This window comes from Amborella trichopoda, chromosome 4 (genome assembly GCF_054954075.1).
Source record: "Amborella trichopoda isolate Santa Cruz 75 chromosome 4, AtrichopodaSantaCruz75HAP2 v2.0, whole genome shotgun sequence".
Classification (NCBI taxonomy): domain Eukaryota; kingdom Viridiplantae; phylum Streptophyta; class Magnoliopsida; order Amborellales; family Amborellaceae; genus Amborella; species Amborella trichopoda.
Genome location: NC_142339.1, coordinates 5,667,554 through 5,739,642, shown reverse-complemented (window position 1 = coordinate 5,739,642; position 72,089 = coordinate 5,667,554). Strand labels below are relative to the sequence as shown.

General features: G+C 34.6%; 2 protein-coding genes and 1 long non-coding RNA gene across 3 annotated transcripts; 1 reads left to right on the top strand and 2 right to left on the bottom strand.

The window, feature by feature from the left end:
- Positions 1–15,404: 15,404 nt before the first annotated feature.
- LOC18439234 (mitogen-activated protein kinase kinase kinase 18) lies at positions 15,405–17,003 on the top strand. The gene has a single exon (XM_006849403.3). It carries the CDS (start codon positions 15,711–15,713, stop codon positions 16,563–16,565), a length of 855 nt encoding a protein of 284 aa, XP_006849466.1. The 5' UTR covers positions 15,405–15,710; the 3' UTR covers positions 16,566–17,003.
- A 5,476-nt stretch (positions 17,004–22,479) lies between these two features.
- Positions 22,480–30,939, bottom strand: LOC148782220 (uncharacterized). The gene is made up of 2 exons (XR_016053905.1): positions 30,874–30,939; positions 22,480–22,819 (listed from the first exon to the last, which is right to left on the bottom strand). It is a non-coding gene; the product is annotated as an uncharacterized LOC148782220 (long non-coding RNA).
- Positions 30,940–31,148: 209 nt separating this feature from the next.
- Positions 31,149–33,169, bottom strand: LOC18439235 (protein BASIC PENTACYSTEINE3). Its single transcript, XM_006849404.4, has 2 exons — positions 33,126–33,169; positions 31,149–32,364 (listed from the first exon to the last, which is right to left on the bottom strand). The coding sequence occupies exon 2, from the start codon at positions 32,269–32,271 to the stop codon at positions 31,396–31,398; it is 876 nt and encodes a 291-aa protein (XP_006849467.4). The 5' UTR covers positions 32,272–32,364; positions 33,126–33,169; the 3' UTR covers positions 31,149–31,395.
- Positions 33,170–72,089: the final 38,920 nt, after the last annotated feature.

Below are 72,089 nucleotides of genomic sequence, written 5' to 3'. Positions count from 1 at the left end.
GGGGCCGATTCTGAATAAATCCTTGCACATTTTTGCTATTAGATCTCAAAACCTAGAGTTCAGTCAGGCATTCTCAAAGATAATAAATCTAATATAAGTAACAATGACAATAGCATCAACAACTATGGGTGGCAATGGGTTGTGTGGCCTGGCTTGCCCTAAAAAGCTAGGGCTTGGGCTACAAAATGTGGCCTACAGGCCAGGCGATCAGGGCCGGGCCTAAGCCAGGGCCACAATAGTGCAAGCGCGGTTAGGCTCGCCCTTGAAACGTTTAGGCTTTTTTGGCCCGGTCTTACCGGGCCAAGCTTGGGCCGGCCCTATGGTGACCGGGGCTAGGCTAGGTCTTGTTGATATTTATCTTGAATTCTTGAATCCCTAATTTTAAGGGATTGGTTTCATCTAAATTAGGTTTCCTATTTATTTGGATATAGCCTATTATTTAGGATCTAAGTTTATGGATATGTCCTATTTGAATTAGGATAAAGCCTTAGGTCTACATGGATAGGGATAAAGTTTCTTTTTGATAAAGTTGTGAAAGTTGAGATTTTGATCGTACTTGTTTTTGGGGTTTTATTCTCTATACATGGCTTTTTTCTAGAGAGAGAAAGCATGTGTGGCAAAGTAGGCCATACATAGGTGCACTTTTGGATTTGTCCTCTCTAGTAGAGAGAGAGTGCATAGAGAAAAATAGAAGGATACTTTTGGAGGTTTCGGAGGGAGACAAAATTGTAGAGAAGAAGGCTTTGTGGGAGATTGAGTCTCTGGTTCTCTCAAGTAAGTTGTCTTATAATTTTATTTTTTTGATTTAGTGAAAAATATAGATCGTCTTCGACCGTAGATATAGTCACAATTGTGACAAACCACGTAACTCTTGGTGTTCCTTTTTTAGTTATTTATTCTATATTTTATTTTTGTTGTTTGTTCCTTGTTTTTTGTTGATTCTTTTTCTCGTACTTTATTTGCCAAAAATCAACCCGTCGGGTTTTGAGCTTCTGCACACAACAAGTGGTATCAGAGTCCAGTTTGGGGTTGTCGATATGGTGGTAAAAGTTTCGAATTTAAAATTAGAGGTAGGGAAATTTGATGGCAAAAATAATTTTGGAATTTGAGAAATCAATGCTCGGGATTTGCTAGTGCATAAAGGTTTATATAAAGTTAAAGCTCTGAAAGGAAAGCCAAAGAAACTAGAATCCATGTCTGATGAGGACTGGGAAGACTTAGATCTGAGGGCTATGAGTACTATTCGATTACGTTTATCAAATGAAGTGCTATTTAATATCGACAATGAAGATTCGGCATCAAGACTTTGGTCGAAGCTTGAGAGTTTATATATGACGAAGTCCCTCACAAATCGATTGTTTTTCAAGAAAAAATTGTACACCATGCAGATGAATGAGGTACAGATATCCATGAACACCTTAATTATTTTAATAAATTATTTGCGAATTATTGAATATTGGTGTTAAGATGGATGATGAGGATAAAGCCATAATTTTGTTGTCCTCATTCCCTCATTCGTATGAGCATCTAGTCACAACATTGCTCTATAGAAAAGATAACATAGAGATGGAGAATATGACTTCGACTCTTCTCTCTAATGATTTGAGGAAGAAACATGATAATGCTCAGCTACATGCAGATTGTTTAATGGCTAGAAGGAGAGCTGTTGGGAGAAGTGAAAAGAGACATGAAAGATATGGCTGGTTTAGATCCAAATCCAAATCAATAAAAAGTAATATTTATTGTTATTATTGCAAGAAAAGGGCGTACTACGAATGATAGTTGGACACTCAAAAAGAAAGAAAGACGAGCTTTTGAATCAGCCAATATAGTTGATGGAAGCTCAGTAAGTGGAACAGATAATATGTTGACGGTCTCGACAAATTGTGACAACTCTAAAGAGTCGTGGGTTCTTGATTCAGGATGTTCTTATCATATGTGCCCTCATCGGGATTGGTTCACCACATATAAGAGCATTGATGGTAGATTAGTTTTGATGGGGAATGATGCAGCTTGCAAGACCATTGATGTTGAGACAATTACTACCAAGATGTATGATGAAGTTGTCAGAACCTTAACTGATGATAGACACGTTTTAGATTTGAAGAAAAATCTTATTTCTCCAAGTACCTTAGACTCCAATGGCTGCAAATTTGTTGGAGAAGGTGGAGTTTTAAATATTCTTAAGTGTGCTTTGGTTGTGATGAAAAGCAAGAAGATCGGACTGAATTTATATGTACTGCTTAGGAATACTAGCACAGATAGAGTAGCAATTTTCATATCTGATAATGGTGACTCTGACTTGACTCAGTTGTGGCATATACGATTGGGCCACATGGGTGAGAGAATTTTGACAGAACTTAGCAAACGCCAATTGATCAATGGCATAAAGAAGTGCAAGTTGGACTTCCATGAGCATTGTGTTTATGGTAAGCAGTGTAGGGTACAGTTTCGCACGTCAGAACATACCACAACAGGTATTCTTGACTATATTCATTCAGATGTTTGGGGCCCTGCATCGGTTGTCTCAAAAGATGGATCTCTATACTTTGTTTCCTTCATAGATGATTTATCGACGAAGTTGTGGATTTACACATTGAAGAAAAAGGCATATGTATTTAACACATTTAAGCAGTGGAAAACAATGGTTGAAAGACAGACTGAAAAGAAGGTCAAGTGCTTGAGGACTGATAATGGTGGAGAGTACAATTCAGCATAGTTTGTGAATTTTTGCAAGAGCGAATGAATTATTCGTCACTTCACCACTCCAAAGATGCCGCAACAAAATAGAGTTGCTGAGCGCATGAATATGACACTTTTAGAGAAGGTCTGCAACATATTGAGTAATGCTGGTTTGTCAAAGAACTTTTGGGCTGAGGTGGTCAATACAGCGTGTTACCTCGTCAACAGGTTACCATCTGCAACAATATATTACAAAACACCAAAAAAGGTATGGTCTGGTTAACCTGCTGTTTATTCTCATTTAAGAATTTTTTGTTGTCCTGCTTATGTTCATGTGAATGATGATAAGTTGAATCCAAGGTCACAGAAGTGTATTTTCCTTGGTTATGCGAATGGGTTAAGGACTATAGAATGTGATGCCCAGATCCTAAGTCGCCTAAGTTTATTATCAGTTGTGATGTTAAGTTTGATGAATCTGTCATGTTAAAGCACATTCAAAATAGTGCACAAAAGGAAAATTGTAGCAGTAGGGATGCAATTGAGGTAGAGTTGACAACTCAAGAAAACACTCCAAATTATGTGCCAGAAATTCCTTGTGAGAGAGTGGAGGAAGATGTTGACCATGAGGAGATTGTTGAATCTACTCCACTTGAGGAAGAGCCTCAGTTTGGATAGGGAAAGATAATAAAAAAGCCAGTTGTCCGGTACGGTTTTGAGGACATGATGGCTTATGCATTGGCTGCCACAAGCCAAGAGCCAACAACTTTTAAGGAAGCTACAAACGATAGTGACAGTAGCGGGTGGAGTGAAGCCATGGATGAGGAAATGGAATCTCTTCAGAAGAATCGTATTTGAGATCTCATGAAGCTGCCTAAGGCAAAAGAGCCATTGGTTATAAATGGGTTTATAAGAAGAAAGATAGGTCAACTGAGACTGGTGGTGATCGATGTAAGGCACGCTTGGTTGTAAAAGGCTATGCGCAAAAAGAAGGTATTGACTATAATGAGATTTTCTCTCATGTTGTGAATCACACTTCTATTCGGGTTTTAATAGTCATGGTTGCATTTATTTGGTTTGGAGTTAGAGCAGCTTGATGCCAAGAGTGCATTCCTTCATGGAGAGTTAGAAGAATATATTTATATGACTCAGCCAGAAGGGTTTGTTGTTAAAGGAAAGGAGGACCATGGCTGCAAGTTGAAGAAGTCGTTGTACGACCTAAAACAGTCTCCTAGGCAGTGGTACAAATATTTTGATACATTCATGATTGGACACGGGTATGTCAGAAGTGAGTATGATAATTATGTCTATTTTAAGAAATTTGTTGACGGTTCGTTCGTCTATTTATTGCTTTATGTGGATGATATGCTTATTGCTGCAAATAATTCTTTAGAAATCAGTAAATTGAATACTCAGCTTACTAGAGAATTTGAAATGAAAGATTTAGGTTCAACAAAGAAAATTTTGAGTATAGAGATTCGTAGAGATCAAAAGTTGGGTAAATTGTGGTTATCTCAGAAGGAGTACATTGAGAAGGTCCTCATTAGATTCAGGATGAAAAATTCAAAGCCCATGGGTACTCTTCTTGCTGTACATTTCAGATTATCGACAGCATTATCTCCAAGTTCAGATGCTGAAAAAGAATACATGTCACGTGTTCCTTATGCGAGTATAATTGGAAGTCTTATATATGCAATAGTTTGCACTCACCTAGATATTTCTCATGCTGTTAGTGTTGTTAGCAAGTATATGGCTAATCTAAGAAAGGAGCATTGACATGAGGTAAAATGGATTCTGCGTTACCTAAAGGGTACAATAGATGTGGGTCTAATGTTTGACAGAGATAGTAAGTTTGATGACAAGGTTATTGGTTATGTTGATGCTGACTTTACAGGTGATTTAGACTGTAGGAGATCTACTACATGTGATGTGTTTACACTTGCAGGATCTCTAATCAATTAGAGGTCGATGTTACAAACCGTTGTTGCCTTGTCTAAGACTGAAGTAGAATACATGGTTGTTACTGAGGCAGTAAAAGAAGCCATTTGGCTTAGAGGGCTTATAAGCAATTTGGGCTTACGACAAGATGAGAATGTCATTTATTGTGACAGTCAGAGTGCAATACATTTGGCGAAAAACCAAGTATATCATGCAAGGACGAAGCATATTGATGTCAGATACCATTTTATTCGTGAGATCATAGCTGAATGAGATATATTGTGTCTAAAGATTGAAACCAAGAAGAATGTTGCAGATATGTTGACAAAGCCGGTTCCATTACAGAAGTTCAAGCTATGTTTGGACTTGACTAATGTGTTGCCTAAGTAAGCTCCTGTGGAGGCGCGTGTGGAGAAGACTGTCGATGAGAATTTCTTTTGGAATTCAAGCTAAAGTTGAGATTTGTTGATATTTATCTTGAATTCTTGAATCCCTAATTTATGTTTCCTCTAATTTATGTTTCCTATTTATTTGGGTACAGCCTATTATTTAGGATCTAAATTTATGAATAAGTCCTACTTGGATTAGGATAGAGCCTTAGGTCCACATGGATAGGGATAAGGTTTCTTGTTGATAAAATTATGAAAGTTGAGATTGGTTTGAGGTATTTATTTTTGGGGCTTTATTTTCTTTATGTAAAGATGTTTTTCTAGAGAGATAAAGCATGTGTGGAAAAGTAGGCTATACATAGGTGCACTTTTGGGTTTGTCCTCTCTTGTAGAGAGAGAGAGAGTGCATAGAAAACATAGAAGAAAACTTTTGGGGGTTTTATAGAGAGAGAAAACTGTAGAGAAGAAGGCTTTGTGAGAGATTGAGTGTTGAGTTCTCTCAAGTAAGTTATCTTGCAATTTTCTTTTTTGATTTAGTAAAAAACATCGATCGTCTTCACCCGTAGATATAGTCACAGTTGTGACGAACCACATAAATCCTGGTGTTCATTTTTATGTTATTTATTTCTTGCTTTATTTTTGTTGCTTGTTGTTTGTTTTTTGTTGATTTTTTTTCTCGTATTTTATTTGCCAAAAATCAACCCGTCGGGTTTAGAGCTTCCACGTACAACAAGTCCAACATCGGCTGATCAGGCCCATGCATGGCATGTTGCCACCCTAGTCAACAACGATCCCGTGATTGCAAAATAACCAAGAAAAATAAAAAGATTTTCAATCAATGTAAATAGAGCATTCTACGAAGTTAAGTGGAGATATATCACTGCACACAAATTCTGAATGTTTTTCTGTAGGGAAAAGTTTATATAGAGTCGAGGCTCTAAACAATAAAATTTGAGCTTACCTCAAATTTTTCATTAAAAGAGGTTGTTTTGATGCCCAAATATCTTCAAATTGATCATCTCGACATCTAGATACACGGACATGAGAAAAAAATGGATTTCAAGTTTTGGAAATAGTGTATTTTGTAATGTATTTTTGGACTGTCATTTTTCAAGATTTTCAAGTGTTCATAGATCTGTCGATCTACACTATTTTTGAAACTTTAAACTTTATAAATAAATATGAAAATATATTTTAAGGCTATCACAAAGATTTTCAGTAGTGAAACTACATTTCTCGCCACTATTTGAAGGTATGCTCTAATTTGATTATTTAGAGCTTAGGCTCTATACAAACCACACCCTTTTTTGTATAGATCCAATTTCTATGAGACCAAGCCCGCATATATAGAAATACGGGCATATTAATAAATTTATTTTTGAGATGGATTTTTGGGCTTAATTTTTAAGGACATGTAATCTCTAACATGGAGATCATGAATATGAATAAATAAATAAATTTTAAAAACTAGAAGTAATAATTTTAGTAAAAAAACATTTGGACCATTAGTGTCCATCGTTTTTAGATGGAGCACCTACTTGCATCCATCTTTAAGATGGATTCTTTACACTTTTTGGACCACATATGTAGTAATGTGGTCCAGCCCGCATGAAACAATTTTCCTTTTTGTATTGAATGACCAAAAAAAATGTCTAAAGATAAAACTGTTTATGTTTTTCCCATCACAAACATTGTCGGACACCAAGGAGTGTTATTATGGAGTTGATTGAACATACCATGCTATAAAATAAGATGTATATATATACAAAACGTATGATAATGGGATTGTATACACCATTTATTATTGTTACAAGGAGGTCACAATTACTCCTAACCATTATATGTCAAATTGGATGGCTTGGAACGTATCATGAAATTCAAGAATTTTCTTTTTAAAGTCTTGAGTTGTTTCAAAACACATAACTACTCAATTTAAAATATGACAGACAGTAGTGATTGTGACCTACTTGTCTAAAAAAAAAAAGATCTCTTAATTGTGTGTATGTGTGGGTATATATATATATATATATAGAATAATGATCCCATAGGAACCTGCCATACCCAATGGTATGGAACCCCAAAGGGTAACCAACAAAGAACTTCTTGTTTTTAGGGAACATTTATCTTCTTACAAACAAACACGCCCTAAGAGTGAGGCTATTCTAAGTCGACTTGCAATATTTTCAAACTCTCATTGAGCATAAGGATCATATTATGTTTTGTACAAAAGGGAGGTTTCAACCTAGGAAGGTGTATGGAATCGATATTCTCTTATGCCAATTGATTTCATACTCTCACAAGAGTATGCTTTCTATTTACTTAATAGTCTCATGAAAGTTAAAACTATTGATGGTGCCTCTTACTTTGTTACTTTTATTGATGATGATGCTGCAAGAAAAATGAGCGCACAAACTATAAAAAAAGTCCTTGCGATTTTTTGAATTTTTCGTATTAAAGTTGAAAGGGAAATATGAAAGCCTGTGAAGCGCATTTACAAAGATAACAGTTGAGAATATAGGAATATACTTTTAAAATGTATACGGAATGCTGCCAAAAGTACGACATAAGACGTGATAAGACTATTTCCACTACCCCTCAACACAACGATATACCAGAAAGGATGAGGTCGATACTCTAGCAAAATTGCAAAGATCCTTTTGGGATGAGGCAACACGAACTACATAATATTTGATTAATTTAACCCCTTTAGCTTCAGAAATTATCCAAAAAGAGTGCAGAAGGGTAAGACTGCTCATATGAACACTTAAGACATGTTTGAATGCAACGCATTTATCATGTACAAAATGAACACAGGTCAAAATTTGATAACAAGTCAACAAAGTGTATGTTATTTAGTTATGAAAAATTTCGCTACAGTTTATGGGATCAGTGATCAAACACCGGGATGTAGTACTTTTCGTGAAGACCTTGTATAATTGAAAACTTTGAACAAATAATTGACTAAATATCTCTTAAATGTTTTAGTGGAATTTTGGTCAATATTTTTGTTTTGAAATGATTTTATTATTTAAATTTGATACACTTTATAAAATTAAATCTATATTTCAAATTTTAGTTAAAAAAACAATAAAAAAAATTTTTTAATAAAATTAATTTTTATCATTGGATATGGCCTAACACAATTTGAACCATTTAAGGGTGCGTACCCTTCAAGCGTCTACATCAGGTCCACATCAGGTGGACACTACACCATCCTTGCTCATTTCCTAGTAGACCTGGGGACATTGACAAGATTATCTCTTAGTTTATGGAGATTCTTTTGTGTTCAGCCTTTGTATTCTACACCAACCTCCCTCTAACCTCCATCAGGATCCAGAAATGACGAGTTCTTTTATACTAGGAGATGTTAACATGGTTGAGTCCATGAATTCTAAACAAGAAATGATGAGTTCTTTTATACTAGGAGATGTTAACATGGTTGAGTCCATGAAAACTAAACAAGAGTAAAACAAAAGGGATTGTCTATAAAGAGATCATTTAGTTTTTGTACATAAAAATTACAATCATTCACACTCATTCTATGGTTTAGTGCATCACTCGACTTAAAAACACGAACATCAATCTCCCCAACCCAAGCTTGAACTAGTAATGATGCAGATGCGTACAAAAAACCCTAGGAAGACCATGGCCATGCCAATGCAATTGTTCAACCCTCCATTTCAAGATTCGATATCAAGAGCAATAAATATGGAGAGATTACTAGGGCCGATGATTACGAGTCCAAACCCACTTCATCAAGGGTAGACAGAGAAAGGGGAGAAACAATGGGCTATTGCCTTCTAAGGTGGCCATCCAAACGAACGATGACAGGAAGAAGTCCTGAGTTGTCGAAGAATCCTGAGAACCAATGAGACCTAAGATTCAAAAGAACTCGAGGGCTTGGAGCTAAGGCGATAGCAGCTAGGTTTTCATAGCACTACATCTCAAATTCCATTTATATGTAACCTTGTTAAAAAAATTTGAAGGGAAATCATCCATGTCAAAAGAAAACCTCGATAAATAATACTCTTTCAGCAATCATTAAAAAAAGAAAAAGGGTACAAAGAGACAATTACTTTGGTACAAGGAGATTACAATTATTCTTATCCATCAGATTTTAAATTGGATGGTTGTAAGAGCATCATTGACTACACTTATAAGTTCAAAAAGAAATTTATTGAACTTTGTGATACACTCCAAGCCATCCAATTTGATATTTGATGGCTAGGAGTAATTGTAATAAAGATAAATGGCCTCATAATATACAATCTCTTAAAAATCACCTTTCTGAAGGCGAGCACCAATACCTCACTTTTATTATGTTCATACCAGCGTTTTAAAAAACGCCGAGTCGAACCGGACTCGCCCGGTTCGACTCGGAAATAGTGAAAAAGGAACCGGATCGCCCAAAAATCGGGAATCGTCCGGTTCTAGAGAGAACCGGACGATTCTGTACAGTGAATCGCCGATTCACTGTACGGAATCGGCGAGTCCGAACAGTGAATCGGCGATTCCGTACGGAATTTTTTTTTTTTTTTTTTTTTTTTTTTTTTTTTTTTTTTTTGGTAATCCATGATAGATTTTTTTTGTAATCCATGATCGAATTTTTTGGTTTTTTGTAACCCATAATAGAATTTTTTGTAATCCATGATCGAAATGTTTGTTTTCTTTTCTTGTAATCCATGATCGATTTTTTTGTTTTTTTTTTTTTTTTTGTAACCCATGATAGAATTTTTTGTAATCCATGATCGAATGTTTTGTAATATATTATCGAAATGTTTTTTTTTTTTTGTAATCCATGATTGAAATGTTTGTTTGTTTTTTTTTAATCCATGATTGAATTTTTTGTTTTTTGCTTTTTTTGTAACCCATGATAGAGTTTTTTGTAATCCATGATTGAATTTTTTGTAATCCATGATCGAACTATTTTTTTCTTTTTTTGTAATCCACGATTGAATTTTTTGTTTTTTTTGTTTGTTTTTTTTTGTAATCCATGATCGAATTTTATGTAATCCATGATCGAATTTTATGTAATCCATGATTGAATTTTTTGAAAATTTGTGATTTTTTTTGTTTAATCCATGATCGAATTTTTTTTTGTAATCCATGATAGAATTTTTTGAAAATTTGTGATTTTTTTTTTAATCCATGATAGATTTTTTTGAAAATTTGTTTTTTTTTTTTTTAATCCATATTATTCAAAGAGAAAACGAGAGAGATGATGATTCTGAGGCCACCCTATCCCAGCCATATTATTCACATATCGAATCCCAACAGCAACAGTGTAGGGATGAGCACGAAATACTGTAAATTAAATGCTGAATGGCGGTTCATGCAGGGAAAGAACATATCAATATTCGCATATTCATTCAAAAACATGAAAATTCTTAATGGAGTACCCTCATTTTTTATTGAATTCCTAAAAACTAATATTTATAATGAATTTTAATAATTTTTTCGGATTTTTTTGAAGCTTTATTCTGACCGATTCACCCGATTCCGATCCGGATCGCCGATTCGCCGATCCGGATCGCCGATTCTCCGATCCGGATCGATTTTTGAAAAGCCCTATCCGGGTCACCGATCCGGTTTTTAAACCATTGGTTCATACCATACTTGAATATGATAATCACATGGAGGTCCAAAATTTAGAAAAACTAACGAGGAGGTTCCTTGGTCTAAGGTTCAAACAGAACATCGGACCGCTGCCTTTTTCTAGCCCTTTTTATTTTTCCAATATTACCTTTTTGTCCGATGTTCCAAACATTGAACTATTTTGCGTTTTATTTTTTAAAATTTTTTTAAAGTTTAGGGACCACTCTGATATTCCGGACCCAACACGTTGCCACCCGCACCGGTGGCCTAGCCCAGCCCAGTCTAGCCCTAGAAAATTAGGTCCTAGTCACAAGTGGCCTTAGGGCCAGGTTTGGGCCAAGAAAAAGCCAGTCCCATTATGCCCGGACCAATCCTTTTGTTTTTTATATTTTGTTTTTTCATTTTTTCTATTTGGCTAGGCCCAACTCAGACCCTGACCTAATAGCGCCGGGCCACGCCGGCCTGATGTGATTAGGCCGGACTAGGGCCAAGGTTGGCCCAGCCTTTAATCAGCCCTACATCCTCAATCTCAAAAATAGAGAAGTTTAAACAAGGTGCAGTTTACGTATGACCATATTCAAATGCCTTGTAATGGATTTAGTATATGAAACAATGTAGGAAAATTGAGGCGATTCAAATCGGAACCGCCCGATTAGATCGAAACCATTATGGTTTCGACTGGTTTTGGTGAACTGGCTGGGTATTTTTAAAAAGTTATATAAAATCTCAAAAAATAAGGGATTTTTTTGTAATACATTTTTTATTGTTTCCATCATTTTGGCAAAGATTAGAAATTGTTTTGGCCATTAATACTTATTTTTATATATTTCTATCTCTTTTAAAAAAAATTCAAAATATCCCTGGGCACAAATGGATTATTTAAAATCCATTTTTCATTAATTTTTAATTTAATTTGGATGTGTTTTGTTTAATCATGCTTTAAATATACTTTTTATATTTTGTTATATATATAAGCTAAAAATTTAATGGGGGATAAATTCAGTATAAAAGCTTAGAAGAGGGAGATTTTGAGAAATTCAAAATTTTTAAATTGGGATAACCTCAGTATAAATTTCTCAAAATCTAAACTTTGGGTTCAGTTTTGAGAAATTTACTTCATTGTGAGGATCTGTAGTTTCATTCTCCAATTTAATGGGGGGGATAACTTCACTATAAAAGCTTAGAAAAACTTTACAACTTCGATTTGGATTTTTGGAAATCTGAATAGAAGAGGTAGGGGTTTAAACGAGGCCGATATAAAAATCAGCCTTAAGAGAATCCTATGTTTAGAAAAGTCTGAAAGATTTCAGAATACCTGTCATCAAGCACTTACTCTAAATTAATCTGAGATCCAGAAAGGGATATGTGAAGTATTAAAAATAAAGAGCAAGGAGGATAGACACATAAATGACCTTGAAACCTTCAAAGAAGGGCCAACAGCAACTGTAGAAAAGCCTAAGGCAAGATTTAGTTTAGGAAGGGGATCCTAAGGTCCTATATAATTCAGAACATAGTTATCGGAAGCGGGAGGGATTCCAGTTCTGGGAGCAGGAGCATGGGATCGATGGCTGCCCGAAACTCCATAGCTTTGATAGCGAGATCCGGTAAAGGTAAAAGTCACGGATCGAGATCCCGTTTGAACATGAAGCGAGATCCCGATACATTGGGATCGAGATCCCTATTTAAATGGAACGTGTTCCATGTATTTACCGAACAAGATCCCTTTTGAATAGGGAGCGAGCTCTCGTTTGAATAAGGAGTGAAATCTGAGACATTGGGATTGAGATCCCTATTTGACAGGAACACGTTATATGTAAAATGAGATCACGTTCTCATGTCCATTAGGATCGCGTTCTCATCGACAACAAGAACGAGATTCCATTTAATGTTGAGTCTCCCTCCTATCTAAACAATACCACGATCTTATTTGGATAGGATTGAGCTCTATTCATGGTAGGATCGAGTTTCGCACAATAATGGTCCGTGCCCCAATCGCAAAACTCTACTTGTATTAAGAATCAAATTCCATTACACATGACTTCGTGCACCAACTAAGCACGGCAGCCCATTCCCATATGAATGCGATATCAATTTGGTTAAATTTAGACACAAATGTTCTATCCATCAATGGCCCATGCGGCTAGATCCATGCACAACCAATCCTAGATGTCCATGGATTAATTAAATCCCATTATTCTAGTATGAAGTCCATGAAATAAAGCCTTCTAATGCAATGAATAATTAATGTTAATATTGTTCAAATTCGCACACATGATCCGAAAATGAGCTTTACGTTGAGAATATATTGCCCAGGATTTGGGTTCCATTTGGATGCAACCTAAATATATATGGTTACTATTATGCTTAAATTCGAGAAATGCATCATCGTTATTTTTTGGTAGAAATAACTATATGAAAATTTTACTAAAATATTAATTTTTTATATTTAAATGTTAATTTTATTTAAGAAGTTTTTTTTAGAAAGTTATAAAATGGTAAAATAAAATTATTCAACTTTTTTTTAAAAAGTATTGTCATAGAAATAAAGCTAATATTATATATATATATATATATATATATATATATATATATATATATATATAAATCCAAATTTGGGAACTCATTTGAGAATTATATAGTATTTTATAAAATCAAAGATATAGGAAAAGGTTTATATAAGGTTCCAACGATAAAATGTAGAACTAAGAATGAATCCGAAGAGGTTGTTTTAATGTTGAAAAAGTCCCTAATTGATCATCTCGGCATCAAGATATATGAGTGCATGAAACAAAAAATAAAAAATTCAGAGTGCTGGAAATTGTGCATCTTACAATATATTATCTACACCGTCCATTTTAGGAATTTTCATATGTTTATAGATCTACATGATTTTAACCATTTTTGGAGCTTAAAAGTATTTAATTAGATATGAAAATAGATTTTCAGTTAATCCTAAGAAGTTTTTACACAAAAAACTACATGACATGATAAAATTTGGTGGTGTGTCTTAATTGCATTTATTAAGACTAGGATATAAGAAATTGGAAATCCGTGAAGTAGAGGGAGCAAAATCTGTTGTGTATGGGATCGAGATCCATGCTTTAGGAGGAGCGAGATCCGTTGTGAATGGCATCGAGATCCATGAAGTAGAAAGAGCAAGATCCATGTTTAATGGGAGCGAGCTCCGTTGTTAATAGGATCGAAAATCCTAAAAATTGAAGCGAGATTCCAAAAAAATGGGAACGGGTTCCGAGTGAGATCCCTGTTATGGAGTGCCAAAGCTGGGTCCGGGAGCGGGAGCACCACCCTAGTTGGGCGCTTCTAGTAACTATGGTTCAAAACAGAGAAGGGATCATATGGTTCATTGTATCTTCACAATATGTCAAATCCTCTTATTCATTTAAACAGATGGAAACCTCTTTATCGTCTCGATCAGATCAGTCACTACTCATTAAAATGGATTGCTCCAGCTTCCCAAACATGACAGCATTGATGAAAACAAATAGATCGGTGCACCCAGGAAGTTCACACGTGAGGCCTTCTTTCGGTAACCCAGCAGAATAAGTTAAGATGTAATATAAACTACATGTCAATATTGTTCCAAGAAGTCATTCGATTTCCATATATTTTCAACCAAATTTGCATCGGTATTCATGTACACATAATCAATGTTTTGAAACTTGGCAAGCCAACTAGGGACTCTCCAAAGTCGAATTAGCTCTAGATTTCTCCAATGTAAACAATTAGGACCCAGCAGTCAAGGTCCCTTACTAGCTGGACCCTCCTGGCATGACCGAACTCAGTTCAAACTCTGACAGACTTCTTTGCCACTTCACTAAAATCAGCTCAAAATGGTCCTAAAATCCTATAGACCCACCGGTCCGTATTCCCCCGGGACACTTTTCAGTCCACTAAAATCACCAAAGGGACAAGTCTGGGTTCCATCTGAATATTCCAAGTCTCCTGATCGATTGGGCGCAACTGCAGTCTAGTCAATTTATCATTGTTTTCTCTACTTGTAAGTATGATTTCCCACAAGGGTGTTCCGGTCATCCGTCGGCTAAGTATACCATACACACATCAGGGATCGACCCTCACACTGTATCCCTTAGAAAAGTAGCACTCTGTTCCATTTCAACTCTAGGCCACCTAGGGTTTTGACACCATCAAGGACTTAGATCCAATCAAGCATTGCCCTTTCACACTTGAAAAGACTCAAGTTTCGATAGGGCCATGACATTTACAAGCACATATGGGCTCCCTTTGAATTTTCTAAAATCTGAAACCAAATGCATTACTTCACTCTAAGATATCCATATCCCTTCTCATGGTTAGAAACACATTGGTTTCTTATCCATTGTAATAAAAACAGACGAATTCAAGATTGTAATAAAAAGAAAGAAAGAATTGGATTTTATTTTCCTTAATAAAAAGCGATGTTCATTAATTTCCAAACAAAGATGAGGATTAGAATTCGAGATTGTAATAAAAAGATATGAGGATAAGAATTCAATATTGTAATAAAGAGAGAGAGAGAGAGAGAGAGAGAGAGAGAGAGAATTGGATTTTCCTAAATAAAAAGCGATGCTCATTAATTTTCAAACAAAGATATGAGGATAAGATTCAAGATTGTAATTAAAAGAGAGAATCAGATTTTCCTAAATAAAGAGCCAAAAGTAGAAATATATGCCCTTTATTCAGGAGGTAATGGCATAACTGTAAATTAAAAATTCGACCGTTTTGTTAGTTTCCCGCTATTCATGTTTTCACTGTCTTATCTTTTTAATTATCGGATAACTTTTATTGCAAATTTCTTTCCTTTATTTTAGCGGATACCTGCTATTATTTAGGGGATATCTATCCCCAAAACCTGTATATAAAAGTAGAGATCACGAATTGTCTCCAAATTTCTGAGAGCTCTCATCTCTGCGACAATTAGAGAACGAGAAGCCACCCTGTGGAATTTCAGAGGCCTCTTATCTCTGCTACAATTAGAGAAGGAAAACCCACCCTGTGGTTTAGATTTTATTTAGAACTCAAGCTCGTTACCAGATCAACAATTGCTGGTCATCATAACAGCAGCTTTTTGAACTTTTTATCAGAGCAAAAATGGTGGCTCCTCTTCCAATTAAACACTGGATAAGATTAAAAACTATAGGGGAAGGCTCTTATGGATCCGTGAGTTTGGCTCGAAATCTCGAAGACGGCAGATTGTTTGCAGTGAAGTCTGCAACCTCCAAGAATGAAGAGTCTCTGGAATGTCTAGAGAGAGAAATTAACATTCTCAAAAAACTAGATTCGCGTTTTGTTATAAGATATCTTGGCCAAGGCAGAGACGGAGAAGGAAAGGTGAACTTATTCATGGAGTATATGGAGGGGGGAAACTTGTCTTCACTTTCGATGAGAAGCAACGGGTTGCCGGAAATGGCCATTAAAATTTACACAGCCTCCATTCTGAGAGGTCTGGAATACCTTCACGAAAACGGAATTATTCATTGTGACGTTAAAGGAAATAATGTCCTCTTTGGGTTATTAGGCGAAGTCAAACTCGCCGATTTTGGCGCAGCAAAGATGGTTTCGAGGGAGTTTCCTGCTATTCACGCTGGTACTTTGAGGTGGATGGCGCCTGAAATTTTTAAAAAGAGGGAACAGGGCACAGCATCTGACATATGGTCTCTTGGTTGTACAGTTGTGGAGATGGCCACAGGGATTTTGCCGGAATTATCGGAAAACTTCACTGGAATTTCAGATTCCGGTGTTGATTTTCTTGAAAAGTGTTTCAGGCTAGAGCCCTCGCAAAGGTGGACCGCTTCTCAGTTGCTTCACCACCCCTTTTTGGCTTCTGCATCCTCCAACCAAATCCTTTTTTCTCCAAGGACTGTCCTCAGCGAATCATCGGAATTTTATTTTCCAGACGACTTTTGGTTGCGGGTTTTGAGGAAGAACAAACAATTGACACCCTAAAAAGTCACAGAGCTATGGAAACAAAACAGATGATCAAAACCCTAACAAGTTGAGAGGTGGGAAAGCAAAAGACTGGATAACAGTAAGGTCTTCAATGGCGGGAGAACTTCTTTGCCCCTAAGTTTCAGCCACGAAATTTCGGACGACGGTCCAAATATTTCGGAGTTTGCGGTGACGGCAATTTTCCTGAATGCAACAATTTTCTGTTTGGCAGGGGTTTTTATTCATAAACAGAGCCCTTATGTCAAATTCATATGTCCATTGTATTGTGGCATTAGACATTTATGTTTTCTTTTACCCGAGTAAGATACTTGAATTCTTAGTCTAAATTGGAAAGAAAATTTTTTGTATGTCCAGTTACAAGAATAACCCAAACTGGATGAGTGTATAGTGGTGTTATTGACTGTTTATCTAATGAAAATAGTGGTTTGAATCTAAGCTTGTTTTTCTTATTTAAATCGGTTTGCCTATTAAACTTTTAATATAAGATGGGTTTTTCATGCTCTCTAAATTGGATCTAAATGAACAATTGAAATGGATCTAATTACAATGTCATGAATGTACATTGCTTTATTTTTTATTTTTTATTTTTTATTTTTTATTTTTTATCCAAAACATTTTGACACCAAAATTTGGGCGTCCCCTCCTCTTTGAAATTTCACTTGAAACAAAAAAATAAAAAATATGAAATAAATATTCCTAATAAAATAAAATAACCGAAATACCCATGAAAGTTTTAGGGGTATTTTTATCATTTTTATTTTTTATTTTTTTAGGTGCACTTCATTGAGATGATGACACATACCAAATTTAATATTTATATAATTTGTAGAATAAAAACAAAAAATTAAAATACTCTAAAGTGTTTGATCTAAATCAAATGATCAACGGCTTATTTAATCTAAATTAGACGGCTGGATTGGGGGAGTATAGAACTTCAATACAGTAGGGTAAGTATAGAATCGTTTCCGAAAAAAAGAAAGGAAGCCAGGTGTATTTCCAATTTTTATTTTTTTCCCTACTTTTGAGATAAGCTAGCTTAAGTCCAAAAGCATAACACAAGGGATATGATCCATATTGTTATAATAACAATGTGATCATGAGGTACCATAGTCCCATCAATGGGTTGGAGGGTCATCCTAACCGCCCAAAACCGAAACCATCCACTGGCCCGTTCCGATCTAACCAGGCGGTTTGCGGTCAGATCGGGCGATTTTGCGAGCAATGCTACAAAACTATGGGGGCTCTACGTACCCAAACTCTTCAAACTTTTTTGCCGGTTACTACTCTTGGAGATCATTATTCACTATTATTGAATATTTCAATAATATTTAATATATAAAATATATAAATAATATGTGATTTTATATTATACTATATTATATAATATATATTAGTATATTACATATTTATATTATTAATTTATATTGATATTATATTACATTGTGTCATATACTATAGGTTTATATTTATTATATGAGTAATGATCCTATAGGACCTTCCCTCATCTATGACCCCAATGGATCACCATTAAAGTTGGCATGGATCTCTAGAAAAGTTATCACATGGGTGTGGGAAAAACCTAAAAAGCACCTATTGGCGAAATGCCAGCGTTTTGCCTCTGTCACGGACTTGCTATGTCCGTGGTGGTTTATCGAATGGACGGCGTTGTCCATTGCGGTTCCGCGTGAATTATAGGACCGCCACATACCTAGCATGTCCATGGCGGTCAAAAAACTTACATCGTCCGATTTTTTCGAATGGTGACTGACCTATGGGCAAAATCATTATAGCATTTCACCCATAGGTGTTGCGTAGATACTTCCTATATATATATATGGGCATTGATTGTATAGTAATATAATGTAACAATCTTCAAAAACCATGATAGGACCATTTGTTTGATTCAAATTTTAAAATATGGGAAAAGTTTATATAGAGCTGAGGCTCTAAACAATCACATTCGAGCCTACCTCAAAAATTTTGCTAGACGAGATTGTTTTGATGCCCAAAAGTCCTCAAATTGATCATCTCCACATCAAGATACATGGACATGAAAAAAAAATTGATTTTAAGTTTGGAAATAATGTAGTTTGTAATGGATTTTTTACCGTCAATTTTCAAAAATTTCAAGGTTTAATAGATCTATCGATCTACACCATTTTTGAAGCTTTAAACTTTATAAATAAAGATGAAAATACATTTTAAGGTTATTACAAAGATTTCTAGTGTTGAAACCACATTTCTCGACACTATTTAAAGGTAGGTTCTAATTTAAAGCCTAGGCTCTATACAAACTACGCCATTAAAATATACGCTCTTTTCATTCTAATGAACAATCATGTTAAAAAAAAAAAAATTTGAAATTGCGACCTCAAAAGTATTTTTTTAGCCCAATTAACATAAGCTGTCTATTTTGATAAGATGCTTAGATCTAAGCCTTAGAAGGATTTTCTTTCCATTTTTTTTAGATGCCTTTATTATCATTAGATGAACAATGTTAACAAAGAAATAATAATAATTTTGAGTTTGTAAAAGCTAAGATATTGAAATTCCCAAATGAGTCTAGATTCGTTGTTGGAGGGAACGTATTTTGACCATATCTAGGGTTCAAATCAAATTTTTTTTTTTTTTTTTTTTAGGATTGATTATTGAGATGAAGCACGTGTGTTTGCAAAATTTTGGATCATACAAATACCACAGACACAGTATACTATGATACAATTGTTGCATTAGATTCACTGCCCTATATATATATATATAAGAGCAATGATTTCAGGCAACCATTGTATAGTAATATGATGCAACAACCTTAAAAAACCATCTTATAGCCATTTGTTTGATCCAAATTTTGAAATATACACCCTATTCATTCTAATGAAAATCACAAAAAAAAAAAAAAAAAAATTGAAGACACAACCTAGAAAGTACTTTTTTAGCAACCTAAAAAGTACATTTTAAGGTTGCAAGGGTTGTAACCACTATGAAAACAACCTAGAAACTTTTTAGCAACCTAGAAAGTACTTTTTTTGCACGTCTAGAAAGCCATGTTTGTGGTATTTGTATGACCTCAAATTTTGCATTCACACTCTCTTCATCTCAATAATCGATGCCCCCAAAAAAGAAAAAGTTCAATTTGAACCCTAGATATGGTCAAAATGAGTCCCCTCCAAAAACGAATCCAAATCATTCATTTTGTAAATTTCAAGATCTTAGCATTTATAAACTCAAAATCATTATTTTCTTTTTTAAGATTGTTCATCTAAGGATAATAAAGCCATCAAACAAATTTGTAAATGAAAAAATCTTTCTAAGACTTAAATCTAAACATCTCACCAAAATGAACTGCCTAGGTTAATTGCATTTTCAATTTTTTCTTTTTTTGGGATTGTTCATTAGAATGAAAATAGTGTATAATTTAAAATTTGGATCAAACAAATGGCCAGAAGATGTTTTTTTAAGTTTATTGCATCATAGTACCATACAACAGTTGCATGAATTCATTGCTATATATATAAGCAATGATCCAATACAACGGTTGTATCATAATATAATGCAACAACACTTTTAGAAAACCATGTTTGTGGTATTTGTATGACCTCAAATTTTGCACACACTCTCTTCATCTTAATACTCAAATCTCCAAAATAATAAAAGTTCAATTTGAACGCTAGATATGGTCAAAATGAGCCCCCTCCAAAAACGAATCTACACCATCCATTTTGTGAATTTCAAGATATTAGCCTTTATAAACTTAAAATCATTTTTTTCTTTTTAACATTGTTCATCTAATGATAATAAAGCCATCCAAAAAAATTAGAAATGAAAAAAATCCTTCTAAAGTCTAGATCTAAGCACTTCACCAAAATGAACTGCCTATGTTAATTGGACTAAAAAAATACTTTCTAGAATGAAAAGAGTGTATATTTCAAAATTTGAATCAAACAAATAGCCATAAGATGGTTTTTTTAATGTTGTTACATCATATTACTATACAAGGGTTGCATGAAATCATTGCTCTATATATATATATATATATATATATATATATATGGGAAAAGTTTACATAAAGTTGCAACCTTAAAACGTAGAATTACAGATTCACCTCAAAAATCTTTTGGAAATGTTATTTCAATGTTGAAAAACCCTCTATGTGATCATCTAGACATCGAGATGTATGAATATAAAAATAAAAAAAAGTTTTTGAGTCTCAAAAATAGTACATCTTGCGACACATTATCTAGGCCGTCCATTTTCAAGATTTTCATATGTTTATAGATCTCCTTAATTTTAAGTATTTTTGAAGTTTAAAATCTTCTAATTATATATGAAAATAGATTTTAAGATAATCCTAAGAATTTTTTACAACAAAATTACATGTTATGATAAAATTTGGAGGTGCGCCTTAATTGGATTGTTGAAGGTTGCAACCTTATAGAAAACGCACCCTATATATATATATATATATATATATATATATATATATATATATAATTGCAATTAGAATTTTATGTAATTTTTGCATATCAATGAAATTAAAAGGGAAGTTCTATAAAACAGCCGTGAAACCAACTTTGCTATATAGGGTGAAATGTTGGTCAACCAAGAAACAACATACCATAAAATGAGTGTGAAAGAGATGAAGATATTGAGATGGATGAATGGCAAGGCAAGAATAGATAGAATTTGAAATGAATATATTCGGGAGAACTTACATGTGGCTCCAATGGACGATAAGATCAAATAAAGTAGACTTAAATGAGTCGGTCATGTGAAACATAGACCTTGTACAACACCTACTAAAAGGTGCAAATTGATTCAAGTGGAGAGCTAAAAAAAAACAATGGAAGGCCCAAAAAGACAGTTAGAAGTAATGAGAGAAACTATGGGGACTTATAGCCTCACTAAGGATATGACCTTGATAGAGCAGAATGGCGAACCAAGATTTGTGTAGCCGATTCTAAATAGTTAGAAAAATGCTCAGATGATGATGATGCTATATATGTATGTGTACGATAAAATGAGGAAAAGTAAACTTAAGTACTTTGGCCAATGTAGTATCGACTTAGAACAACTAGGCAATAAAAGGCGACTCGATTCAAGTGGAAGGCTCCAAAAAACAGATAGAAGTAGTGAAAAGAGATTCGATGCCTTATGAAATTGAATGAGCATAATGACATTTGATAGAACAGAATGGCAAAACAAAATTCAAGTAATCAGCCCCAAATAATTGGGATAAGGGTGATTATGATGATAATATATGTGTATGTGTATTAGCTTACATAATATAGAAATACATACAAAACATTGATACACATCTACTCTCATAATGCATAATGTTGTAACTTACTCAATATGATAGTCATGTCATTGCTAACAAGCATCCTAGCAATATCCTCCAGTATCAATATAAGTGTTAACATGGTATGACATCAAGCACATCGGGCATCTGTCCATTACAGCCGTACATATCTTACTATTCCATCTTCGGCAATAGAAGCACATGTTCCTTTACGTAGCTTGGACCCTGGCATGTTCCCAAAGGTTGTGCTCTTGAATTCCTACTTTTCAAATTGCCTTGAAATGAATCCCTAATAGTGGTGGCTAGAAAACCCGTGAAGCAAGGCTCAGCCTCGCCCGAGTCACTCAAACCTATCAGGCTACTAGGTCTAGATGAAAAACACTGAAACTGAGGTGAGTCTCACCAAGCCCCAATTATCGTGTGTTCTAACCATAGACTAGGACGAATCTGAGTGCCGATTCAGCCTTGGTGGCTGACTGGGGCTAAGGGACTCGGGACTTGGGAGCCTGGCGAGTCCAAGCCCAAGTCCTCATTTTCAAACATTGTTTAGATTAACTTGTTCTCATGTTCTAAGAGCACTTCACTAATTATGCACAAATAAACTTAAAACTAGAGAAATTTACCAAATGTGATAACTCTCAAATGTTTATGCAGTAATAGTGACAATTTATCTGCATCGAGTCATTGACACGTAATGTTCATCTCCTCCACAACATAGAGAGCATAGACAAGTAAACCAGCCAATGTACATCAACCGCACAGCATTCTTCCAAACCAAAGGCTAAACATACAGTGATACCTCAAAAGAATATATTACCTGCAGGTCTTTACCTTCATGGGCTTTTATTCCTTTAAATTCATCAATTTCCTAGTCTTGCAACCTTTGAGTAGCTCCATTATTGTCTGTATTTCCATCGGCTTCGATTCGCACCTTCACAGAAGTCCATTCCCTCTACAATCTCCAAATATCAAGACAAATCAAATTATACCATGCTCCCTAGCCCAATTCACATTGTACAAACCAGAGAAAAGAGAGCCAGTCAATATTAAATACTAAGAATAGGAATCCTGGTGTACCAACGATCCCTCAGTTCAAATTTTGGACTAGATAGAGGATTGGAATTTCTATTCAACAACAATTGAATTCAGAATCAAAGATCCAAATGAGATATGACGAATCGCAATGGAACAAGAACTTTACTTGCAGCAACACATTGTTCCAAAGCAGTAAAAACCCTTCAGATCTTGACTGGAACTCTTATCTGTAGAAAACATTCTTGGCATACAAATCTTTCTTCCCTTCAAGATGAACATCCAATCCATGAATCAACACCCAAGACAACTTTTCACATTTGGAAACACACCTTCCTCAGAATCAAGGAGAGGTCGATAATTATAAAAAAGAGGTAGAAATTAAAATAAAGATGCAGAAAAACACGAGAGCAGTGTCCCAAATTGTATTAGACTACAGTGCCCTTGTTTTAGAAGAATAATTCATTTCACTCACACAATAAAAAATATATATATTGTATTCCAATCATCTTGTTAGCATGAAAGAAAATATTGGGCAGTTAAAAACATCGGACACCTCAAGAAACTAAGCGATTTTAGAATTTAGATACAAATAAGATGACAACGTATCTAAATAAGATGTCAACAATAGTGATTTGACATAAATATTTCAATGTCTAATAGGCATCCTGTCAAAATTTGTTTAAATATAACTACAGGTATTGTACAATGCACAGCCCTTACTAGTCTTTTTAGGATTATGGTTCAATAATTGTCACCATCTTAGTCACAAACATGTTGCAAGCCACACAAATCAACTACACAAATTGATGGAAGATTTCTTTTGTCCACAACCAGAATGAAAAAAACATCTGCAACCACATCTCCTTCTCCTCCATGATTTCATAGTAATCAAGCCTTCTCTAATTTGTTTAACTAATGATTCAATAATCAATTTTTTGCTATTAGCAAGATGTTCACTGCTCTACAAGTAATTGATTTACCAATGGTCAACATAAATCAAAAGAAACGTTATTAAACATAAATGCTCAGGGTGATAATCCCCAGATTAAGCATCATGTAAACACCTTCATCTGTATGGACCAAGACCAATATCCAATTCTCAAGTGCTACATTATCCCTAGAGAAGGCGTTGCTGTGAAAATCACAATGCAGCAGCCTCGCAATCCTGAAAATCAGGAAATAGAGAAATATTAAGAGCTTCTGCAAACAACTTCTAAACTAGGGAGGTTGATTAAAGTAATCAAGAAGGATACTATGGCTTAGGCCCGTTCAACAACCAGTGATGGAGTTCTCGCTCGGGGGAGCACAAAAGTGAACAGAACCGATTCATAGGCAAACATAAAAGAGGACTCAGCCACATGTTTAGTGCCATCCTCTTTCTTAAGGAAAGATCAAAGTTAATGTTTTGACTAAAACACTAAGGGGATCTAGGTTGTTCAGATAGAGTTGTGTCCAAAACCATTTAAGAATATTTGAAATGCTTTGTGCTCCAACAAGGGCTAAGGCAACTACTGCAGAAAGAGTGGGCAATGGACTCCTGGCTGTAATCTGCTTTCTGGAAACTTGCTTCACAATTCAACTGATAATGGACAAAGGATGGTGTAAACAAAGCATAAACCACCCCATCAAGACTACATGCGGTACTTGAAAACATTACAGACTTGGTTTTTGTCAGTAGGGGTTTTTGTCATGCTTCGGGCAAAGAAAATTCTATGAAGGTTGGTTGCCAAGCCCTGGAAGATATGGGCTTTTCTTCCTCCTCAAATGGGCTTTGACTAATGTTCTCAGGAAGGCCAAGAAGCATATCTATTGCCTAAGGGAGGAACACAAACGAATTGGTCAGGGTGCTTCATGAAAGCTAAATGTCTGTCTTCACCAATCTCACAAATTTTCTGGCTTTTAATGTTTAATCTTCTCGCACTCGAGGGAGCAAGGAGTCGGGCTTGGATTAAGACAGTAGCAGCTGGGTTTTCATAGCATTACATCTCAAGTTCTATTCCTATGTAATCTTGTCCAAAATCATCATCATTATCATCATCATCATAGCCTTTTCCCAATTAATTGGGGAACCATGTCCAAAATAAATAAATAAATAATAATCTTCTCTCTCATCTATGTATACATCTCAGTTTGTTTGTACTATCCGTACAACTTGCTTTGTACAGTACTTTGGTAAGTGATGACAGTTTACCTATCCCAAAACGAAAAAGAAAAACTGGAGCTTTTGTAAAAAACTGGAGCTTTTGTACTACAGTCATGTGTTTGTCCAATGTTAACTAATGACAGTCTAGCTATTCGGCTTCAGACCATTAGTGCATAATAGTACTGTCATAGAAAACTATTATTATCGCATAGTACTATTATTATCTTTCATCCCTTAGGATTTAGCATAGTGGCAGACATCCAGTTTGTTAGCAGTAGCTGAAGGGTATGAACCTTTAATTTTGTACCCAAAAGACAAACCAAGCTAACCAACCTTGTTTTGGTATTCTTATCATATCAATGTATAAATACCAATGTATAATATGACAACATCATGCTTAACTAAAGTAACAGTTCTATTGGATCTCTGTTACAGTGTTACTGATGTTGCAAAGGGATAAATGAGTATAACCCCTTTACATCAACCACCCCCTTCAACTTTTAAAACAAATAGATCAAAGCCTCAACCTTTCAATAAGCTGAATTTTGCCACAGATGAACTGCAATTACATCTTAGAAAATACCCAATTACAAAATTCAGAAAATAGTTGATAAAAGGCCATTAGAAGATCACCAATCAAAGAGAAAGGCATTGCTTATCAAGACCAAGGTCTTGATTTTGAAACTGAAAGAGAATATGGCCCAATGAGATAACATAGCCATTCCAGCATTCCCTCTTATAAGGAAGAAATAAATCACCAATCCTAAGCCTAGTAACCTCCTGCTTCTACTATAAGACTTCCAAAAAGTCCATGGCAGTACCTAAAGTTCCACTTAAATGAAGGGGAAGTTTCCTTATTTTTTATTTGCAATATCCCTCCTGTGAGTCCTTGTCATACAAACAGAAGTGAAGGAGTCCCTAACTTTATGGATTGAGATATGAATGTGATGTTGGCATAGATCAATTACAACAAGGTTATAATATTCACAAGAATAAAATTAGGATAAAGAAAGATGGGACAAAATGTTATTCATAAATACACCATTCGAAAATAACAGAAACACAAATGAACAAATGGTCATGTATTTATGTAATTATGAATAGAATTTATTACGACACCACGTGGAATGCAAGAATCAAGTAAAATATGTCAACCCCATAAGGTCGGAGTCCAGTAAGAAATCATCCATTGTTACATCATTCACAACCTTAAATAATGGAGTCTAGACTCTAGCTCAGTAACGTCATTGTTTGTTGTCCTAGGAGGTCATTGACAGCAACATCGACATAAGGAATGTGGCAAAATTCATGACTAAGGGTGATTCTTTGAGAAATATCATGGGAGGACCTCCCTAGCCCACGCTCTTATGTCCCATTTACCCCATAGTAAGTACTTCAACTGTGAACCCTCAAATGCTTACTTCCTACTTTGTTTCACGAACACTTCCAAAAATAATGCAATCTACTCAAAGAAGTTTTCTAGTGCTTCTCTAATAAGCAACATCACTAAAGCATATGCCATCATATCATCTTTTCTTTCTTGTAATTTGAATAGCATGTTTAGCACGATAGCACCATAGGATTTGGGGCCAACAAAGGTCGATATCATGGGAGGCTGCATTAAAACCTCATGGAAGGCCCTATATCACCTTTGCACAAAAATGGTCCTACATCACACAGTGTTCAGTGCCTCTCCTATCTCCAGTAGATTGTATACTACTTCCTACATGTACAAAATAATGCAGACACATTATTTGGCACTTAAAGTACCAGCATTTTAAAATGCTTCTGCCAAGTGAAGAATCAAATGGTATGTAAAATTACTACAAGAACACCAATAATTGCATCAGATTTATCTGAATAACCTTAATTTTAGTGATATGTTGTCACACTGAACCCGTCCTTATCCCAGGGAATTTCTAAGTACCAGCATTTTAAAATGCTTTTGACAAGTGAAGATTCAAATGGTATATAAAATTACTACAAGATCACCAATAATTGCATCAGATCTATATGAATAACCTTAATTTAGTGCTATGTTGTCACTCTGAACCAGTCCTTATCCCAGGGAATTTCTTTCAAATGTTTTCACTTTTAAATCATATGCCAAACAAAATGGGATAAGAGAGGGAGAAAAGGAAAGCATGTGTGAGCAAGAGAAAAATTGTTAATAACTCTTACTGCAAGGCTAGGATGCATTATTTTTAAAGAAAATATTACTTTCTAGGGTATGACAATCACTAAGCAAGTGGCACAGACCTCTCTACATATATATATCAATGCCCAAACAAAAACTCCCTGGGGTTCTGGTGGACTGTAATATCTAGCTTCTAAACTGTAGAAGCCACTGGATGGATCCTACAATGTTGATGAGATTATTTGGGGAAAGGAGTCTGCCTACAAAACTGACTGAGATTCAATTCTAAATCATATTGATCCCACGAACTGAATCTAGACTTTCAAAAATCTGTCCTTGGTTTCAAGATACTCATGCAGCTTCAACCTCATGTGACTATTTATTCTTACACACCAGTCTCCAATGTTCCCTCTATAGAACCTTCCCGAAATTCAGGTAACAATCAAGAATTTCTTTTTCTGAATATTTCTATACATTTTTCAAGTTAAAAAACTAGTTTTTCTGAAGCTTATTTTCAAACATCATTTATTCATGTAAAATACCAAACAGCTCAAACTATAGGAGAAACAACAAGACTTTTTTTTTCTTTCTAAATTTCTAATGCAAAGAGCAAACACTCCAACAAATATTCCCAGATAGTGATGTGATTAGTTGTTAAAAACCTAAACTAAGAAGGATCCAACTTCTTAACAGTTTAACTTTGCTTTATAGACTGCAAAGACGGCAGATCCAACAAGGGAATTCAAATAACTCAAAGTCCATCAATATATCTAGAAAAGGGCACTGATAACCACTAAACAACAAAAGTTAACTATCCTAGACAAAAGGCATCTTAATTCAGATAATTTGCAAATATCCATCACGAATCACCCCCTTTGCCTCGTCAACATACATACACCCCCCCCAAAAAAAAAAAAAAACACACACACACACAACACAAATAATAGAAAACATTTTCCTAAATTAAATATTCATACTCTCCAAGTAATTTTTATCACCATATTAAGGCTTAAATGAAAGGGCTTCTATACATAGAGACCATTTACCTTTGGTACAAGATGGTCACAATTACTTACAACCATCCAAATTAAATTTTATTGCTTAGGTGTATCACAAAGTTCGAGAAAATTACTTTTGAAGTTTAAGCTTGGTCAATTGAAAAAAATGCAGCCATCCAACTTCACATCCAATGGTCAAGAATAATTGTGACCGCCTTGAACCAAAGGTAAATGGTCTCACTCTATACTTTTCCTAAATAAAATATTCATACTCTCCAAGTAACTTTTATCACCATATCGAGGCTCTTAGCACACACGAAAAGATTCAAACCTGAAACCTAAAAGAGTAACTCTAAATTAGAGCTTCAGACTCCTAGATGCAGCAGCCTTCCTGGCTGAAGCATAGAGGGTTCACATTAGCCAAAGATTTTTAGGTTGGAATTTGCTTCAACTACAGGGTGATTAGAAAGCAAGTCAAAAAGAATGGGCCACCCAGTTGCAAAACAGATATAGAAGGCTCCTAATAACCTTCAAGCCTCATGTGTTGGTACTTGGTAACAACCAGCACGTTTATCGTAGTCCTCTCCCACATAAACCAAATGAACTCATGATTCCTAGAAATATAACTTTCCTATATTTGATTATGGCAGTCTTTTAAAATGTAGCTTAAGAAGGACATTCTTTTGTAATTATATCTTCAAATATAATTACAAAAGAATGTCCTTAAGCGACATATTACAAGATTGCCATAATTAAAATCATCATAAAACTATTTTTAAGTCCCATGAAGTCCATAAAACTTCCCAATAACCTGTAAACATGGACTCCATAATAAATTTAAGTTCTCCTTTTGAGAGTAAAATTTCAAGAATTAGATACTATATAGCACTTAACCCACCAATGCAAACTTGCAAAGCCAACATCTCCATGCACAATATCATATATATAACTACCAAAACCATGACATATTATCCCAAGGCAAAAGATAAAAACCAGGCATTGGAATGATTTCATTTATTTAAGGTGAAAATTATTAAAAGACATGATTTCAAATCCAAGGGAAGTTCAGGTCAATAGAAAAAAGAACAAAACATTACAACTGAATATATGATATTAAAACAGAACAATGCGTAGCAGCAATAGAAAAAAGATAAAATGGCACATAACAAAATAGCTTGAAAAGTTCAGGTCCCCAATCATTCATTGAAATATAAACTAGATGAAATAAGCATGGGCCTACCTTTTACCAGCACATTCAATATTGATGACCTAAAAAGAATATGGCAGAAAAAAAGAGGACAATAACTGCCATACCACATGACTATACAATGCATAGACATATTATGCCAACTCCTATGCTCATGACGCAACTTTCTCAAATGGGACTCTTCAATCCCTGCTACATAAATCCCATATTGTGTCCTACTTCCAAATTGAATCACTCCAAAGCACGTTAGAGAACACAAACTCGGGTCGGAACTCAAAAGGGTTCGGAGTCCAAGTCATGTCTAACAAACTGAGCTGAGTCTGTCAGAGACTCGGCCAAGTCTGTCCAAACAAATATAAAAGAATTATGGGAACCAAGCCATGGCAACTGGCCAAAATATAGGCAGTGGTCCTATAAATGCATGACCTACATTTAGGAAGTTTCAGTATGGCCAAACCTAACATGGAATATAACCTTGGAAAATTTAGGTGCTTCAGCATACATATTACACATAAATGGCAACATTTCCATTCTTGTAATTCCTATGGTATCTACAGTAAATGAAAAATAAACATGGAAAAGCACAAACAAGATGAAGAATTCACTTACTGGCATACAAATATAGCAATAAAAAACCACAAAAATATATGGATTAAAATCCACAAAAACATTATTATGAGGGAGAATGCAGCACACTTAAGAGACAATTACACAACATATGGAAGCCTTCCAGCTTCCATAAAACATATTTTGACGTTGTTTTTGCATGCCAACGGAAAGCGGCATTTCCATCTTGCGGCTTCCATGGGTGTGCAACAAACATGGGAGTTGTGGTTGGGTTTCCCACTACCCAAAAAGTTACACCAAAACAAATACGCCCTTAAGTTATCAAACCTTTATATGGTATGATGCACTAGCTCGGTAGTTTTCTCTCTTTTATTTTTTTTGGTTTTTTCATTGGTATGCTTAACTGAGTACTTATCAATACTTCAAACCATGTGTATGCAATGCAGGACGCACTCAGTTACTATCAATGAAATGATTCAGTTACCCACTGGTAAAAATGACTACATCAACTGCATCTTTTGTTCCTCCATCCAAAGCATAAATTGAAGGGGGTGTTTGTTTTGTGGAAGCCCCACTCCCACAAAGTTCGGAAGCCACTCCTTCAATGGGTTACTATAGAAGGGGCCGGTTCCTAAAAACAAAATCAAATTGACTTTGTTTATAGGTCCACTGGAAGCCACATGTTCCCAATTCCGACATCCACTCCAGCATAATAAATGCAGGAGTGCACAGTTCGTGGAAGCACTGGCTTCCACAAAATGAACGTGCCAGAAAATCCAATCACATTTGACTTTCTGAGGAATGTAATATAGTTTCATCAGTTTCGTCACGTTACATGCAATACCTAAACTACGAGAAAACCCCAAATACTCATCATAAAGTTATTCATATAACAAAGGAATATGAATAGAGAACTTACCTTTGAAGACAGAAACCAGCGTACATGAGAACGAAGAAAAGGGAGTATTTGCTAAAAGCCAATCAACTGAAAGTTGCAAATGAACAACATAATTGTGCATCCATGATTTGGATCAAATGGCAAAGCATGTGTCATACGGGGAGAGAAATAAGACAGACAGAGAGAGAGAGAGAGAAGGGTGGATGATGGGAGGGGAGGGAGATAAAAAGTGAAGGAGAGAAAAGGAACCACAAAAAGAATTTTGATAAAATGAAAAAAAAAAAAAGACACTCCAATTCATTAACTTTCAGTCCATCGGTCAGACTCTATAAATCATGGCTTTCCAAATATCCCAATGTCTCAAATTTAACGCAGTAACATAACTAAGAGAACGGCGGCCCATATTAATCCTGAAATTAACTTACAGAGGCTCTACCATTATGTACAATGCAAAGAAAACGGCAAAAGAAGCAGACCAACAAAACATAGAACCTACCAAGACAAAAGATAGTTAAGGCCAACAAGGCAACAACACACCTAACTCTACTTAATTGTAACAAACTTGTTGGTACCATGCTTTGCCCAGTGGGTCTTCAAATCTATCTGTTTACTAAGGTCGTGTCCATCAGCCGCAACCTTCTCCAAAACCTTTATGAAAGCTCCACCACTCATCTTGCGCCCAGCTATGCGAGCTCCACGCCTCTTCTGGCTCATTGGCAAAGGATACATTGACATCTGTGTTGTGCAACAAGCCGACTGCCACCCTCCACACCCCCATCTATAGCATTGTTGAGCTACCCCAGTGCATGAGCAAACAGGGATAGGAATACCAGCAATATCAACTGGAATTCCTTTTATAACAGCATTCCAGTTCTTCTTACCAGACTTATTAGTAGAGGTTCGAGCCCCATTTTGATCCTCTTTCGGGGCCTTCACCTTCGGTTTCTTGGGTTTTTGAACCTTGAGGGTTCGATTTCCCTGCTTTTTCTTTGATTGAGTCTCAGTTTTAACTGGTGGGGGGTTCTCAAGAGGCATGACCTGGTTTGGTTGGGGCATTTCAGGAGGCATAATTGGCAACACATGGTTGTTATTGGTTTGGGGATTCGGTAAAACCGATGAGTAATCCTTCGATTCGAAATTGGGATTCCCTGAGAACATTTCGAAATGCTTCGCAGTGTGGGGTAAATCCCTCTGGTTCATCCAATTATCTCGAGGAAACTCCATTGAAGAAGAGATAGGTACCCCACATTCCGGAATAGAGGGATTCCTAGTGGGGTAATTTGAGGTTTGAATGACTGATTTCTTCGCTAAAATGTCACGGTCAGCAACTGATGACATCAACTGTAGCCCTAGAGTCTGCTTCAAAGGCTGATCGATGTAACCCCAGTTACGGAAACCCAATCCAGCGTCACTATCCATCAAAGCCAGCAGAAAAACAATTGAAGCAACATATGATGTGTCAAGTTCTTGCTCAACCCATCTATATGCCCAATCTAGATCTACGAACAAGCCCTAGAAAAACCCATTAATGTATCATAATCATTCCTTCAAAGAAATAGACGATTCATTTATCAAAAGAAAGAAGAACGAGAAGGGCAAAAAAAGGCAGGAAAAGATCGCAGTGTCAGAAGACTTTCCTACCACAAATCAGTTCCAGTAAACCAAGAAAAACCCAAAAATAAAGCATAATCATTCACTCAAGAAAAAAGGATTCATGAAGAGATGGGATGAGGAGAACCAAAGAATAAATAGCAAAAGAATGAATTAGATTAAAATTTTGAAAAACCTTGCACTCATGCAAATCAGTTCCACCAACCCCAAAAACGCAGATTTAACAGAAAAATACTACCTCCAAATCCGTCGTAAAACCTAACTGAAATTACACGAAAATTGCTGCAAAAAGCATATATTTGCCTTTCCGTTAGAAAAAGAATCTCATGTTTCATATCTGCTAAGAAACCCCAGCAAGAACAGAAAGATCGCACAAGAATTCATCCAAATCACAGAGAAATCCCGAAAACGAGCTCCATTAAAAATCTGAGTATTCAAGTACCGATCTTTTTAGGGTTTCAAGCGTTGACATGAAAAAAGCACATAGGATCCCATAAGAGGAAAGAAAACCGTTGAAAAAAAAATAGCGATAAAGAAAGAAATAAAGAAGAGAGAGAGATGAGAGAAACACAGAGAGAGAGGGAGAGAGAGAGAGAGAGGGGGAGAGAGAGAGAGAGGAGAGAAACACAGAGAGAGAAGCGAGAGAGAGAGAGAAGGCATACCTGAACAAGGGCTAGGGTTCTCCGCCTGAGATCGAGAATGGGTCGCTGTAATAGAGAGAGAAAGATACGATAAATAGAGAGAGGGAAATATAAATATACGATAAATAATGACATTTCCTTGTATTTAAATGATTTTATGCGCATGTACAAATGCCAATGTACTGCAAAGGCCACTTTAATATTTTTATTTTCTCCTTTTTAACTAAGTTTAGTAAAAATCGCATAGGGTACCCTCTTCAACACTTATCTCCCCCATCTATCCCTACCCAAATTTAGTAGTTAAGACTTAATGAAATTATTTGCAAAATCTAGCAATCAAATATCAAAAAGTGGAACCGTGACTGTTCACAAATACTCTTACTTACAGTTTGGATAGGATATCCTCCCAAGGCTAAGATAAGAGGGGCATCAAAACATAAAGTCCCCCAGTCTTTATGAGTCCCCCAACTCGTATTATTCTCATGTGGGATCCCTCTAATACCCATTTTTTATGTGGATTTCGGATCCAAATTTGTAGAGGTCTATGATCTACACTATGATGATCATGAATATAAAAAATAAAATAAAATTACTTATACTAGATTAGCTCTCTAATAACTTAGCAAAAGGTCAAAAACCAATCATGTTATGTTACTCGAGTAGGAGTATAACTTTAGTCATCCATGGTATAATGACAAGAGCAAGACCTTATTCTTTGATAAAGGAGTTCATGGTTTCAAATGGTAGGTACTTTTCTTTGGCAAGTAGCAATTACTTTAAGAAGGATTTTACATACTGTTTGGGCATGAGAACAAGTGATGGATGCAATAGTCCTATCTAGATGTTCATGTGTTTTAGGTCAATCTCGCCAAAATGCTTATAGTGGCCTACACGTGTAAGCCCGTTTTATCCGAAACTTATCCGACCGTCCGAAGGGGTGGGGGCAAAATGGCGAACCCCAATAAATAAAGGACATAAAAGTAATGAAGCAACATTCTCCGATCAAAATACTAAAGGTGTCAACCCTATTTTGGTCAATTGATCTGCATCTTCATTTACCTCTCTCTGAATGTAACGGATAGAATGTCGTGATCAGGGGATCCGATCAGGATTTTCTCCATTATGTCTGAACTTCTATTAGAAAAACTTACTCCACACGCGGCCATTGTAATAAAGTCAGTAGAATCCCCATCCACAGGGAACCTGACATAAAAGAACTGGTAGCTCATTTTGGATCATGTTGTGTTGCCGAAGCCGACGAGGCTGGAAAATACCTAACAAGTTGTCCTCGAGGATTGCCTAATTATCCATTGTGTACCTGAAGATCTTAAATTCTCACAAGCGTTGTCGTAGAAATTTAAATTAAGGGCAAGGCCAGTCCGCCTAGGTACAGTCTATGTTAAAATCAAAATGTGCCACTCTCTTACGAGTCCATAGCTTCTATGAGTAGCAATGTCTGTGATCCTGAAAGATCTTATGTTGCTCCGGTTTAAGTAGATACATTTGAAAAAAGAAACTCACATAGAGATATCTATATATAAATATAATCCCATATGTTTTTTTGAGGTGAGTGAGTGGGACGAGGGTCTCTACCCTTGGTAGAAATTGAGTCAAGGAGTAGCCTTACAATTCGTCAAGCACTAACTAATTAAGCCTGGATTTTTTTCCTATAATCTCAAATGCCACACATTGGGAACAACAACACAATGAGACATTCTAGAAAATAATTTTGTAATCTCTGAAAGTACATTTAAGGAAAGAAGCTCAAGTATTGTTTCTCATTCCCTGGTTCAAGCATGGAGAGCACCACCAATTTTAGAAGGAAAACAAAGGTATGAATTCTACAAAACTTCCAATCTTGAGATGAAACTATCCCAATAATCATTGATATTCATGAATAACAACAAAATTCTTGATTACAAAGGTAATGTGAAGCTTTAACTAGCAAATTAGGCTAAAGGGCATTAGTGAAATTGCTAGGTGTGAACAAGGGCATGTCCTTGGGCAATATTGATGCATGCATTCTTTGCAACACATTGCAGGTGCATAGCGATGAATCTAATGTGCACCATGCTATAAAAGGTGCAAAGGCTAAAGCCCTAGGCCATGTGGCGTGGAACAAGAGGGATTCATTAAATAGGGGATTCGCCAATTGTGTACGCCCCTCCAATGGTAGTTAGGGTTTGAGGACAAGTTGCAATGGCTTCCACTAGAGATGGTTTGCATGTCACGAGGAAATGGCCACATTGCCATTGCAACTTTTCATAAGAGATTAGTCAGAGGGAGGGAGGCATCACTTTAAAGAGTAAAGTCTGGCTTGGTAAATTTGCCTCTTTCTTTTGATTTTTGAAAGCAATAAATGTGATCACTCGATTTTTTTTATTTATTTTTTTTGAGAAATGCACATTATTTTTTACAATGGGAAAATGATTTAGTGGGAGTGGCAATAGACCCAACCAGACCCGACAACTAGCCCTGACCTCGGGTCTGGGTATGAGTTCAAATTTTGAATCGAAAAGGTCGGGTGCAGGTCTAAAAATTGGACCCTAATGGACCCTACCCAAATAATGTAGGTATATGTGAGTATTAATAAATGTTGCCAACTACGTTTGTTTCCTAGGAATTTATGGTTATTACATAACACAGTAAGGAATATGGGCATTCATAAATATTGTGCAATACTTGTAAACATTGCTAATAATATGGGTATATGATGGTAAACTAAAAGACAAAAGAAAAAAAAAGCTCATAGTCATAGGGTGGAATTGGACCCGACCAAACCCGGGACCAGACAGGTAGACCCGACCTCGGGTTTGGATGTGGCTCCAAATTTTGCACACGAAAATCGAGCCCGAGCTTGGGTCCAGTCGGACCCAAACCGTTGGCACCCCTAGGATTTAGTGGTTTGGCAATGAGCCATCAACACATGGTCGGGCTCAATTAAACATAATTGGGGATTTTTTTTATCTCAAGTCATCATACCGGCCTCGAGATCAATTTCAATAAAGAGAAAAGCTATGGAGCTCAAAGAGGGTTCCAAATCTGTTCTCCCTCAAAGCGAGTATGAGGTATATAATCAATTTAGAACTTGTTTTAGGTCGAAATCCTCTCCTAGCCATTCTGAAACATGAGAGATTGAGGATTGAATATATGGGATATTTGAACAAAGTGTTTGAAAACAACTCAATGGGATGGACAGGGTTTCGTTTAAAGTATGCCAAAATACTGCTATTTTGACAAACCACCTAAGCAGTGACCTACAAATTATGTAGAATAAAATATAAATATAACATCTTCAAGTTGAAAGCAAGAAAGTAAAGGTTTTGAAGTCAACTAAACAATTAAAATCAGAAAAATGAATAAAATAAAGCAAAAAGAGAAAGAATGATCACTCAGTGCAATGAACAGATCAAGCCAGACAAAATGAAGTGTACACACCCATTTCAAAATTGGCCTTATTTCTAAATCCCTAGATCCCGAATCATAGGATTACCTTCAAACTACAAGAAATGGTCCTAATTCAGCCATTTGACCTATAGGGATCGTACTAGTATGATGCACTGTAAGTCACATTGAGCCATAGTCCTGCCCAAAATATTTCCTGCATTTACCATGGATCCTAAATATTTAAACTTAGGAGGCCAAACATTATATCCCCTGCATTTACCATAGATCCTAAATATTTAAACCTAGGAAGCTGAACATTCCCGAAGGCTCGATTCTGCTTCTTGGAATGGGTATCCGAAAGACCCAGTTCCACGGAAACAAGGCGTTTACGCAGTTTGGATGCATTCCCAAGGCAGGATTCCCATTTTCGTGTGGGGACTCGTATCCACTTTTTAAGCCATTTTTCTAAAAATACGAATTCTACCAAAATATGTGGAATTAACATTTCAAAGAGATGGAAAGTTATAACCATCTAGTAGATAAAATTTGGCAATATTTTTTTTTAGCGGGTTGAGGTCCCCAAAAAAGGACCTCAAACCCTAATCCATGGCTTGCCCTTGCTCACTACGAGGTCACTCACCCATGCTCAGGTCTCTCTCCTCCTACTCAGGTACTTGAGTCCCCCCTTTCTCTTGTCACTCTCTATGTTTCCCTCTCTTTTTCTTGATAGCCTCTCTTGCTCTCTCTTTCGCTTTGTCTTCTGTAACCTCTTTCCCAGTAGCCCTTTTCCTGATATTTCTCTGTCTCTGTAGCCTCTGTCAACGCACTCTCTTCTTCTTTCACTCTTTATCTTTGTAACCTCTCTCTCTCTCTCTCTCTCTCTCTCTCGATATATATATATATATATATATATAGGGGTTGTGATGGGTGTATATATCAAAAAGATTATTACTTTTTGTTTAACAAATTATTTTAATTGGTAACTTAACCATTAAGCAAATGCAAATTTGAAATTTTTACAAAAGTACAATCGCATTTTGGAAGTTAGTGTGTTGGAATTTTATTTGCAAAGTGCCATTATCTTTTAGTAAACATTTCAACTTTATCTTTTATGGAAAAGACAAAAGTACCCATTGTCCTATAGTAATATTTACAAAATTGCCCTTAATGATGAAGATATCACAAAATATAATTTTTTTAAAAAAATTAAACTAGAAAATTAATAAATCTACCATTCACAACTCTCTCTATCTTTAACTTTTGTAATTTGAAAGGTTGTGACGTTTAGATTATCCTATATATATATATATATATAGTCTCGTGTAGATAAGGAAAATGCGCCAAAGGTGATGAAGGACTGGTCATTGAATGGACGGTGAGAGATATTGTCCCAAAATTCAAACTCCACACATTAATATTTCATACTCTCTATCCTGACAGCCTTGACAGTCTTACTTTCTCTCTTACCTCAAGACTCTCTCCCTCTCTAAACACATTTAATGTATCAACTGATGTATCTCGCAGCTCAAGAGGCTCTCTCTCTCTACCCAATGTAACCAGAGCCCTGCCTCCTCTCTCTCTTCCCAATCGTCCTCTTCCTCCTCCAACCTCACGAGGCTTTCTCTCTCTCTTTGCCCAATGTAATCAGAGCCCTACCTCCACCTCTCTCACCACAGTCGTGCTCTTTCTCCTCCATCATGCAACCATTCTCGATGGAGGCTGCTCCACCAGGTACGTTCTTCCTCTTCCTCTCTCTCTCGGCTTTAGTTTTCTACATGGTCCTCTCTCTCTCTCTCTTTTCCCAACAGAAGACAATGTCCCCCTTTCTCTCTCCCCAGTAGAGGACAGTGTCCCTCTCTCTCTCACTCTCTCTCGCCCCAACAAAGGCTGCAATTTATCTCTCTCTCTCTCTCTCTAATCCCCAATCCCAATACCTTGATATGGGGAAATCTCAAATGAGTTTCTCTAAATTAAATGAGCTCACATCTCCAAAGCAAGCCCCCTGAACGCTACTTCATACCCTGAGCCATAGCTGCCATCTGAGAGAACTGAGACAAACCAACCAGAACTGTTGAGGCTTGCAAATTCACCTGATTCACCTGTAAATCTGAGAGATGGGTTAAAGGAGCTTTGAACTCAAACATTTGGAAAGAGAAGTTGGGGAACTTAAAGAGATCTGATGAGAGAGGGGATCTGGTCTAGTTTTTTTCTGATTGCCTCACATTTTCCTTTGAAGCTCTAAACTTGAGGGGCTTCTAGAGAGAGAAAATGGAGAATGTTTTGGGAGATTTGGAGATCATTCTCCTAGTCCATTTCATAACTGTCTTCTGATAAGGTTTCAACTTTCACCTGCGGTCTATCTATCTATCTGTTTCTCTCTCTCTCTCTCTCTCTCTCTCTCTCTCTCTCTCTCTCTCTCTCTCTCTCTCTCTCTCTCTCTCTCTCTCATGCCCCAATAGAGGTATCTCTCTCTCTAACCCCTAATCCCAATACCCTAATACGGGGAAATCTTTGGATGAACAATGGAGTTTTCATGTCATAATGGAGTTTTGATCTGTCTGTGGTAAGGCATTGATCGCACTCCACTGAAGCGTTTAGGATCTCTCTAATAGGAACTTGATTCCTTGCCATTCATTTGTTTGTTGTTCTTGATTTTCATGTTGTCATTTCATTATTTTTTTTTATTTGTAGAGTTTCACACATTCAATTTGTTATCAAACTGGTGTTTACATGCTGTTAAAGAGATTGTAAACATTATGCGACAGTTTTATGAATTTGAAGATATCATTTTATTGGTCAATGAACATGCACACTCAATTAATGGTTTTGATGAATAAAATAAAAAATATTTCCATTAAATGCACCCCATTAACATACTTGGGTGAATGTAATTGAGCCACTGGTTTAGTACCAAAAAGTAACAGTAAAAAAAAGCTACAAATAAGATCTCACTTCTTGAGAAAAGTACATTTAATTTGCTTTTACAAAATTAAATATTGCAAATGCTAAAATTAATAATTAAAAATTGAATCGCTTAATCTGTTAGACGATTAATTAAGTAGCCTAATGGGGTTTGGATGTTTGTACAGAATCCCTAGAGGCTAGGTGGCAACAAGGTTAGTGACTTTCAATAGAGAGATGAATGCGTGAAACTCTACAAATTGAATGTGTGATGTAACCGGAGCCTTGCCTCCTCTCTCTCTCTTCCCAGCCATGCTCTTCCTCGTCCAACGTGCAGCCATTCTCAGCGGAGGCTGCTCCATTTTTTTTGTGTTGGGGGGGGGGGGGGGGGGTTGGGGTGGCGGGTGCTGTAAGTTTATGGCAATAAACCTAAACAAGAAAAAGAGAAAGAAGGATTTTTTTTTTTCTTTAGGGTAGGTCAGGAAGGGCAGTCTATATTTTTCCAGGAAATAAATTTTCTATTTGAGCCAAACAATTAAATGTTTTCCAGGGTTCCATCCAAATGCTCAACAAGGAAATACACAAATCAAGAATTTGAGTTTCATTTACTTATAGAGAGAACTCTTTTGGTACAATAGTTGTGATTTTGCCTTGTTTGTGTTTATTTCCACTTTAAGTGCGAATGGCAGCGGGCTTCTCTCTCTATCTTTTGTTGTATAGATAGATGCAATAATGTCCGCTATTTGAGAACATAATTATTGTTAGAATTACTTGTTTTATCTTTTCTCTGGACCAAAACATGTCATGTTACTTGAATAGTTATTGGGCTCTCGCTTTTGATGATTGAGTAATAGTGTCATTCAAAAAGTTGTGTTCTAATTGGTGTAGGTGGGAAGATGGCACGTTCATTCACAAGCAACACCATGGCATATCCAGTCAAGATTTGCACAAATTGTGGCTACAAATGTGAGATGTACACCTCTAGAAGCGAACAAAACCCAAACAGGAAGTACCTTAAGTGCAAATCATGTAATTAATGGAATAGGTGGGTTGATATGCCACCCCGGTACTTCAAAGACTGCAATATATTGGAGCCAACGATATTTAACTTCGAGTCATTGATCAAGTTATTAAAGAACCAACAACATTTGACTGCCCAAAATAATTTTGAGAAGCATGTAATTATATTCATATTAGCTTTGAGCTTTGTATTTCATGTTGTATATTTCTTTCTCCTTATAAAAAATGAGTAAGGTGTACTTCTCTAACTTAGTCATACATAAACTATATTTTGCATAAAAAAAAAGAATGTGTCTCTCATTTTTTTGGCCTCAAAGTTATTCCGTGTACTTTGATTTCGAGTTTGTCAAGGTTGTGTGAAGCGAAGACATTTTTGTCTTGCTATTGAGCACAAATGTAGTTATTTTTTAAGATTATGCTCCAAAAGATGTGGATTTATAGAGGTAGACAATCTTATTGGTCTGGAGTTTTTTATAGAGTCTTTTGCCCAATTCATGGCTTCTAAAAACATAACCCAATTTGGATCCATCAACAATTTTTAGAACTTTACAAGTAAACCATTTGGGCGTGGTCAACAATTTTTTAACTTCATATGAGAAGATGAGATGATAGTTTGGAAAAGTGTCTAGCATATGAGGATTATTAACAGTAATTACAAGTAAACCATTTGGGCATGGTCATGTACATGTTGATGAGTGTTTGACGACCGTGTCTTAGATTAATATGATGATGATTGAGGAATCGTATCAAAATGTTTAAAAATCTAGCCCCCAATCAAGTTTTATTAGTCATAATTTGATTTATGATCAACAAAATAATGGTTCACATAATATTGCTCCATTCTTTGTTCCTACAATTGATTGAAGCAAAGAAGCTCATCCCACAAATGGCCATAATAAAGTTGTCGAAAACCACGATAAAGGAGAAAGAATGGAGAGAGAGAGAGAGAGAGAGAGAGAGAGTATTTTAATGCCACTACTCATATGCCATTTCAACATAGAGATACAACCAAACTAAAGTATCTTGTTGTCCTACCCAATATTTTTATAGTGTTTAGCACTTAATATAACTTGCAATGAAACAAAATATTTCATAGGTACAAATACAACTCCAAGTACGAATTATCATGTCACAAAAAAAACCCACAACAGTCTCCTCCCTCGATGATGGTCTCAGGGCCTAATTGTTGTACTTCTGCTTCTGGCTTTTCTTAGCTTCTTCTTGAATAGTAAAGCTAGGTTTCTCAATCAAAACTAGAATATCGGACAACACAATATAACATATAGGATTTCAAAATGTGATTTCCATCTCTACTTCCTGTAACAAAAGATCATTACATCACATTAATGTATGTAGCGTATTTCTAAACAACACAACACAACATTAGAATACAACAAATTCAGCAGCATATAACACAACACTTACTTGATTCATCACCATTATTATATATGTTCCATGTCTTCACAAGTCCCATCAATAGCTACCATAGTGTCGTTTCACCTGTAATAAGAAAACACCTTATAAAGATTTGATAAATTCACGTTACATTTACAAATAGTACAAAGATGGAGCAATTATTTATGCATATGAATGAGCGAATGAGGCACAATTTCTTTTGTCATATCCACTCTTCTTACAAACTGCACACTTTCTAATACCATCTTTCACATTTTCAATTGCTTTTGCTTCTCTGACTTTACCTCAGATCGAGATTTATATCTTGTAGGACAAGTCATCCCTTTGTTTGTGTCTGCGGGTGCTCAAGGATATTTTGAAGAGGGTAACCCTCATTCCTTCTGCTGCTACTGGGGGTCTTATTAACGTCACTTGATTTTACCGTACTCGCATTATTGGGCATCAACTTTTGCACGTGTACCAGCAAAATCAGATATTATCAATTTATAGAGTTCCACGCTTTTTTAGGCATTCTCTGTGAATTTTCGAGCTATTTGACAAACTTCATTATAACGAATGGACTGGGCTAGATCAGAAGATACTTGAATTTTCTTGCCTCTTTTATCAACTACAACCCCTTTCAGCACATCCTTTTTCCATCGATTTATTATGAAATGTGATGGGATCTCAAAAAAATTATTCACCGAAAAGATTTTAAGCACATACCTGCAAAGAATGCCTAACCTATTAGACAAGTGGCAAGTACAAGAAGCAGTTTGATTATGACTGTTGAATTCCACAACAAATACCCTTGTTCAACTTCCAGGTTTTGACAACTTATAGGTGGCAATTGTGTCGTTGTCTTCAATGGCTTCAATCTTGTAATTTGCGGAATCTGCAACTTCTTCCCCAAAAAACTTCATTATTTTGTGTGTATAAATCTTCGAAACTTGTGCCTCTATGAAGGCAGTGGTCCTCAAAATAGGAATAGAAGTGATGTTCTTTAAGTCATTCTCCCTCATTTTGTAAAGCTTCTTTTCATGTACTTTTTGAGTAATTTCCAACAAAGAGTGCAAGCTTGTTGTGGGAGTTAAGTACATTTAAATGTGCTTATTCATGCTTTAAGTTCTTTGAGTTGTTGACATACCAGTTGTGAATGCATCAACCACATATGCATCAACCCACTGCATTCGACAATAGTATATTCTAATGAACCATTCATTTTGTTGAAGATTCTATTTCTCAATAAGGGATTTCCAATCTGTCTCCAACTCTTTCATGGTTGGGCTTGTTATATTCTTCTTAAAATTTTCTGGAAAAGTGCGATGGCAACACAATAAATGGCATAATTTTTCTTTCACCTTTGCAAGTATGTGTCATTTGCAATAATGATACATACTTTCTTTTAGAACTTGTCTCACTGTTGTAATAATTGCAAGATCTCGATTAGTGATAATTACACTAGGTTAACAAACCACTCATTGCTTCTAACTACGTTTCAAGTACCCATACAAATGAGTTCATCTTTTCATCAAATATAAGTGTGAACCCAAAAAAGGTTGTGTTAAAGTGGTGATTCACACCAAGTATAGGAGCAAAGGGTATGCCAAATAAGTTCGTCTTGTATGTCGTATCAAAAGTCACCACGTCTGAAAAGTGGTGGTACCCTTGACATGGCATCTACCCATAGCATACTGATTAGATGACTATCTTCATCTAACCCTATAGAAATATGAAGGGTTTGATTCAGTCATTTCGTACAGTCGTTGCATAGCACAATTGTCATCTTCTCCTTTCAATTTTCTACAGTTCTTTGCTATTTGGTTTTTGATATCTTTTTGTGAGCATGGGAGATTATCAATCCCCCCAACTTGTTCTGTAAAAATATCATAAATATTTCAAGATTTCACCAAAGCAAAGCTCATAGAATTTATCATCAACTTTGTTGCATTTGATATTGTTCGATGTGATCGAATTAGTCTAGATTTCCTTGGACTGACAAGGACGTGGTTGTGATCATTATAAACTTAGTCACTACCTGTCACACCCCAAGAATTTACAATACTGTTATTCCTGAGATGTGACGGACAAAACATATATACATCTATTGATAGGACAAATTTACAGTGGCGAGGTCTTACAAAGTAACAAAAGAAAGCTAGCACAACAACAATATCTTCCAAGGTTGATATTGACTAGCACTCAAAATGAATCCGCAGTTATCTTGAAAAAATGTTTACCATAGTTTGATGAGTTTGGCTACTCAGTGAGTGATCATCATAATCCTAAAAATAATCATGATTGAAAGATATCAATATTTTCCAAAATGAGATCTATTAACAAAAATGCATCAACAGTTTCACTTTCAATAAATGCATAATTAAGTATAATCCGAGTAATTGAAATGCTTATAACACTTTTAACGGCAGTGCATAATTCAAAGGATTTCACAAAATACCCTATTGGCGTCCCAAGTAGGTCACCTATATACCCCATCGGCGTCCTGATGGGTCCACTTAATCCCTATCGGCGTCCCAGATAGGTCCACTTAATCCCTGCAGGTCCACTTATACCTCACCGGCGAACCGGATGAGTCCACTTGCATACTTAAATTATTTCTAAATCTCTTTAAACATTCGAAAGCAGCAATATCATGTACTCAACATATCACTGAAATCATTAATATGAATTTCACTTAAACCATTAATAACAGTCACTCTCTATAACATTTCAAAAATAACCAATCAAATATTTTGGGCTCAAATTTAGAAAGGTAGCAGTTTGTAGAGGCATTCTAGCATAATTGCCAATTTAATATGTATAGAAAAACTCTTATAGAAATTCAAGAATACGGAATTATTACAATTTATGGGATATCAATCCACAAATAAACATTTCACAACAATACTATAATCAATTGCAAAAATGTCAATTTTTAAATAATAAGGCAGTCATTTGCACATGAATTTTACAATGTCTAAATATTCAAAACAGTAGAAAGAAATATCACAATTTTACTAAAAGCAGAAATATCACATTTATTTCTAACAATAGACAAGAAAATAAATAAATTTATTTTTCTAATTTACAGCATTCAAAATTTCTAACATAGATAAAATATCACAATTTCTATTAAAAAGATTATTTTTCAAGATAATGAGGTCACGTGCGCATAAAATTTATCGCGCCTAAAATTCATGATAATAAGCAGAAATAATTATTTCATTTTATTTTTAAAAAAAATGGATTATTTTTCGAGACAATGAGGTCACTTACACACAAAACTTATAAAATAAATATCCTAGACGGAAATATCACTATTTATTAAAAACAGACTATTTTTCAGGAAGACGATGTCACTTACCCACAAATATTTGAGAGGGAGCTTTCGATAAAAAATTCGGTTCGAGAGAGGAGTTCACTGTGTTTCGACCAAAGAGAGAGAGAGATCTCAAAATTTTCTAAGGTGGGAGTGCTCACCTCCCCTATTTAAATTCTTATAACGTATTATTATATTATTTTATTAGGCTTTACCTCATACCTGAGGTGTCGCGTTTAACATATGAAAACCATGTCCACTAAAGGATGTGGCAAGCAGCAAGCAAAAGTTTAAACCAAGCAAAAACTTTTGAAAATAGTGATGGTCCCCAAGGACCATCATACTTAAACAGACCATCACCTATTTAAAAGTATCTTTTCTCTCTTTTTTTCTCTTTTTTTTCTTTTTTTTTTTTTGTTTTGAAATTTTAGGATTGTTACACTACCCACTCATTACTAGAATGTAAGCTTATGCATAGCTTAGCCTTGCATCCACACCTTGATTGAGGGATATCTCTTTTACGTACGACATCTTTCTCAACCCTAAACCCTTCCCTAGAGCCATTAATTTCCCTATCTATTCTTTATCCATCCTTATTATTGTGTGTAGTTCCCTTTCGGATGCCAAACCTATGCGCCAATGCAAATGCCCTGTAATATACACATGCATCTTCTTCATAAGCAAACTTCATTCTAATGTGGTTCCCCGTATTTGTAAATTTCTTTGGGTTGCAAGCATGTGATCTTGCTTGACGGATTCAATGTCGTCCCCCATATTGTCTTAATCTGACAATGTAGGAGATGACACACTGCTTGAAATGAATCGGCCCCTCTCATGTACTTGAATGAGCCTACACAAACCAAAATTTGTTTATGAACTTATGACTAACAAATTTGCACATAAAGTTTCATTGTTTATTTCATTTACTTACGAATCATAACAAATGAAACACCTCCCATGCCTATACAGGAATATCATCAAAATTCTATCCATTTCAATACGATATCAAAATTCGCTACACAAATGTGATTTATAGAAATTAGAAATAATCCAAGAGGAGATCCAATCATGAAAAATTTGTAACACCATGTAAAACACCAGTTTGATAACAAATTGAATGCGTTAATCTCTACAAAAAAAAAAATGAAATGAAAACATGAAAATAAAAAACAAACAAGAAATGAATGGCGAGGAATCGAGTTCCTATTAAAATGATGAATCCTAAAATGCATCGGCGGAGTGTGATCAATGCCTTACCAGACCGAAGAGAGAAAGTGATAGCTCGAGCCCAATACCTTTTTGCAATTTTAAAGAGAGAAATGCTAGAAAGAGAAAGAGAGAGACAAAGCCTAGTATCTTATCTTCCATTGCTTTACAATAATATTGGCGGATCATGTAATTAGTGTACAAGCCCATTGAAGTTAACTAATTAAGTATCCAAGAAATTGAAATTTACATGTTCTATTTTGGAGAGAGAGGCCCATGTAGAAAATTAAAGCCGAGTGAGAGAGAGAGAGGACAAGGAGGAGCATACCTGGTGGAGCAGCCTTCACCGAGAATGGTTGCGCGTTGGAGGAGGAAGAGCACGGCTGGGGAGAGAGAGAGAGGAGGCAAGGCTCTGGTTACATCACACATTTAATTTGTAGAGTTTCACGCATTCATATCTCTATTGAAAGTCACTAACCTTGGTGCCACCTAGCTTCTAGCGATGTTGTACAAACATCCAAACCCCATTAAGCTGCTTAATTAATCGTCTAACAGATTAATCGATTCAATTTTTAATTATTAATTTTAGCATTTGCAATATTTAATTTTGTAAAAGCAAATTAAATGTATTTTTCTCAAGAAGTGAGATCTTATTTGTAGCTTTTTTTTACTGTTACTTTTCGGTACTAAACCAGTGGCTCAATTACATTCACCCAAGTATGTTAATGGGGTGCATTTAATGGAAAAAAAATTTATTTTATTATTTTATTCATCAAAACCATTAATTGACTGTGCATGTTCATTGACCCATAAAATGATATCTTCAAATTCATAAAATTGTCGCATAATGTTTACACTCTCTTTAATACCACGTAAACACCAGTTTGATAACAAATTAAATGTATGAAACTCTACAAATACAAAAAAAATGAAATGAAAACATGAAAATCGAGAACAACAAACCAATGAATGGCAAGGAATTACGTTCTTATTAGAGAGATGAATCCTAAAACGCTTCAGTGGAGTGCGATCAATGCCTTACCACAGACGGATCAAAACTCCATTATGACATGAAAACTACATTGCTCATCCAAAGATTTCCCCATATCAGGGTATTGGGATTGGGGTTAGAGAGAGAGATACCTCTATTGGGGCATGAGAGAGAGAGAGAGAGAGAGATAGACCGCAGGTGAAAGTTGAAACCTTTTGAGAAGACAGTTACGAAATAGACTAGGAGAATGATCTCCAAATCTCCGAAAACATTCTCCATTTTCTCTCTTTAGAAGTCCCTCAAGTTTAGAGCTTCAAAGGAAAATGTGAGGCAATCATGAAAAAACTAGACCAGATCCCCTCTCTCATCAGATCTCTCTAAGTTCCCCAACTTCTCTTTTCAAATTTCTGTGTTCAAAGCTCCTTTAACCCATCTCTCATATTTACAGGCAAATCAGGTGAATTTGCAAGCCTCAACAGTTCTGGTTGGTTTGTCTCAGTTCTCTCGGATGGCAACCATGGCTCAAGGTATGAAGTAGGGTTCAGGGGGCTTGCTTTGGAGAGGTGAGTTCATTTAATTTAGAGAAACTCATTTGAGATCTCCCCATATCAGGGTATTGGGATTGGGTGTTAGAGAGAGAGAGAGAGAGAGAGATCTATTGGGGCATGAGAGAGAGAGATAAACCGAAGCCTTTGTTGGGGCGAGAGAGAGTGAAAGAGAGAGGGACATTGTCGTCTATTGGGGGGAGAGAGAGGGGGACATTGTCCTTTGTTGGGAAGAGAGAGAGAGAGGCCCATGTAGAAAACTAAAACTGAGAGAGATAGGAAGAGGAGGAGCATACTTAGTGGAGCAGCCTCCGCCAAGAATAATTACACGTTGGAGGAGGAATAGCATGGCTGGGGAGAGGAGGGGAAGAGGCTAGGCTCTAGTCACATTGGGCTGAGACAGAGAGCCTTGTGACATTGGAGGAGGAAGAGCACGATTGGGGAGAGAGAGAGAGGAGGCAGGGCTATGGTTACATTGGGCAGAGAGAGAGAGCTTTGTGAGTTGCGAGATACATCGGTTGGCACATTAAATGTGTATAGAGAGAGAGTAATGAGGTGGAAAAGAAAGCCAAGCTGTCAGGAGAGAGAGTACGAAACATTAATATACTTAATTTGAATTTTGAGACAATATCTCTTAATGTCCATTCAATGACCAGTCCATCATTACCGTTGGCGCATTTTCCTTATCTACACAAGGCTGCTTATTATATATATATATATATATATATATATATATATATATATATATATATATATATATATATATTTATTTATTTATTTATTTATTTATTTGAGTGGATTCTGCCAGCCCACGGGCTGATTGTACAGTATCAGCCAATGGCTCAGATTCAATCTAGGCTGATTTGACGATTACAATCTCATTTCGTATTTTTATTGTTTTTCTACAAATCCAAATCACTTGAAATTTTAGGTGTTCATGCTTCTCATCAAGGCGCACTTAATAAAAATACAAAAAACATAATTTGAAAATAGAAATTGATCAAAACATCCCTGAAATATTTTGGGGGTGTTTTGGTAAATTTATATTTTACAAATTATTTTTTTATATTTTTATTAGATTATTCTATTTTTAAAGAATAGATGCTCCAAATTTCAAGTGATTTGGAGTTGTAGAACAAAAATGAAAATTCAAATACGAAATGAAATCGTTCGTGACCATCAGATCAACCCAGATTCAATCTGGGCCATTGGCTGACACTGTAGCTATCAGCCAGTGGGCCGACAGGATATATATATATATATATATATATATATATATATATATATATAAAGATACTACAAAATGCCTATAAGCGAAAATGAACAGTTATTTCGCCTACCCTCATCACCATCCAAACTTTATCGCACGGTCACAGTTGTCTGGTAGTGTTTTATTTTTTATCATTTGTTTTACAAATCGGAATGAACTGAAATTTGGAGCCTGTATACATCCACTTAATAAAAATATCAAAAAAATAATTTCGCAAAATAAAAATTGACCAAAATACTCCATTAAATTTTTTAAGGTATTTGGGTCACTTTATATTTTGTGAATTGTATTTTTTCATATTTTTATTAGGTGAGCATCACTAAGATATACACACACGCTCTAAATTTCAAGTAATTTAGACTTGCAGAAAAAAATAAAACTTAAAACATTACCGAACAACTGTGACCGTGCGATGAAGTTTGGATGGTGATGAGGGTAAGTGAAATCATCGTTCATATATATATATATATATATATCAAAATAATTATTACTTTTTCATTAAAAAATTATTTAAATAGGTAACTTTACCATTAAGTAAGGGTAAATTTGAAATTTTCACAAAAGTACAATGGTATTTTAGAAATTAGTGTCCTGGAACTTTAATTGTAGAGTGCTCTTGTCTTTTAGCTAAAATTTTAATTTTACCTCATATGGAGATGACAAAAATACCATTTGTTTTGTAGCAATACTTACAAATTTGCCCCACAAAAGTAACTTTTTCTAAAAAATAGATAACAAAATTAATAAATCTACCTTCACAACTCTCTCAATCTTGAACCTTTGTAATTTGAAGGGCTGTGAAGTTTAGAATATCCCATATATATATATATATATATATATATTATAACTAGATGATTGAATTCTAGTTCATCTTTATCAGAATGATGATTGGATAGATTTTGTAATTCAAGGATTTTTATTCTATTTTTTAACGGGTGTACTTCTTTCTTTACTTCATGTATTTCTTGTTTTAACTCAGAAATAGAAGGTTCTTTTTGGTTAGTAAGATGTTGTTCACTAACTCTTTTCATAATAGCTGAAAAGTTATATTCATCTGGTTTTTTAACTATAGGAGGTGTTTTTTATTTGGTTTTAGTTAGATTAATAAATTTTGTAATAACAGATCTTTTTTCATCTAGATCTGTACTTTTTTCTATAAGATCTAAAATCAGATTTTTTATATGTTTTATGAGACTTATCACGTTTATCTTTAGGGTATTTTTTCTTTTTCTTATATAATTTTTCTGGTTTATTTTTTCTATCTAGATGATAACTGAATTGCTCGCAAAAATCACCAAGCTCTTTTCATTTAGTAATTTGTTGGTTGTCGAGTTGGCGTTTCACTTTTAGGTCGGTACATAATGTTAATCCTTTAGCATATATTTCTGTTGATAATTCTCCTAGTGTATATGCAGAATAAATAATAACCTCATTATGTTTCTTTCGAAGTCGTTCTTTAACTTTTTCTGCAAATAAATAAGGAAGGCCAGCAATAAACTTTTCCTTCCAATGATCAAGTTGGCAGTCTTCTCTTATCAATAATTGGCATCAATAGCAAGGTCTTGATAAAAATCAATAACATAAGTATTAATGTGTTTAAAGTGTTCTTCTATTGATTTTGAAAAGATAAGGACGTCATCAATATAAACTATCATAAATTGACAGTAAGCATTGAAAATATCATTCATTATCTTTTGGAATTCTGATGGAGCATTTTTTAATCCAAAAGGCATAACATTCCATTCATATTGGCCAAATGGGACGTTGAATGCTGTTTTATATTTATCTTCTTCTTTAATTTGCATTTGCCAGTATCTTGACTTCATATTTCAAGAACTTCAACAACAGATAGAAACTGCTATTTGTAGCGAACATCCCAATGCTTTTTGGGATAGAAAAAAAACATAGTATCAGTCTTCCATATGAACTCGGATTTGATGAAAGACAAATTCCTACAAAGGCAAGACCAATTCAAATGAATACTACTTTACTAGAAATGTGTAGAAAAGAAATTGCTGAACTTCAAAATAAAAATCTTATTAGACCAAGCCTATCACCATGGAGTTGTGCAGCTTTTTATGTACGGTGAAGCATCTTTATGGTCTTTGGCTAAATTCATTGGGGTCTTCTTCTTCTTCTGGGTCTGTTTCTTCCAGTGGGAAATATCTATTAACACAGTTTGGAGAGGATTGAACTGTATCTTCTGAAGATACTGGTTTGCGCCCTGCTTCCACAAATATTTCTTACATTTGTTTTTCCAAAGTTTCTTTGGTGGCATCAGGATTGGTTTGGAGCATATTTCGGAGATAGGTAGGGAAATCGAATGAAGTGTTGGCAGTATTATAAGCAGAAGGATTGGGGTTATAAATGGGTTTCTCTGGTGGTATTCTTTTGGATACAATTGTAGTGGGATTGTAAACTAGACTATTGATGGTTTATCCGATTTAAAAATATTAGATGTTATGAGACATATGACTATGTTTGCATCAGCTAATAAAATGGCTGGCAATTCTGACCAAGAGGTTGCCAAAGCGATAGCTAATGGATTTACAAGCCGGCTCAGAGGCTGGTGGGATTTTTATGTTGATGATGAAACAAAAAATAAAATCCTAACCAACACTAGACAATGGACAGCCAGAAATGAACATAATCAAAAAATAATTTATATAGAAAGTGATGCTGACAATACTTTAATTTATACTATTACGTTACACTTTGTAGGAAGTACAGCCCTATTAACAGCAAGATCAAAGGATTTGTTGTCAAACCTACGATGTCCTACTCTATCTCATTATAAGTGGTATAAAGACGTATTCTTTTCAAGATTATTGATAAGAGAAGACTGCCAACTTGATTATTGGAAGGAAAAGTTTATTGCTGGACTTTTTTACTTATTTGCAGAAAAAGTTAAAGAAAGAATTCGAAAGAAACATAATGGGGTTATTATTTATTCTGCATATACATTAGGAGAATTATCAGCAGAAATATGTGTTGAAAGATTAGCATTATGTACCGACCTAAAACTGAAACGCCAACTCGACAAACAACAAATTACTAAATGGAAAGAGCTTGGTGATTTTTGTGAGAAATACGGTTATCATCTATATAGAAAAAATAAACCAAAAAAATTATATAAGAAAAAAAAAAATACCCTAAAGATAAACGTGATAAGTCTCATAAAACATATAAAAAATCTAAAGAACAAAAGTTTATAAAGAAATTCACACCTCATACTAAAAATAAAAAGAAAATACATGTATGTTACAAGTGTGGAAAACTTGGCCATTATAAACACCAATGTAAATTAAAAAAAAAAAATAGATGCTTTACAATTGGATGAGACATTAAAAATCAAAATATATACCATTATCAACTATGATAGTACATCTTCTTCAAGTACAACTTCAACTGAATCTTTAATAGGAGATAAACCAGAAGATGATTTTGAATGAACAGATTCCTCTTCTAATCTTATGTAAGAATCAAATTGTGATTGTCCCATCCCAACGCACAATCTTCAATCCCTAACACAAGAAGATAATCTGATTTTAGATCTTATAGAAAAAATTACAGATCCAGATGAAAAAAAATCTGTTTTTACTAAATTTATTAATCTAACTAAAACCAAATAAAAAACACCTCCTATAGTTAAAACACCAGATAAATATAATTTTTCAACTATTATGAAAAGAGTTAGTGAACAACATCTTACTAACCAAAGAAAACCTTCTATTTCTGAGTTAAAACAAGAAATAATAGTAGTTTTGAACAAAGTAAGCTTTTTGGCAGATACTACTAATCCAGCATGCTTAACTGCATGTATAAAAGTAACGACGATACACCTCTTTCACTTGCACTACAGCTGTTTGCAGCTAATAAAGATAATACTCCGTCTGATTTATCTACTATAATGGGCACTCGTAGCAATTCTCGCAATGAGAAACGCCCTCTTGAATTAATACCTGCAATACTTGAGAGTCCACCTTTGGCCACTCTCTTACCATCCATTTCACCTATACACCAAATAACCTACCCAGAATATAATACATCCACTCCAGCCTTTACACCTGCTCAATCAAAACCATATCAGAGGCCTAATCCAAATATTTCACGTTCTACATTCATAGAAAGAGCTTTCCTCATGGATATAATCATTGAAGATCAACATACCCATATGGACCCAACCAAACTTGCTCCTCTCTACCTCATAAACCATCTCAATCCGACAAATGGGGTGAAAACCTGAGAATACTATAAAGCTATATTAATGGAAACAGGATCTATCTCTGTGGTCCATTATTATCAGTAAAATACAAGAGTTATTGCATACTCTAAAATGCAAATAAAAAAGCTTTTATTCTATGAAGAGTGGGGTTGCAATCCCACCCAAGGGAAAAAATTAAATAATCCAGATTTTTCTTATAAGTATTATAAGTATGCAGAATATATTGAAGCATGGCATAAATTATTTTCATACTAAAATCCTACTAATTCTCATAGTTGGTACATCCAATTCCGGATGCCCATTTTTTAAAGATTCCTCAGTTGGTTTAAAAATTGGTTTCTCATTTGGGGTTCTACAAGTGATATTTTACCTCCTACTTTTAAGAAAGCACAGGAGCAATTTGCAATATTCAATAAGATTGATAATAATACAGATCCCCACTTATATTTTGTCACCTTATATCAACTCCCATGGATCATGAAATGGGAATACTCTGTATCGTCTAATAATACAACCGACTATACCTATATCCCTCATTTAGGCAAAACGATATCTGTCAAATAGTGGGATATTTTCAACATGGATCCCACTACAATTGTACCCAAAGGAATACCACCAGACAAACCCATTTATAACCCCAATCCTTCTGCTTATAATACTGCTAACACTTCATTCGATTTCCCTACCTATCTCCGAAATATGCTTCTAACCAATTCTGATGCCACTAAAGAAACTCTGGAAAAACAAATGCAAGAAATATTTGCGGAAGCAAGGCGCAAACCAGTATCTTCAGAAGATACAGTTCAATCCTCTCCAAACCGTGCTAATAGATATTTTCCACTGAAAGAAGAAGAAGAAGAAGAAGAAGAAGAAGAAGAAGAAGAAGAAGAAGAAGAAGACCCCAATGAATTCAGCCAAAGACCATAAAGATGCTTCACCATACCATGTCACCTCATACACTGTACCAGGATGCATTCCGTACCAGACACTATAGCTACCGACACATACGACGAACCAGACACTGTAGCTGCCGACACATACGACAAACCAGGCATTGTGCTGCCAACATGAGACGACAAAAATATTATTGTTGCAGATTCTTCTTTAAGCATCTTTTTTTTTCTTTTATCTTTTCTTTTTCAGATGCTGCTTTAAGCATCTTTCTTTTTCTTCCTTTACCTCTCTTTTTCGTCTTTAGTCAAATCACGTCGCTCTCCTCCTCTTCCTTCCTCGTTAAGCTACCTCAGCCTTCGCCAATATAAAGAACCACACTCCCTCATTTTAGGCAGGTCTCGGAGCTTTCTCCCTTCTCCACTCTCTCCTGCTCACAGTCTTCTACTCTCTTCATCCCTCTGGTCTCTTACCTTCTCACAACTCTTTGCTCTAAGTTTACTCTCTTGGTCTTAAGACCACGACTGCCATACTGCTCCACAACTACTGTCCTGACCTCAGAGCTTGAAACTATCTCATGCTATCTAGGTCTTTTCCTATCTTTTTGATTCACCAAAACCAGGTTCTCTCTTCTCTTATAATTTTATTATGTACGACTGCAACTTCCACACACTCCCATCATACTGTCCTCAAACTTGGAAGTTATTTTTCAGTCATTGTATCTATAAACAGTAAGTGTTGTTCGTGTTGTTCATATTTCTATTTCTAAGTGTTTGTACTTCTGTAAGGTTTGTGTTTATACAGTTTGTAATGTTTTTTATAGATGGTTTGTAATGTTGGTATAATGTCACAGTTGATTTAGAATGCAGTTTAAAATTGTGTTCAACATTAAAATAGGTAATTACACACATACATCGTGGTTTGCAGTTGATATTTCTGTTATTCCTTTTATTGTAATAATCCTCTTTTGCTTAAACTACTATCGTATTTTGCAAGAATTAATTAAATATAATAATATGATTTTTGCTTACCTTTTATAAACCAGAAAAATTATATAAGAAAAAGAAAAAATACCCTAAAGATAAATGTGATAAGTCTCATAAAGCATATAAAAAATCTAAAAAACAAAAGTTTATAAAGAAATTCACACCTCATACTAAAAACAAAAAGAAAATACTTTCATGCTACAAGTGTGGAAAACTTGGCCATAATACACACCAATGTAAATTAAAAAAAAAATAGATGCTTTACAATTGGATGAGACATTAAAAACCAAAATATATACCATTATCAACTATGATAGTACATCTTCTTCAAGTACAACTTCAACTGAATCTTTAATAGGAAATATACAAGAAGATGATTTTGAATGGACAGATTCCTCTTCTAATCCTATGCAAGAATCAAATTGTGCTTGTCCCATCCCAATGCACAATCTTCAAACCCTAACACAATAAGATAATCTGATTTTAGATCTTATAGAAAAAATTACAGATCCAGATGAAAAAAGATCTGTTATTACTAAATTTATTAATCTAACTAAAACCAAATAAAAAACACCTCCTATAGTTAAAACACCAGATGAATATAATTTTTCAGTTATTATGAAAAGAGTTAGTGAACAACATCTTACTAACCAAAAAGAACCTTCTATTTCTGAGTTAAAACAAGAAATACATGAAGTAAAGAAAGAAGTACACCAGTTAAAAAATAGAATAAAAATCCTTGAATTACAAAATCTATCCAATTATCATTCTGATACAGATGAACTAGAATTCAATCATCTAGTTACAACATACAGTCCTGACAAACAAGAAGATACTCCAGAAACTTCAGAAACTAAGCCACTTCAGACAAATGAAAACCCTCCTTCTGTTAACCTTCTGGATAAAATCCTTATACATAAATTGTTTGTACTCGTAACAATTATAGTAGCAGAAGACTATAAATTTCAGACATCAACTTTAATAGACTCAGGAGCTGATTTAAATTGTATAAATGAAAGACTAGTACCAACAAAATATTTTGATAAAACAACTCAAATATTAAATACTGCAGATGGCAGTAGATTTTTTATCAATTATAAATTATCAGATGCTTCTGTTTGTAATAACCAACAGTGCATCAAAACAACTTTAATTATGATAAAAGGACTAAGCCAAACAGTCATCTTAGGCGTCCCATTTCTTACATTATTATATCCTCTATCCATAGACCATACATGAATAACATCAACTTACCAAAATGTCCCTACACATTTTGAATTTATTAATAAACCAAAAATTAAGGAAATCAACAATATGAAAAGCCAACTGAAAAACAAAGAAAAATTTCTCTATACTTTAAAACAAGAAATTAAATATAAGCATGTAGAAGAACAATTACAAAATCCTTTGATACTACAAAAAATTCAAGAACTTCAACAACAAATAGAAACTGCTATTTGTAGCGAACATCCCAATGCTTTTTGGGATAGAAAAAAACATAGTATCAGTCTTCCATATGAACCAGGATTTGATGAAAGATAAATTTCTACAAAAGCAAGACCAATTCAAATGAATACTACTTTACTAGAAATGTGTAGAAAAGAAATTGCTGAACTTCAAAATAAAAATCTTATTAGACCAAGCCTATCATCATGGAGTTGTGCAGCTTTTTATGTCAATAAAAATGCAGAAAAGGAACGAGGAGTTCCTAGACTTGTTATAAATTATAAACTATTAAATAAAGTATTACAATGGATAAGATATCCAATTCCTAATAAAAAAGACTTAGTAGATAAAGTAGTAAATGCTTGCATATTTTCCAAATTTGATATGAAATCAGTATACTGGCCAATTCAAATTAAAGAAGAAGATAAATATAAAACAACATTTAACGTCCCATTTGGCCAATATGAATAGAATGTTATGCCTTTTGGATTAAAAAATGCTCCATCAGAATTCCAAAAGATAATGAATGATGTTTTCAATGCGTACTGTCAATTTATGATTGTTTATATTGATGACGTCCTTATCTTTTCAGAATCAATAGAAGAACACTTTAAACAGATTAATACTTTTATATATGCAGTTAAGCATGCTGGATTAGTAGTATCTGCCAAAAAGCTTACTTTGTTCAAAACTACTATTAGATTTTTAGGACACAATATTTATCAAGGAACAATTATTCCAATAGACCGATCAATTCAATTTGCTGATAAAATTTTCCGATCAAATCTTAGATAAAAAAGAACTTCAAATATTTTTAGGTTGTTTAAATTATGTTATTGATTTTTATCAAGACCTTGCTATTGATGCCAAACCTTTACATGATCGTTTAAAAAAGAATCCTCCACCTTGGACAAATGTCCACACCAAGGCAGTACAATTGATTAAAAACAAAGTCAAAACTTTACCTTGTCTTTCTCTTCCTAATCCTACTGCTTTTAAAATCATTGAATATGATGCGTCAGAGTTAGGTTTAGGAGCAATCCTAAAACAACAAGTTGATACTCATGAACAACTACTCAGGTATACTTCTAAGGCTTGGAATTCCACCCAACAAAACTATTCGACAGTAAAAAAGGAACTTCTTGTCATTGTTCATTGTATCACAAAATTTCAAAGCGATATTCTCAACCAACTATTTCTCATTCGCACTGACTGCAAAGCAGCCAATGATATTCTGCAAAAAGATGTTCAAAATCTTGTCTTCAAACAAATCTTTGCTCGCTGGCAGGCGATTCTCTCAGCTTTTGATTTTACTATTGAACACCTTCACGGTTCTTCTAATTCCATTGTTTAAAATGTTCTTCTATTGATTCTGAAAAGATAAGGACGTCATCAATATAAACAATCATAAATTGATAGTAAGCATTGAAAACATCATTCATTATCTTTTGGAATTCTGATGGAGCATTTTTTAATCCAAAAGGCATAACATTCCATTCATATTGGCCAAATGGGACGTTAAATGTTGTTTTATATTTATCTTCTTCTTTAATTTGAATTTGCCAGTATCTTGACTTCATATCAAATTTGGAAAATATGCAAGCATTTGCTACTCTATCTAATAAGTCTTTTTATTAAGAATTTGATATCTTATCCATTGTAATACTTTATTTAATGGTTTATAATTTATAACATTTTTATTGATATAAAAAGTTGCACAACTCCATGGTGATAGGCTTGGTCTAATAAGATTTTTATTTTGAAGTTCAACAATTTCTTTTCTACACATTTCTAGTAAAGTAGTATTCATTTGAATTGGTCTTGCTTTTGTAGGAATTTGTCTTTCATCAAATCCGGGTTCATATGGAAGACTGATACTATGCTTTTTTCTATCCCAAAAAGCATTGGGATGTTCGCTACAAATAACAGTTTCTATCTGTTGTTGAAGTTCTTGAATCTTTTGTAGTATCAAAGGATTTTGTAATTGTTCTTCTACATGCTTATTCCAGGCCTTAGAAGTATACCTGAGTAGTTGTTCATGATTATCAACCTATTGTTTTAGGATTTCTCCTAAACCTAACTTTGACGCATCACATTCAATGATTTTAAAAACAGTAGGATTAGGAAGAGAAAGACAAGGTAAAGTTTTGACTTTATTTTTAATCAATTGTACTGCCTTGGCGTGGACATTTGTCCAAGGTGGAGGATTTTTTTTTAAACGATCATGTAAAGGTTTGGCATCAATAGCAAGGTCTTGATAAAAATCAATAACATAATTTAAACAACCTAAAAATCTTTGAAGTTCTTTTTTATCTAAGATTTGATCGAGAAATTTATCAGCAAATTGAATTGATCGGTCTATGGGAATAATTACACTAGGAGAATTATCAGCAGAAATATGTACTGAAGGATTAGCATTATGTACCGACCTAAAACTAAAACGCCAACTCGACAAACAACAAATTACTAAACGAAAGGAGCTTGGTGATTTTTGGAGCAATTCGATTATCATCTAGATAGAAAAAATAAACCACAAAAATTATATGAAAATAAAAAGAAAATACATGTATGCTACAAGTGTGGAAAACTTGGCCATTATAAACACCAATGTAAATTAAAAAAGAAAATAGATGCTTTACAATTGGATGAGACATTAAAAACCAAAATATATACCATTATCAACTATGATAGTACATCTTCTTCAAGTACAACTTCAACTGAATCTTTAATAGGAAATATACAAGAAGATGATTTTGAATGGATAGATTCCTCTTCAGATTCCTCTTCTAATCCTATTCAAGAATCAAATTGTGCTTGTCCCATCCCAACGCACAATCTTCAAATCTTAACACAAGAAGATAATCTGATTTTAGATCTTATAGAAAAAATTACAGATCCAGATGAAAAAAGATCTGTTTTTACTAAATTTATTAATCTAACTAAAACCAAATCAAAAACACCTCCTATAGTTAAAACACCAGATGAATATAATTTTTCAGCTATTATGAAAAGAGTTAGTGAACAACATCTTACTAACCAAAAAGAACCTTCTATTTCTGAGTTAAAACAAGAAATACATGAAGTAAAGAAAGAAGTACACCAGTTAAAAAATAGAATAAAAATCCTTGAATTACAAAATCTATCCAATCATCATTTCTAATACAGATGAACTAGAATTCAATCATCTAGTTACAACATACAGTCTTGACAAACAAGAAGATACTCCAGAAACTTCAGAAACTAAGCCACTTCAGACAAATGAAAACCCTCCTTCTGTTAACCTTCTGGATAAAATCCTTATACAGAAATGGTTTGTACTCGTAACAATTATAGTAGAATAATCTTGAAAAGAATATGTCTTTATACCACTTATAATGAGATAGGATAGGACATCGTAGGTTTCACAGCAAATCCTCTGATCTTGCTGCTAATAGGGCTATACTTCCTACAAAGTGTAAGGTAATAGTATAAATTAAAGTATTGACAACATCACTTTCTGTATAAATTATTTTTGGATTATGTTCATTTCCGGCTGTCCATTGTCTAGTGTTGGTTAGGATTTTATTTTTTGTTTCATCATCAACATAAAAATCCCACCAACCTCTGAGCCAGCCTGTAAATCCATTAAGTATCGCTTTGGCAACCTCTTGGTCACGATTGCCAGCCATTTTATTAGCTGATGCAAACATAGTCATATGTCTCATAACATCCAATATTTTTAAATCGGATAAACCATCAATAGTCCAGTTTACAATTGATCTGCCGGAATAGGATACTGCCTGTTGTATGGCATCTTCCTCTAATTGGATATCAATAGGTGTAGGTCGTTTATAATATGGTTAGGCAGTAATTGGTTTCCATGTTTTACCATATGCTATTCTATTGAGATCATTGGTTGTCGTATCCATAAAAGCTAGTTCTATATTTTGCAAATTATCTACTATGGTTGGTTCTTCCTCTTGTAGCATTAAAGTTTCATATTCAGGAGGTTTATGGAGCATTAAGGTATCATGCTCAGGAATTTTCTATTTACCTTTATCGGATGATTCTGGCATACTAGGTATAGGTACAGGAATACTTAGCTTTGGAGAAGGGATTCCTTTAATTTCTAATTGGGCTAATTTGGAAATTAACTGATCCATTAAATGTTTTGTTATCTTATCCAATATGAAATTTAGTTTTATTGAGCTCGGGAGGAGGTTTGAACAAAACAGATTTAGGAACATGAGGGATTATTGTTTTAGGTTGACGAGTAATTAACCTTTCTATGCGTTCTGCCTATTTTGCTAAGGACTGCATATATAGATTTGTATAATTGTTTTGTTCTACTATATGAGGTATTAATTCATGTTTTTTAGTCATCTCTTTGGGTATAACTTTATAAGGTGTTGCAATAATCTCATATAAAGCCTGTGATGGTTCACCTTTCATTGGTGAAGTTTTTACTCCTTCGAGTACTATACTTTTTTCAGGAGGGTGAATACTTGCAGTACTTGTACCATCTGTACTTATATACATTTTCTCTTCTATTGTTTGAATATCAAATTGAAGAATTTGGATATTATATTGGGCACAAATTTCTTGTAACCATATGAAAAATCCTTTTGTTTGTTTTTCTTTCTTTAGGAATTTATTGTATTTTTTATGAAATAATTCCACTAATCTGGGTTGAAACGCTTTGAGATACCATTCTCTAATACCTTGATTTTTTTAGGCTAAATAATCATTTTTTAGGTATTCAATATCTACTTTTTGCTTTTTTGCTTTTTTGCTTTTACTCGGTATTCCTCTAGGTATTCATCTATGTCTATATCTTCCTCGACTTGCAGGGTTAATATTTGGAAGTCAGCTATATCGAGTTCAGATGTATAAGTACGTATGACTACATGATCGGCTGTTCTCTTTATTCCTTGTATTTGTAAATCTGAGGATCCTATAGGTATTGCTGAAGGAGGAAGGATGATGACTTCGGGAGTTGTATGACAAGATTTTCTTGCAGGAACTAATGGTTTTTTAATTCTTTTTCTATTTATTTCTAAGTAATCCTGTACGAATGGTTTATTGTTTTGAAATTTTATTTCTATATTACCATCTTGATATTCAATTATTTGATTAGGAATATTATTTATTGGTACCTCTTTTGGTTGGTTTTCATTTTGAATTGACCATGATTGAGGTAGCATAATATCTAACCAAGTAATAGTTTTTGGAATAATAGTATTTGATTTTTCGATGTTAGTTTGAAATCATACAGTTTGTCCTTTTGTATCTGTTTGCATAATGTTAGGGCAAAGAGTATTCATGACTTTGTAATATATACGATATACAATTGCCAGGTTTTGAGATCCGGGACTCATATTGAATCCATGGGTTTTAAGATTTATGGTTAATACATCTAGGATATTAGGGTCTGTTAATGAGACAGAAAAATTTGGAAAACAATTAAAATAAATGGGTCCACTACAAAGGCTGGATTCAATCATGTCTAGGAGTGAGTCCAAAAACTTATTGTGTCTTGTATCTCTTAGGCATACAAGCACTGAGTTGTTTAATCCTAAATGGGTTAACAGTTTTATAGCTATTTGTATTAATCCAATATGTAAATACTTATAATTATTTTCTTTATGTTTTTCGATTATTTTTCTAGATAACAGTTGGAAGTCTTCTTGATTTTGTGTTACTGATAAACTTTCTTCCATTGTTTTAATTGCATATCCAAGTTTTAAATTGAATGTTCCCCTTTGATAAATATCTGAGATAGGTACCTTGGGAATATTCCAATTTTGTATATGTTTTTCAACATCATTTATTATTATTTCTTCCTAATTTTTTACTCTTAACATTTGAACGGTTTGAGTTACTGTTTTACCTTTAAGATTCTTAATTAAATTTGCCATCTGTAGGTTACGGATAATGACAATCTGGACGATCAAGGGTCCAGCGTGTTCCCCTAAGCGGCTCTTCCTGGCCTTGGCGGGTACTTTGCCTAGACTTCTTTCGTCTCTTGCCTTAACTCTCGGACCAACTTTCTTAGATGGAAATTTAGCTAGGTTTCTATGGTACTACAATACTTTTTATTGTGCTTTATAGTAATATTTCACTAAGTGGCTTTGATACCAAAACGCTCCAAGATCTCAGTGAACAGTAAACCTGTAGTTTATAAAAGGTAAGCAAAAATCATATTATTATATTTAATTAATTATTGCAAAATACGATAGTAGTTTAAGCAAAAGAGGATTATTACAATAAAAGGAATAACATAAATATCAACTACAAACCACGATGTATGTGTGTAATTACCTATTTTAATGTTGAACACAATTTTAAACTGCATTCTAAATCAACTGTGACATTGTATGTATATAAACCAACATTACAAACCATCTGTATAAAACATTACAAACTGTACAAACACAAACCTTACAGAAGTACAAACACTTAGAAATAGAAATATGAACAACACGAACAACACTTACTGTTTACATATACAATAACTGGAAAATAACTTCCAAGTTTGAGGACAGTGTGATGGGAGAGTGTGGAAGTTGCAGTCGCACATAATAAAATTATAAGAGAAGAGGAGAAGAGAGAACCTGGTTTTGGTGAATCAAAAAGATAGAAAAAGACCTGGATAGCATGAGATAGTTTCAAGCTCTGAGGTCAGAACAGCAGTAATGGAGCAGTATGGCAGTCGTGGTCTTGAGACCAAAAGAGTAGACGGAGAGCAAAGAGATGTGAGAAGGTAAGAGAGCAGAGGGATGAAGAGAGTAGAAGACTGTGAGCAGGAGAGAGCGAAGAAGGGAGAAAGCTCCGAGACCTGCTTAAAATGAGGGAGTGTGGTTCTTTATATAGGCGAAGGCTGAGGTAGCTTAACGAGGAAGGAAGAGGAGAAGAGCGACGTGATTTGACTAAAGAGGAAAAAGAGACTTAAAGGAAGAAAAAGAAAGATGCTTAAAGCAGCATCTGAAAAAGAAAAGACAAAAGAAAAGACAAGAAAAAGAAAGATGCTGAAGGAAGCATCTGCAACAGTAATATTTTTGTCGTCTCATATCGGCAGCACAGTGCCTGGTTTGTCGTATGTGTCGGCAGCTACAGTGTCTAGTTTGTCGTATGTCTCGACAGCTACAATGTCTGGTACGAAAAGTATCCTGGTACAGTGTATGAGGTGACATGGTACGGTGACGCATCTTTATGGTCTTTGGCTGAATTCATTGGGGTCTTCTTCTTCTTCGTTTTCTTCTGGATATGTTTCTTCTAGTGGGAAATATCTATTAGCACGGTTTGGAGAGGATTGAACTGTATCTTTTGAAGATACTGGTTTGCGCCTTGCTTCCGCAAATATTTCTTGCATTTGTTTTCACAGAGTTTCTTTGGTGGCATCAGGATTGGTTTGGAGCATATTTTGAAGATAGGTAGGGAAATCGAATGAAGTGTTGGCAGTATTATAAGCAGAAGGATATTCTTTTGAGTACAATTGTAGTGGGATCCATGTTGAAAATATCCCACCATTTGACAGAGTTCGTTTTGCCCAAACGAGCGATATAGGTATAGTCGGCTGTATTATTAGACGATACAGAGTATTCCCATTTCAGGATCTATGGGAGTTGATATAAGGTGACAAAATATAAGTGGGGATCTGTATTATTATCAATCTTATTGAATATTGCAAACTGCTCCAGTGCTTTCTTAAAAGCAGGCGGTAAAATATCACTTGTAGAACCCCAAATGAGAAACCAATTTTTAACCAACTGGGGAATCTTTCAAAAATGGGCATCCAGAATTGGATGTACCAACTATGAGAATTATTAGGATTTTGGTATGAAAATAATTTATGCCATGCTTCAATATATTTTGCATACTTATAATACTTATAAGAAAAATCTGGATTATTTAATTTTTTCCCTTGGGTGGGATTGCAACCCCACTCTTCATAGGATAAAAGCTTTTTTATTTGCATTTTAGAGTATGCAATAACTCTTGTATTTTGTTGATAATAATGGACCACAGAGATAGATCATTTTTTCATTAATATAGCTTCATAGTATTTTCGGGTTTTCACCCCATTTGTGGGATTGAGATGATTTATGAGGTAGAGAGGAGCAAGTTTAGTTGGGTCCATATGGGTATGTTGATCTTCAATAGTTATATCCATGAGGAAAGCTCTTTCTATGAATGTGGAACGTAAAATATTTGGATTAGGCCTCTGAGACGGCTTTGATTGAGCAGGTGTAAAGGCTGGAGTGGATGTATTATATTCTGGGTAGGTTATTTGGTGTATAGGTGAAATGGCCAAAGGTGGACTCTCAAGTAATGCAGGTACTATTTCAAGAGGGCGTTTCTCATTGCGAGAATTGCTATGAGTGCCCATTATAGTAGATAAATCAGACAGAGTATTATCTTTATTAGCTGCAAAGAGCTATAGTGCAAGTGAAAGAGGTGTATCGTCGTTGGCGTCAGTGTGGCCCCCCTGCAAAAATTCACGGGTAAGAAAATCAGGTAAGGAATTAGAAGAACCGTGAAGGTGTTCAATAGTGAAATCAAAAGCAGAGAGAATTGCCTGCCAGCGAGACAAGATTTGTTTAGAGACAAGATTTTGAACATCTTTTTGGTGAATATCTTTGGCTGCTTTGCAGTCAGTGCGAATGAGAAATGGTTGGTTGAGAATATCGCTTTGAAATTTTGTGACACAATACATATATATATATATATATATATATATATATATATATATATATACATCCCAACGCCTATAGGCAAAAATGAATAATGATTTCGCCTACCTTCATCGTACGGTCACAGTCGTTCGGTAGTTTTTCAATTTTATTTTTTTTCTACAAATCCAAATTACTTGAAATTTGGATATAATTATATAGGGAAAACTCTTCCCAATGCTTATAGGAGAAAATGAATAGTAATTTTGACTGCTCTCATCACCATCCAAGCTTCATCGCACAATCACAATTGTTTGGTAGTGTTTTATTTTTTATTTTTTTTCTATAAATTCAAATTACTTGAAATTTAGAGCATATATATAATTTAGTGAGGTTCACCTAATAAAAATATAAAAACAATAATTTGTAAAATATAAATTGACCAAAATACCCCCAAAATTTTATGGGGGTTTTTTTGTCAATTATTGTAAATTATTTTTTTCATATTTTTATTAGGTACGCCTTACTAAGATGAACACACCCTCCATATTTCAGATCATTCCGATCATTAAAATAAAATTGAAAAATAAAACACTACCGGACAACTGTGACCATGCGATGAAGTTTGAATGGTGATGAGAGTAGGTAAAATCACTGCTCATTTTCGCCTATAAGAGTTTTGCAGTATCTTCTTATATAGTACAAATTACCTATAGGAAAAAATGAACGATGATTTTACCTACCATCATCACCATCCAAACTTCATTGTACGGTCAAAGTTGTCCGGTAGTATTTCATTTTTCATTTTTTTTCCACTAATCGGAATGATATAAAATTTAGTGCGTGTGTTCATAAAAATAGGATAATCTAATAAAAATATAAAACAAATAATTCGAAAAATATAAATTGATCAAAATACCCTTGAAACTTTATGGGGGTATTTTGGTCAATTTATATTGTTCGAAATATTTTTTTCATATTTTTATTAGATGCGTCTCACTAAAATGTATACACATTCTAAATTTCAAATCATTTTGATTTATAAAAAAAAATTGAAACACTACCGGACAATCGTGATCATGCGATGAACATTAGACATTGAGATGTATGACCATGAAAAAAAAAGGATTTTGAGTCGCATAAATGGTGCATCCTAAAACACATTATCTAGACTGTCCATTTTCAAGAGTTTCATATGTTTATAGATCTACTTAATTTTAATCATTTTTTTAGTTTAAAATTATATAATTAGATTTGAAAATAGAAAATTTTAAGGTGCACCTTAAATAGATTGCTTAAGGTTACAACCTTATGGAAACCACACCCATATATATATATATATATATATATATATATATATGGAAAAAGTTCATATAAGCCCATGGGCGTATCGCTACAGTAAACGCCCAACGGCCCAGATCGAATCTGAGCCAATTTGGCGGTCACAGTTATTTAAATTTTAATATTTTTTCTACAAATCGGAATAATCTAAAATTTGGATCGTATGTACATCTTAGTGAGGCGCACCTAATTGTGATGAATACACATACCAAATATTTTTTTTGATATGTTTCATAGAATTTTTTTATATGTTTCATAGATTCTCTTATTTGTGATGAATACACACACCAAATTTCAGATCATTCCGATTTGTAAAAAAAAATAAAAAATAAAACATTATCAGACATCCGTGATCGTTAGATTGGCCCAGATTCAATTTGGGTCGTTCGACGTTTACTGTAGCGGTACACGAATTCGTGTATCATAGCATCTTCCTATATATATATATATATATATATATATATATATATATATATATATATATATATAAGGGTTCTTTTTTAACCGCTGAAGCAAAGGTTTAGCGTCTAAAACAAGGTCTTTATAAAAATCAGAGATATAATTTAGGCAGCCGAGAAACCGTTGAAGTTCGATTTTATCATTAATGATATCTGGGAATTTTGACGCAAATTCAATTGCCCTATCAATAGGAATTATCCTCCCTTGATAAATATTATGTTCAAGAAACCTTACTTTCGTTCGAAAAATATTTATCTTTTTAGCTGATACAACTAACCCAACATTTTTAACTGCTTTAAAAAATGTGTTTAGATGTTTTCAATGTTGATCAATGGTTTCAGAAAAAACAAGAACATCATCGATATATACAATCATGAATGTTGTATAAGGATTGAATATGTTGTTCATGATGTTTTAAAATTCAGAAGGTGCATTTTTCAATCCAAAAGGCATAACGTTTCATTCATAATGCCTGAAGGGAACATTGAAAGTTGTTTTATATCTATCATTTTGAATTATTTGGATTTGCCAATATCCAGATTTTAAGTCAAATTTTGAAAATATGCAGCCATTAACCAATCTATCTAAGAGGTCTCTTTTATTTGGAATTGGATATCGAATCCATCTTAATATTTTATTTAATGGTTTATAATTTATAACCAATCTAGGGTCTCCTCTTTCAATTTCAGAAGCCTTCTCAACATAAAAGCTGAACAGCTCCAAGGTGAGAAACTTTTTCTGATAAGTTTTTTATCAAGCAATTATTGTATTTCATTTTTTAAAATTTCAAGGAGCCTACCATTCATTTGAATAGGCCTTGCTTTTGTAGAAATTTTTTGCTCCTCAAAACCTAGTTCTTAGGGAAGTTCAACTATATGTTGCTTCTTATTCCAAAAAGCGTTAGGAACATCAGAGCATATTTATTTTTCGAAAGTAGTTTTGAAACTACTAATTTTATTTTGCATTTCAGGAGATAGTAATTTTTCCTCAACGGTTTTATATGTAACGTTTGAAATGCAAAAAAATAAAATTAAAATACTACTGGACATCCGTGATTGTCAGATCGGCCCAGATTCTATCTGGGCCGTTGGGCTCATATATTCATATGAGCTAGTGGGCTAATCTCATCTTTTTCCATATATATATGAAAAAGTCTTAAAAACGCCTATAGGCAATATGCTATGTCCGTGACGGTCCCCATATATTTTTTGCGTCAATTTTGTGTGAAAAAAATCTTTTCTCAAACGTACTATATCTATGACGGTCGTTAATCCACGCCGTCCAAAAAAAATTGGATGGCGTTGAGCTTATGGGTACAAATATTGTTCATTATATATATATGACTTCACAAAGCAACATGATTAAAAGGAAACAAACCTAATGAAAAAAAATGAATCACTTAACAGAGCAACATCAATGGATGCCATTCGACAATTTTTTTAAAAAAAAAATCTCCAAATTATGACTTCATAGAGCAACATCAATTCCACCCTAATTGAATCATTAACAAACCAAAAAGCTTAATGATCAAAAGGAAACAAACCTAATGAAAAAAAAATCAATCACTTAAGAGAGCATCTTGAGGTCGATATGATCAATTTGATGATTTTTTAGCATCGAAACAAGGTGGATTTTGGAAGTTCCCCTTAATTTGATTGTTTAGGGCTTCTTCTTTACATAGACTTTTTCCTTTAGCACGTGCCAAAATATATTTCCTTTGGCACATTCTATTCCATTGGGTAATGCGTATTTACTCCATCGGGGAAAAACCTCACGTAAAATTAATTTTAGGGCCCCAAAAATTTTGAGGATTTAACATCTTCAACCCATAGATTAAGCTCAACAATAAAAATTCCTAATTGTATGCTCCATGCACATAAAAAAATAATGTATCAAGATTGAATAGAGACTATCAAATTTTTAGATGATGAGAAGTGTTAGAATACTCAAATTTCAATTATTTTATTTTTTAATAATCATCTAGTAGTACAGTTCCTAAAATTTTAGATTGAAAGAAGTCCTCCCAAGTAGGTATTCTGACTGAGATACGTGCTCTTAACAAATATCAATCTCATTAACAAACTTCATTGAATAGTAATATCAGCCAATTTACATACCTCGAAGTTGGTAAAATTACAACTTATACTAAACAAAGTTTCCAAAATCCCTAGAATTCCAGATAGATTAATTTTCAATTACCTAGTACTGAAAACTTTTTCATTTCAGATTTCAAAATCAGATTTCCAATCTTGATTCCAGCTTCTACTTGCCAAACCCTATTCATTAACAAATTTTGAATACTTTAATAAACTAATAAGCAAATGGTCATTGTGCTTGCAATAGGACGCATACAAAATTGTAGAAAAAAAATCCCACATGTTATCCACACAAGCACATACATAGAAATTTGGAGGGAGGGGGTACCGGAAGGGGGTGGAGGGAGGTTAGGGATGGGATAGGGAAGGGGCAGAGCAACATCAATTCCATATTCTAGTATTACAAAAGTATCCACAATATTTCTAGGCGATCATTGTTTATATTTCTAAGTGCCCACTGTTAGAAAGCTATTCTGTGGAGTAAAAAAAAAAAAGCCCTAAAAGCAATGAAGAAAAAACCCTAACCTGTGAAGTCATAAAATGAAACCAATTAAGTGTTAATTCATACCTTCTTTGTACTCTGTGGAGAGAGAGAGAGAGAGAGAGAGAGAGAGAGAGGTGCCATGTTTTCATTGTCTTGTTGCCCAAATGAGAGAGAGAGAGAAAGAGAGAGAGGTGCCCTGTTTTCATTGTCTTGTTGCCCAAATGAGAGAGAGAGAGAGAGAGAGAGAGAGAGAGAGATGGGTTTCGCAGTAGAGGGAGAGAGCCTCTTCAGCAGGAAGGAGTTTTACTAAGTTGAGAGAGAGGGGTTTTAGCAAAGGAGTTTTACTGAGATGAGAGAGAGGGGTTTCGGCAGAAGAGTTCCACTAAGATGAGAGAGCGCGAAGGAAGAGGGTGAGATGAGAGAGATTTGGTTTTCGCAGTGCTTGTTGGGTTGTTGATGCTCGCAGTAGAGAGAGGGTTTCGCAATAGAGAGAGAGAGCGTCATCTCTAGCGTTGTCAGGGTGCTCTGACAAAAGGGTTTTCAAATTTTGAAAACGGCAACTGTCCAATAATCGTCCATTGCTCATGAATTGATCTGAACCGTTCGGCTCAAAGGTTTGCTATAGGCGAGCTGGCTCACCAAATCTTTTTCATATATATATATATATATATATATATATATATATATATATATATATATATATATAATAAATACAAAACTGCTTTTAATGTCTCATTTGGACAATTTGAATGGAATGTTATGTCATTTGAATTAAAAAATACACCATCAAAATTTCAAAATATCATGAATGAAATTTTTAATCCATATACTAAATTTATGATTATTTATATTGATGATGTACTTGTTTTCTCATAATCAATTGATCAACATTGGAAACATTTGGCTACATTTATAAAAGCAATAAAACATGCTGGCTTGGTAGTTTCAGCAAAAAGATAAATCTTTGTCAAACAAAAATTAGATTTTTAGGACATAATAATTTTCAAGGAAGAATCATTCTCATTGATAGAGCAATAAAATTTGCATCTAAATTTCCAGATGTAATTACGGGAAAAACTGAGCTACAAAGATTCCTTGGATGTTTAAACTATATTTCTTACTTCTATAAAAACTATATTTCTTACTTCTATAAAGATTTGGCTTTAGACGCAAAACCTTTATTCCAAAGGTTGAAAAAGTATCCTCTTGACTGGACCGAGGAACATACTAAGGCAGTCAGAAAAATTAAAATGAAAGCTAAAGAATTACCATGTTTAGCCCTATCAAGTCCTACAACGTTTAAAATAGTTGAAACAGACGCTTCAGAACAGGGACTTGGTGCGGTGTTAAAACAAAAAATCAATAATCAAGAACAGTTGGTTTGGTTTACTTTTAAAACCTGGAACCTGTCTCAATAAAATTATTTAACAGTAAAAAAGGAAATACTTGCTATCTTCCATGCTGTAACAAAATTTCAAAGCGATCTACTCAACCAATCATTCATTATACGGACTGACTGTAAAGCGGCCAAAGATATTCTGCAAAAAGATGTAAAAAATCTCTTTTCAAAACAAATTTCGCAAGGTAGCAAGGTATTCTCTCTGCTTTCAAATTTACTATAGAATATATTAATGGAAACACTAATTATTTGCCTGACTTTTTGACACGAGAATTTTTGCAGGGAGGGCAGAAAGAGTCAACAAAGGCAATCGATGGAAATAATCCCTAGCCTGGGGAAATCCCTGGCATCACCATCAACATCAAACGCTTTAATAAGAAGGCAAATACAAGATATCGATATATCTCCTCTTCAAACGTTAATAAGTACTCAAACTTCTAATACTAAAACCGCAAACCGTATATTTGGAAACAACATATATTCCTTTACTTATTATAGAAAATGATCATCAGTAAAAAAATCCAATTGAAATTGGTACCTTATACCTCAGGCAACACATGCATCATAATATGGGTGACAGATGCAGAGAATGGTGTGAAAGTATCCTCATGGAAACAGGTTCGGTATTTATAGTTCACCATTATCGAAATAATGATACAGAAATAACATACTCCAAATTCCAAATCAAAAAAGTTATTTCTTACAGAGAATGGGGACTAGATCTTTTAAAACCAAAGATCATCAATACAAAGGGATTTAAAATTAAATCATATCACTACTTTGAATATATAAAGGCTTAGGATGAAGTCTTTTCATACCAAAATAAAAAAAATTCACATAGTTGATATATTCAGTTTAAAATAACTTAGCCAACTGAGTTCCCAAATTAGTTTAAAAATTGGTTCTCTATATGGGGATCATCAAGCCAAATTCTCCCAACAGATCTACAAATTTCACAGAAAAAATTATCTGA

Excerpts from the sequence above, each read along its gene's own strand:
- LOC18439234 (XM_006849403.3), top strand. The coding sequence starts at position 15,711 with ATGGTGGCTCCTCTTCCAATTAAACACTGGATAAGATTAAAAACTATA.
- LOC18439235 (XM_006849404.4), bottom strand. The coding sequence starts at position 32,271 with ATGGATAGTGACGCTGGATTGGGTTTCCGTAACTGGGGTTACATCGAT.